The sequence below is a fragment of the Tachypleus tridentatus genome, chromosome 3 (genome assembly GCF_004210375.1).
Source record: "Tachypleus tridentatus isolate NWPU-2018 chromosome 3, ASM421037v1, whole genome shotgun sequence".
NCBI lineage: Eukaryota > Metazoa > Arthropoda > Merostomata > Xiphosura > Limulidae > Tachypleus > Tachypleus tridentatus.
The window spans coordinates 16,112,988-16,174,980 of record NC_134827.1 but is presented as its reverse complement, the minus strand read 5'-3'; the positions used below and the strand labels follow the sequence as shown (position 1 = coordinate 16,174,980).

Here is a 61,993-nt window from a genome sequence, read left to right as displayed (position 1 = left end):
TTACATGACCCGCGACAAACCAGTACGATGACATTGTTGTAAGTACAGTTGTAAACGTTATATATGGAATACTAAAATACAAATTAGGGTGAAATGACCTCAGTGGATGGGTAGCTGCTAAGAAACAACTGCTAAACACTCGTTAAGGAAAGATTAACAAACTGAAAGCTTAACATGGGCATCAGACCACAACAGCGAAATGAACATAACTGAACGACGGAGCCGTTTACAGATGAATCCAAATTAAATTTGTCAGGTAACTGTCAATAATGGTCTGTTCAATTGCAGCGACAACAACGGTAATCATAGTATTACAACGTTTAGGGTGAGGCAAGCCGAGGGACTAAAATAAGTATGAGCTGCATCTCACCAACTGGTGTCAAACATTTAGAGAGGACTGATGTCACTCTCACTGATGACACGAAGAAACGGATTTTTATCCATCAGTTAATTTCCTCAGAAAAAAAAATCTTCAGATGAAACAGTGATCTCAAACAAGCAGTAGATGTGGTGAGCCGATACCTAGAAGAAAAAAAATTGATAGAACATCACAGCCGTCCTCATATGAATGTTATTAAGGTGGTATAACATTATACGGAGATTAAAAACCAAACATCGACTACAGAATTTGAATTGTGTGTGGGGGTAGTACAAGATATTTAGTCCCCCGATTATACAGCGGTAAGTCTATGGATTTACAACGCTAAAATCATTGGTTCGATTTTCCTCGGAAAACTCAGTAGATAGCCCGATGTGGCTTTGCTGTATGAAAACACATAAACACACACACAAGATATTTAGGATAGTGTTATGTGAGCATACGGTTAAAGACTCATAATAGCACAAAAACAAGGTGTACTCTGTTACAAGGAAATACAAACTTAATCATTTTTATTTTGTGTTTGTTTAAAACTAACCACAAAGCTATATAATGGGTTATCTGCGCTCTGCTCACCATGGGTATCGAAACACGGTTTTAGAGGTGTGAGTCCGCAGACATATCGCTGTGCTATTTGGAGGAAGCTTTGTTCTGTGTTTTCTGTAATAAAATATTGTACTGATGTCTTGTTTGTTTGTTTTGAAATTTCGCACAAAGCTACTCGAGGGCTATCTGTGCTAGCCGTCCCTAATTTAGCAGTGTAAGACTAGAGGGAAGGCAGCTAGTCATCATCACCCACCGCCAACTCTTGGGCTACTCTTTTACCAACGAATAGTGGGATTGACCGTCACATTATAACGCCCCCCATGGCTGAAAGGGCGAGCATGTTTGGCGCGACGGTGATGCGAACCCGCGACCCTCAGATTACGAGTCGCACGCCTTAACACACTTGGCCATGCCGGGCCGATACTGATGTCAACCGACGACTTAGTTGTAATTAGTCATTGTTCATTGCTCGTGAATATATGTATTTGAGGCATGTTTCAATAATTATTTACTTAAAGGAATAACGTTTTTGTTGTATAGGTGAAAACATTTAGCAATGCGTGATGACGAGAAACCCAGTTAAAGTAAAAACGTATCTCAGGACGACTGATATGGGTATTAACACTTTTACCGAAATAAAGCAGAAAACAATGTTTCGACCCACTTAGGTCATCTTTAGGTTAAAAAAAAGAGATACATTTACTCAACAAAGGACTCAACTTCGCAGTAACATCTAGAAATATTCCATCCGTTAATGTTAACCTGAAGGTGACCTAAGAATGTCGAAACGTTGTTCTCTGCTTTAGTTTTGGTAAAAGTGTTAATACCCATACCAGCTGTTCTGAAATACATTCAGTAATGATTCAGCATTTTACCCATTTATCTATCTGCGTATATGTGTGTGTGTGTTTATATACATATGACAAGCGTCTGCGTCTCATTGATCACACATGTAATATCAGCGAAAGCGATCAAATAGTATTAGCCATGAATAATTAATTGCTATTTAAAATAGATCGCTTAAACAGCTATTAAAGTTGGCAATATTCCAACTGTTCTTATGATTTGATGAGAGAACTTGGGATTCGTGTAGAAACGTGAGAAATGTCGTAGAAACTTTTAAATTGGTGTGATCCACCAGTCAGTTTAAATGATTCCACATTAATTAGGAAATCAGGAAAAGTACCGTCACAGTTTAATTTGAAACCTTGTGGAAACTTATACGGCTATTTTGTTTACAAGTTTTTAACTGTAAGAAATTTCCAAGTGATAAGGTTGAAAACTGTCAATAGTCATATCTAATGTGTTTTATGACGTCGTATGTTCAAGTGAGTGATTTATATTTACATTTTACCAGACCCATCTTGACGAAGAGTTGTTCACATGCCATATAAGCGCACTCCAATACTTGACAAAAAGCTGTTCAGATGTCCTATAAGCGCACTCCAGTACTGAATGAAGACTTTTTCGCATGCCATATAAGCGCACTCATGTAGAGTCGGCTTGAAGACAAGATTAAATCGATTTGTTTACTCTGCAGTTCTCGTTTAAAAGTATATTTCCGATTGTCAGTCAGCACCGTATGAGTAATAAAGGGCGAGTTACAAAAGTGAGCAATGATACGGATACAAACACAGACAAATACATTGAGATTAAATTAAATAAACTTAATAACTTTCGTTTCATCACTGAATTCATAGATTCAGTAAGCGATAAACGTAAAATCCTGGCACCATGAGGTATTGTCATGCAAAATCTGGCAAGTGAATGGTGTTATTTTGTTAAATACAGCACCATGAGATTCTGTCGTCCAAGACCTTACATTAAATGGTGTCGTTATGTAAAACTCAAGGCCATGAGGTACCGTCATGCAAGATCTGGCAATTAAATGGTGTTATTTTGCTAAATACAGCACCATGAGATTCTGTCGTCCAAGACCTTGCATAAAATGGTGTCGTTATGCAAGACACATCACCATGAGGTAGTGTCATGCAAGATTTGGTGTCACGCAAAATAAGCAATTGGGAATGCTTAACGCCCAAATAGAAGCCGTAGAGGATTTTACTTTCTTAAGGTTAAAATGTATCTCGAAATACACATATATACACGCTTAATGAATGTTATATTGCTGATATTGCTTATTACGTTAAAGTATGAAAGAAGAGTTTTTGGTAAAGAATTCAATATGTCCATCTGCGATGTCTTATTAATGAACGTAATACACACGAACACAAGCTCTCAAGTATGAAGATATACGAGTCAGTTTGAGTATGTGGGATCCACCTATAATTTCTAATAATTAGTTTTCTTTTTCTCTGATTATATAGCTCAAAGCTACAAAATTGGCTATCTGTACTGTGCCCACTAAGAGTATCGAAATCCGGGTTTTAACGTTTACCGCTAAACCACGGTGAGTGAAAGACTTGTAAAGGAGACGTAAACATTTAAAACAAAGATCTGGCCTCCTGAACAAAATGTTTGTATGGTCTTTGCAATAGAGTATACTAAACACCTGAAGCTCTTTATCAAATAAACGGTTACTTAAAGGTAGATTCGAAGAAATTATATGTTGTCAGGGTAGCTATAACTTACTTGAAATAAGAAATAACACATATATATGCATTTTAATTTGTAGAACGTATTCGTAATTTATCATTTTCCTTAAACATGGAAATACAATATCGTATAGTTTCTCTAATACAGGCCCGGCATGGCCAAGCGTGTTAAGGCGTGCGACTCGTAACCTGAGGGTCGCGGGTTCGCATCCCGATCGTGCTAAACATACTCGCCCTTTAAGCCGTGGGGGCGTTATAATGTGACAGTCAATCCCACTATTCGTTGGTAAAAAAGTAGCCCAAGCGTTGGCGGTGTGTGGTGATAACTATCTGCCTTCCCTCTAGTCTTACACTACTAAATTAGGGACGGCAAGCACAGATAGCCCTCGAGTAGCTTTGTGCGAAATTCCAAAACAAATTCTCTAATACTTTTTAGTTACACGTAGAGACACCTATTGTGCGTTAAGGAAATATCCACTTATATTTTAATAAAAGTGTCTGCATTACGCTGTGTTTCGTATCGGTCATTTATATACCGATCTGTTACGTTATATTTTTCATGAATAAACGTATTACCGCAGTTAAATCTTAATGTTATAGATGTATAAGGGGAACAAAGAAATTCATAACAATGGATGCGATATTTGTTTGGTTGTTCGTTATGCTAGTAAATATTCACTTACATTTCAGGTTTAATTGTTTACATTTCGAGTAGAATGGGAGGTTGTAAAATGTGTCAAAAAGTTACGAGTGTAAAAGCAACAGACACAGTGACAGAAATGTAGCGTAGTAAATGTTGGTAAGAGATACCTAAAGGAAAAACAGCGTTTGATAGAACATCCACAGCCCTCCTGGACCGGCATGGCCAGGGGGGTTAAGGCGTTCGACTCCTAATCTGAGGGTCGTGGGTTCGAATCCCCGTCGCACCAAACATGCTCGCCCTTTCAGCCAGGGAGACGTTATAATGTGACGGTCAATCCCACTATTCGTTGGTAAAGAAGTAGCTCAAGAGTTGGCGGTGGGTGGTGATGACTAGCTGCTTTCCCTCTAGTCTTACACTACTAAGTTAGGGACGGCTAGTGCAGATAGTCCTCCAGTAGCTTTGCGCGAAACTCAAAAAACATAAACATAAACACAGTTCTCCTCATATGAATATTATCAACCCTGTATAACAATATATGGAAACTTAAAAGCTCAGACATCAACTACACAATTTGAATTGTGTCATTACTGCAATAAAGGTTAATTTACATTGTTGTGGTCAGACTGACCATTTATATATGTGAAAACGGCTCCTTTGGGTTGAGAAAATATTTTACGTGGAGGAGCGAACAACGTTTCGACCTTCTTCGGTCATCGTCAGATTCACAAAGAAAGAAAGAAGTAACTGACCGGAAGCTGACCACATGTTTGAAAGGGGTTGTGTAACTGAGTGTCAGAATGTAGATGGCGGTGTTGGATGTTTGAATATATAATACACAACCCCTTTCAAACATGTGGTCAGCTTCCGGTCAGTTACCTCTTTCTTTCTTTGTGAACCTGACGATGACCGAAGAAGGTCGAAACGTTGTTCGCTCCTCTACGTAAAATATTTTCTCAAACTAACCGTTGCTCTATAGATAAGAATAGTAAATGTAGCGGAACTTTGAAAACGCTTAGAAACGCTATTGATTTCTATTTTGATGTTTCGGAGAAATTCAGCAGCGTTAACAATACTTTATTTTTCCAGGAATGTAAAACGCTACTTCTGATAATATTTTAAGAACTACAGCGCGAAGACAGATACAAGTTTCTAAGAAGAATTTAATAAAGACAATACACCATATTTAGCTAGATGTAATATTCCCCCCCCCCCATGTAATACCAATGGATTACATTTCGATCAATAAACTCAGTAAAGTCATTATATTTAAATTAAAAACAAACAATATCGAGACATTGGATTTAGATTAACTGGCAACCTCAAGATAACGAGTGATTACATTTTGATTATAATGGAAAATGACACCAGAATGTTCTGGTATAACGTTTACACTGAAACAAAGACAAAATCTCGTAACGTGATAACATATTTCTGGTTCTATTGGAAAACTTTGGAAAGAGTTTCTCTTAAACTGTCTTTTAAAATGAATAATAAAATGGTACAGTGCGTAAAGCTTCGTGCTTGTGAAAAATTGTTAGGTTTAACTATATCTGTACTTATTAATCACAACATGTGAACTTTCTGCTTGAGAATCGGTTTGGTTTGGTTTGTTTTGAATTTCTCGCAAAGCTACACAAGGGCTACTTTCGCAAGCCGTCCCTAATTTACCAGTATAAGACTAGAGGGAAGGCGGCCAGTCATCACCACCCACCGCCAACTTTTGGGCTACTCTTTTACCAACAAATTGTGGGACGTACCGTAACTAATAACGTCCTCACTGCTGAAAGGGCGAGCATGTTTGGTGCGACGGGGATGCGAACCCGCGACCTTCGGATTACGAGTCGAGTGCCTTACCCATCTGACCGTGTCGGGCTACGGCTTGAGGAAGAGAGTAATAATATGGGGTAGAACTGAGAAGTTGTTGTATAACAGTGCTATATACATATATATATATGCTATATACATAAAATATAATTATTATACTTAATATATCTTAAAAGTCTAAAGTAAATACGCTACCAATATCTATAAAATATTCTATAGGATGTCTTGGAAACAAAGTCTGTTTCAGATTATAATTAAAATTTTGGTATACTCCAAATAAAAATTGTTAGGGCCCATCTGAGGTACTTATGAGATTTGGTATTATACGAAAGACCTTGTCGGCACTGTTTATGGCATATAATTGACATGTTCAGTTTGAATGCAATGTTCACAAGACTGACACTGTTTACTTCACTTCCTCCACAGAGTGTGTTTATAGCTGATCACAAAACTACATAATGTACTGTCTCTACTGTACCAATCGTAGGGATTGATCCCGAAATTTAGTATTATCAGCTCTGATTGCAACACAGGAAACTATCTAAGGAGAACTAGATCACAACCAGTCACAGTCTGATTAACCAATATCTGTAATCCTATTTAAGTAAATCTTAACCACCACAATTTCATTAAGATTTATAACGCAGATTTGAAATTGTATTCAGATTATAATTTCAAGAAACAGGATATTTTTATACTTTCTTAATCGAATTTCTTTGTACATTGCAGAAATAGTTTTTAATTATAGACCGCAAACAAATGCCCACAATTATTTCCTTTGAAAACTCTACCCATATCAACGTGATCTCAGTGAGTTACCTCCTGAACTGGAACATGTAGAATAGAAAACATTCCTTACATATATATACATATAAACAGATATCGATAAGGCATCGCCACGTGGTTAAGGCAGTCGACTCGTAATCCGTGGGTCGCGGGATCGAATCCCTTTCACACCAAATATGCTCACCTTTTCAGCAGTGTGGGCGTTATAATTTTAAGTTGTTCAGAGGAATGAGGCCATGTCCTCGTCTAATGTTTTGTCTATGTCATAATCAAACTTTGATGTTAAACGAAAAACAGTAGGTAGGTTAAAAGACCAGAATACAATTAGATAAGCATTTCGCTAATCAGAGTAACAAAGTAACGTGACTCAACTAGAAAAAAAGCAACCTCTTCACTACAGTGGATGTACAGAAAAAAAACAAAAAACGGAATTATGTCATGTGAATGTTTGGTATAACAAACACTTCAAACAATTAATGAAAATTGTTTTTACCTAGAGGTTGTCTTCCTGTTTGAATCAAACGAATTTCACGGTCAAGGAAGCGTATCTGAAGAAGTAACTGATTAGTACTACGTATTTATGTTTAACTTCTGATCAGAACTAAAATAATAACCAAGTAATGAATATACCATATAACTAATTTAATACATCAGTATGACATATAATGATTAAAAGGAATTGATTCTTAGGTTGGGCGTCTCGCTATTTGCAATATTTTCAACCATAATCCCAAGAAGCTCAGCTAGCTTATGAGTTTTGGAATCCCAAATGTATTAAATTAATAATGATAAAAAATATATTCTTATAATAAAAAAAGATTAAAATAACAAAAATACAAAACACAAAAACTAGTTATTCGTTTCATCCTTTTCTCTTATTAAAAATCACAACGTCATAACGCATAACTTTAAAAGCAACTTATCATCTGAGATACATTACCGCAACACATTACTTTAACTATAGAGGCGAGGAGGCGAACTGTACAACGTTATAGTAATGTTTATCGAAGGTAACCCATATAAATATAACAGTACTGTCTATTGTCTGTTGTATGCCCATGTGGCTATTTGGCAGAATTTGAATGGATCTTCATCAAAATAGATATGGAGGTTCATTAGGTTCATGCGGGGGTACAAACAAATCTTTAGTTTTATATTTTGCGTTTTGCAGTTTCTCTATACGTTTTTTACCAATATTTTGTCCTCTGTAAATGGATCTTTACCAAATTTGGTTTTGGCCCATGCGGAGATACCAGCAAATTTTCGGGTTCATATTTTGTACTTTGCAGTATTTCTGAGTTTTTTGTTTTTTTCTTTTACAATAACATCTTCGTGAAGCAACTTCTCATGTCCTAAGATAAACTATCAGTAGTCACGAATTTACATAACTTTATCCAGTGGATGGATACTTTAGTTAATAATAAATAACAGATTAAGCGAATAAAAAACTCGCAAATATTTACATTTATAATAAAAATATATTAACATAGTTACAATAATCAAGTATGTTTACTTCAAAGTCCTGGCAGAAATTCCCAGAATGTCACTTCACACATGTTATCCGTTTAGTACCAAGAACAAAGGAGAAAACAAGACTTCCCAGTGTTTCTATCTCCAGATACGATCAATACGCAAGACAGTGGTTAAAAGTTAATGAATAATTGATTGACACTTATAGATAAAAGCATACCCTCGTTAGTTCTAATTATGTGACATTCTAAAAGTAGTATTAACGAAGTTGAAGACTAAGCACCTCCAGTTCATCTAAAGTTATAAATAAGTACAGAAATTTACTAAAAATTGAACATTTTGCGTGAATAAGGATATATTTAAACAGTAAGTTATTGAAAAAGGCGTGATTTACAATACTGCCGTTTCAAAGGAACACAGATCCAAATAACACATTATTTCCCAAAACAGATTTCACATTCTCGCAAACAAATCATCTGAAGTAAGTTTTGTTTCTTTAAACAGCTGATAAACAACACAGAAAATACGACAAAAACAATATTTAAAAACCAAAACTGGAAGAAAAATTAAGCATTTTCATATCAAGAAATATTGTTTAAAATAATCCGAAATTACCAAATAAATAATTATAATTCTACTTCACTGATAGTTAGTAATACTATTAAAGTTAAGTTACAAACCCAATCAAGATCTAGAATTTGTTAAACCTGTTAATACAATTGAATCTTTTGCCATTTCTAAATATTGTTAGCTAAATCAAACTAAACATATTAAACACAAACGTTAGATTATCATACGTTTCCAGATCAATTAAAATAGCTGAAACTCGATTTATTTTTCATGGTGAGAACCTATGCTTCTCATCTTACTAAGAATCAACTCTTGTCTTATCTTCATTTTCCAAACTTCTTGAGGACAGCCTATCGTACAACTTGGAGCTAAAACAAAACTATGGATTATACTTTGATTAAAATCCGAGCACAAATGAAGAAACTGTTTAAAAAATGGCTTTATATAATATCGAAAAACTAGCAACACATCTAGTATTCTCTCCGTTTATTTAGTCGTTCTTTTGTAGCATTTAAGTTGTTATAAAGCTTCATAAACATGTTAAAAGAGCAATAAACAAATCCAAATTTAGTAAAATTATTATATAATAAACTTAATACAAGTACTTTTCCCCAAATGGACAAACACGTTATTTCTGTGGTACAGCTCCAGATGTTGGAGTTCGCAAGTTCGAGGCTGTGTGTGCCATAAAATATTCTGAGCACTTAACGCTGTAAGTGCATTATAAGAGTGAAAATCAGTCTTTCAACGTAGATGAGGGATACCAGGCTTCTTTTGCTAACTGTCTACCTTCCCTTTGATCAATAGTTCGAAACGAGGGACGGCAACAAACAACTTTATTATAAATACAAAAAACAAGTGCAAATAACTCTAAAATACGTCAGTTTCATACACTGAAAGGCAACACTTTAATAACAACAACAACAACAAATCGAAACGTTTAGTTTTTATTTCATTTAATTTATAAATAAAATTCCTTTTTAAAATTGTCCGCTTCAGTTTTTATAAAGTGTCACAAAAGGAGAAGCAAAAATATACCTTGTTTACTGTATCTTGATTAAAGCACATAAAATTAGGCTATTTTCAAAATGTCGCGCAAAATGTTTTCACTGATTTAAGTAGCTTTTGATATCTTTCATATAACGATAAGATGTTGCAAAAAATATCAAATTTCTACCGATCTGAGGTTAGCTTGGTGACTTTGTGAAAGGTTACATTGTCGAAATCCGATATTTAGCGTCAAAAGTCCAGAGACTTACCAAGGAGTCAGGATCTGCTAAATTATAGAAAAGAACAAATAAATTAGCAAAACATGTTTTTTCATAGATTAGTATTATGGATAAAGTATTTTTAATCGAAAAAAGAGATAATGTTTTCCAATATCTGTTTTATTGATAAACAGTTATTTACAGCAACTTATTTCACAAATATACAAAATTATTTTGTAGAAAACGAAATTTCTAATAAGATTGTGTTAGAAGTTGTAGTGTTTCCTTTACCAAGCAGATATATACGCTTCTTTTGCAAAAGAAAATAGGTTAGCTTTAGGACTTATGCTGAGGTGAAACTGTAACCAGTAGCTTATGAATTATTTCTTATTGCAGATTCACGTAATACATCAGTAATCTACTTCTGCCCTCATTAACCGGCTGTTCCTTGTTCATTGCTGATTAGATTGCCTTATGTAACAGCTCAATAACTATATACAAAGTATTAGATATATCGAGAAACTTATAGTAAGTATGTTTTACGAATATCTGTAACTGAGAAAATATTGTATATTTTTATAAACGATTTTCCTTTTGGGCTCATGGCAAACAAATTGTCACGTGTTCCATTGCCTTAGTCCACTTGTATGTATTCAGTACACGATACATAAGGTCATCAAGTTTTCATGAGTTTGACCGATTTTCTGTATCATAAACCAGAAATATTCAGTCATTACGATCTACCTCCCAGTGGCTCAGCTGTATGTCTGCGGACTTACAACGATAAAATCCGGGTTTCCCTTCCCGTGGTGGGCAGAGCACAAATAGCCCATTGTGTAGCTTTGTGCTTAATTACAACCTAGAACAATTAAAGAAAGTGTCGTAGTCAATCATAGCAACAGATATGTTGGTAACTAATATTTTCTTTTAGGTTGCTACGGGTATGGTTTGATTTATTATGAACTTCGAGTACATCTACACGAGAGCCGTCTGCGCTAGCCGTCCCTAATTTGGCAGTGTAAGACTAGAGGGAAGGCAGATAGTCATCACCACCCACCGCCAACTCTTGGGCTACTCTTTTACCAACGAATAAATGGATTGACTGTCAAATTATAACGCCCCCACTGCTGAAAGGGCGAAAAGCATGTTTGATATGATGGGGATTCAAACCCGCGACCCTCAGATTACGAGTCGAGCGCCCCCTAACCACCTGGCCGTGTAGGGCTACAACGAATATGCTCTCATGTATACGTGAAACCATAAAAAAATAGCATAATGCACCTAGAACTATCCTTTTTATTCTTAATTTTCGTTTTTTTTTAAATTTTAACAGATAAAATCTTTAAGCGTAGAGTTTACAAATGACAATCTATTGGAAGACCTTTTGAAAAAAAATTGTTAAATTTTACAAACGAGTTGAACTTTATTGTTAATATTTTTTTCAGAAATAGCAGAAGTTTCTACAGAAGGTGTTGAAACAAAAAACAACAGGTGTCTTCATGCATTCAGTATAACTTATTAACAGCATTGTATAATTACAGGTAAAATACTTTGAAGAATAGCATATAGGACATTTATTTCTAGACAGTTACACTTTTATTAAAAGTATAACCTACCAAGACTATTAAAGAATAATTGGAATTTGCAATATATTAATTATGAAAAAGCAGCTTTCCTCCCCAAACTCTTTCAATTTTTTTTTTGAAAGTCTGGAATGTAAATGATTGGTCATTTCATTTACAGTTCCTGAAATTTCACTTCCATACGAAATATGGCCACCCATTAATAACAATAGAAACCTGACACTGATGTTGTATATCTAGGATAAGTGTCAATAAAGTTTGAAACCCTTCATTCATCCTTGATTATACCTAAATTCAAAATGCTGATAAAGTGTTGAATTATCCTTGATCACATCTAAAATCACAATGTTAATGAAATCCTGGATTATCCTCAATTACACCTAAAATCAAAGTGTTGATTGTTGATAACGTTCTGAGTTATCCTCAGCCACACCTAAAGTCAGAGTTGATAACGTTTTGAATTATTTTCGACCACATGTAAAGTCAGAGTACCGAAAATATTCTGAATTCTCCTTGGACATAAGTAAAGTAAGAATGCTGATAAATTCCTCGACCACATCTACAACCAGAGTTGATAAAGTCCTTAATTATCCCCGACCAAACGTACAATCAGAGTTGATAAGGTCCTTAATTATCCCCGACCAAACGTACAATCAGAGTTGATAAAAGTTCTGAGATTTTCTAGACCACAAATAAAATCAGAGTTGATAAAGTTCTTAGTTTTCCCCAACCACACCTACAATCGGAGTTGATAAAGTCCTTAAGTATCTCTGACCACTCCTACAATCAGAGTTGATAAAGTTCTTAGTTTCCCCCAACCACACCTGCAATCAGAGTTGATAAAGTCCTTAAGTATCCCTGACCATTCCTTCGAAAGATCTGTTATCGAGATTAATTATCATCATTTATTCCGTATCTAATTTTATAAATGTAGGCGTAGAAAAACTTGACCTCAGTAACAACGTACGAGTTAGGGCAAACATACAAATTTTGTTTTTTCAATACGTAGAGGGTAGAAATTCATAACGTGTGCTAGTTTTGGAGGAAAACTGAGTAAATGATGAAGCTGTACTTGAGGGTCCGGATACATGCTCTCACTAAATTTGGTTTTGCATTTTTTGCTGAAAATAACGCATTTTGAAGGCTTATAAAAATTTATATTTTTAAATATGTTTTATACATGTACGGTGCAATTAGGTGGTGTTATTACACCCGCCCCACTCTTCCCCCTGACTACGGACACGACAGAAACAATTGTTTCGTGACAGAATTATGTTTTGTATTTATGACAAAGCTACTAAGACTATCTGTTGCTGTCCGTAATATGTGATTAATCAGTTCTTTGGCACTTTTCTTTTCTGCTGTGATATCATATATATTAAACAATTTAGTTACTAAAAACTAAATTCTTACAACCATTTTATCATTTGGTAAACGCGAATATTGTCAATGATACGATTTATTACAGAAATATAGTATTTTATGGTTGCCTGAATAACACATGTTCAACATGTTTTATATATATATAATACTACTGTATGTTGTATGCCCACATAACTACTTTGCAGGGTGTGGATGGACCTTCCTCAAAATTGGTATGGAGGTTCATTAATTCAGTGCCAGGGTACATAAAAGTTTTCACTTTTGCATTTAGCGGTTTTTATTGGTATTTTAGCGTGTGTGTAAGTGTGTCTTTACCACTACTTCGTCACTCTAAATAGATCTTGGTTAAATTTTTCATGAAGGTTTGTTGAGTCCATGGGGAAATACACGCAAACTTGTGGATTCGCATTTTGTATTTTGCAGTTTTTATGGCCTTTTTTACAACTACATCTGAGGAATGCAATTTTTCAAGTTCTAAGATAACCTTTGATTGATCATCAATAATTTCCGTTCCTTGTACTCCAGCTAGTAATTAACTAATTGCTTTATTAGACATTTATATACAAACACACATAGAGAAAAATGTTACTTACTTAAACAGCAACAACAAAGTCCCTGAAAATGTAATTTGAACAACTTATAACCTGGAAGTTGGTTTTAGAGTGCCCTCTCCGCCACTACAATGATTCAGTGACAAGTCTGAAAACTTATAACACCACATTTCGATACCCCATTATGTGGTATTGTGTTTAACAGCAACCCCACTATAACTTTATGTTAATATATAGCACAAATTCATGTAGGTTATAAGGGTTTATGTTTTCTAAAATTAACCAATATGTTGAGAAACAATATTCTTCGTAGTGAAATTTTTCCCGTAATTTCTTAGTACAAAATAATCTTATTTACTGAGAAGTACAAATCAATAACTCTCAAATATTTATGTTATTTCTGTGTTTTCTCACGCTCCTCAACAAATGTCAATAAGTTTCATCAACAGATTCTTTGTTTGTTTTTAATTTATCTCAAAGCTATGCGAGGACTATCTGCGCTAGTCGTTCCTAATTTAACAGTGTAAGACTAGAGAGAAGGCAGCTACTTGGGTTACTCTTTTACCAACAAATAGTAGGATTGACCGTGACATTATAACGCCCCCACGGCTGAAAGGGCGAGCATGTTTGATGCGACGGGGATTCGAACCTGCGACCCTCAGATTACGAGTTAAGCACCCTAACCACCTGGCCATGCCAAGCCTTTCACGAACAGAGCTTCCATGTAAAAGACAAAAGCCGGCATATTTCCATGTCTACGAAATAAATATGATAACGTTTTGATTTTTGATTTTTTTTTTGCTGTACAATATTTTTAATCAGTGTCGTTAATGTACCTCATACGCTATAGAAAATCGTGTATATTTGGTCACTCTACACATTGCAACGACGTTTTCTCTCACGATATGCATTATTTAACCTCCTCTATATTTTATTTTCCTGCAGCAACGAACACGTGCTACACAAACTCAAGATAACGTATCAGTATGTATCAACATGTTTTAATTTTCTGGGCTTACTATAAAGAAAAAAACGTATTGATTAACAAAAAAGTCATTAAAATAAAATGCACACCTCTATGATTTTCTGAATTTCCTAAGAGTTTTGTTTGTTTGAAATTTCACGCAAAGCTACACGAGGGCTATCTGCGCTAGCCATCCCTAATTTAGTAGTGTAATTCTAGAGAGAAAGCAGTTAGTCATCACTACCCACCGCCAACCCTTAGACTACTCTTTTACCAACGAATAATGGGATTGATCGTCACATTATAATGAAAGAGCGAGCATCTTTGTGTGACAGGAATTCAAACCTGCGACCCTCAGATTACGAGTCGAGTGCCTTAACAACCTGACCATGTCGGGCCTTCTAAGAGATTTGAACTATACGAGAATACTAATGAAAGAAAAGTTATCGTGCGTATCAGTTAAAAAAAAAAATTAGTGAAAAATTACGTTTAAGTAAACTGTCAAATAAATAATAAACTATTTTACGGTGTAACAGCTGGTTCAACTTATACACGGATCAGAGTATTTTTGTTACAATCACGTATAATTTTACTCGGTAAATAAATCTTTTTCTTTACAAATACCGATATTTATATAACATGATAAAATTACGTTAACTGCAAATATTAATTTTCCACATTGTTCTTGATTTATGCATTTCGGTTCAAATTAAAATTTTATAAAAACGGCAAATAAAATCTATCTCCTACCGAAGTCATCGCTCAAGAAGTCTTTTGCTCAATAACAGAACTAGTAAGTTCGACAGGACGATGATTGACAAAATATTGCAGGCATTTTTCTGGATGGTCCTGGTTCTCCAAGTTGATCCATATTCCTTAGTTTTCCAATGCCATTAAATACAAGCATGTTCACTACCTAGAAATTCTAAATCCCAGTCTGAAGCAATCTTTATTATCTGACCGTATGAGAAACACTGTTACATAACTTTCCCAAATGCAATCACTTTTTGGTGTCACCAGGTGGTTAAGACGTTTGACTCGCAATCCCAGGGTCGTGAGTTCACATTCCCATCTCACTAAACATGCTCACCCCTTCTGCCGTGAGGGCATTATTACGTTTTGAACAATCCCACTACTCGTTGGTGAAAGAGTAGCCCAAGTGTTGACGATGAGTGGTAGCGACTTTCTGCTTTCTTTCTAGTGTTACACTGGTCATGTAGCTTTGAGCAAAATTCAAAACAAACAAATTGTGGTGGCACAGCTCTACCTCCGCCACGCGACACAATGTCATAATGTAGTTCTGATACACACTATTCCCCCTCAACTTCATATAGGCTGTGGTTGTTACGTGATTTGCTGATTTATATGTTAAAATTCGTTTTAATACAATGTACTTTACCTTGTAGAACCGGTCTATAAATTACACTTTTTGTCACACATCTCGTCTATGATACATATATATCAGTTCACTGAACATTCTAGTTCAAATGACAGAAAAATTTTTAAAAAGAATAATTATTGACAAATGTAAGATATATAAAAGTATCCATTGAAGAAAACATAGAATCACAAATTCGCTGTTTTTTTATATTTATTACTTTTGTAAACATTATTTGTGGCCTCGCTTCGCTTTTCTTTGTGGGTGTTTGGGTATGTTGGAAATTTTTGATACCCAGGTGGGTCAGGTGCAAAAGTAAGATTTATTTTTTGTTTGTTTGTAATATTTTATATTTTATTGTTATTTAAGACTGTTAAGACTGACTGTTATGAAAGCGGGATAGCTACTTCTGAATCTGAAGAAGCTATTTATTTTATTTCAACCTGCTAAGTTAATTTTACGACGAAATAAACGCAATAAAATGTTAAATTTATACAATGAATTCATGAGTAATTGGTTATCTTCCTGTCAAACGATTTGTTTGTTTTTTAATTTCGCGTAAAGCTACTCGAGGGCTATCTGCGCTAGCCGTTCCTAATTTAGCAGTGTAAGACTAGAGGGAAGGCAGCTAGTCACCACCACTCACTGCCAACTCTTAGGCTACTTTTACGAACGAATAGTGGGATTGATCGTCACATTTTAACGCCCTTACGGCTGAAAGGACAAGCATTTTTGGTGGGACGGGGATTTGAACCCGCTACCTTCGGATTACGAGTCGAGTACCTTAACCATCTGGTCATGCCGAGTAATTTGTTGTTGCAGAAGTGAGAAATGTAAAATTACTTTTCGTTTTGATAAATATCTTACCAGGATCTTAATGTTCTTATATTAACCGATGTAAATTTACGAAATTGTTGTTTCATTATTATTATTAACCAGTAGTGTAAAATTTTGTAATTTTCAATAATATAATTTTTGGGAAAGTACGCTCAAAGTAATCTTTAAAAATAAAATATGGATTCTATTATTTTAATAGAGATTACTAAATGTAACGGAAATCACTCAATAAATAACGTAGAGTTTTCAGAAACTGTTTATTTTCTGCATCTATAATAACTCAATAACTTAGATTTGTTAAAATCAGGAAAATTTCTTAATTAATTTATATTTTTTATGCTAAATCAACGACTTATATATACATTTTAAACAATTTTATTAAAATATTACCATTAGACTGGCTAGAATCAGTCGTGCATAGTTTCAACACATGACGCAATAACAATAAATCACAATAGAGGCACTTGTGTCTGGAAAAATAGCAGTACGCTTTTCTAGAGCATTGATGTAAATATTGACTAGGTGAATTAACGTCTTATAGACGAAAAAAATACAGACATATTATAGAAGTTATCAATGATCTTGGCAATATGTATACTTTGTGCATCAATTAAATACTGATAGCTCACCGGACATTTATCAACAACGTTAACTTCATTATAATAAGTTTTATTTTTAACCTAGGAGGAAAACAAACATAGAAAACAGAGACACTAAACTTTGAATCATTATTTAACAAAAGTGTAGGTTTACGTGTGCCCGTTTATAACTGGCGAGCTGCTGAACCGATTCTCACCAAACCTTGCATGCACACTTTAATGCTCTTCGGGAAATGACATATAGGGTCGTAATTTGGATTTAATAGCTTATGTCATCCTGGGAATTCCTATGTCTTCCGTGTGCGTTGAGCGCGTAACAGTACTAAACAAACTAGTACATAATAATTGTTTTGATCTAGTTTTTAAAGGCTATGTTCCGAAACTCCTATCATCTTAAATTTTGGTTTTATTAGCTCCAACTTATCTTTGCTTACTAATATTTCTAAAACTATAAACTAGGCTATGTAATAAACGCTTTAAGCTTCTTACAGTTCCTAATAGCAAGAAAACCATTCTACACGTAAAATTAAAACGCACTCGCGTTTTATGATTACAGTGTATCCACTATCTGAAAGTGACACGTACTTCCTGTTTGCTGCCTGTGTTTGTTTTGAATTTCGCGGAAAGCTACACGAGAGCTATCTGCGCTAGCCGTCTGTAACTTAGCACTAAGACTAGAGGGAAGGCAGCTAGTCATCACCATCCACCGCCAACTCTTGGGCTACTCTTTTACCAACGAATAGTGGGATTGACCGTTACATTATAACGCTCCCACGGCTGAAAGAGCGAGCATGTTTGGTGCGACCGGAATTCGAACCCGCGACCCTCGGATTACGAGTTGAACGCCTTAACCCACCTGGCCATGCCAGCCCTTGCTGCCTGTGAAGGTTGTTAGAATATAAAATGACGTGGAACTCTAATCTTTTTGAAGAAAAATACAACAACATACATTGAGGTTTTTGACTTTCATGTGTAGGTGTGAAAATATTTGTTCACAGACGATGTGGTAAAACTTGTTTTTTCCCATAATTCACAGTTTTAAGTGCAGTTCAAGGAATATCACTAACATGAAATATATATATATATATATAATTTGTTAAAGGTTATGGTTAGCAGAGAATCATTTAGTAAAATGGATTAACAGCAAACAACTTACTTGAAGGTTTCTTTGTTAGAGACATGGTTTCAATACACTTTTATTTACCGGTAGAAGATCAATGAAATTATATTAAAATATCGTCTCGAACTAAAATAATCTTTTAGCAGGTTGTTTTTCACTAATTTAAAAAATTGTCTTATTTACCAGTAACAATAATTTATTAATAAAATAATATTTCTGGCTACCGTTGACGAAAAACACATGTAAAACCCAATCAAGGAGAAAACACACATAAAACGACCTCCCCAGTTTGCCCCTCATGGAGAAATGTCCACATTTCAATAAGATGCTGTGGTAGCTTTCAATAAAGTTACTCTGGTTGGTTACTCTGATGTCTTTTAACTTTATTTCTCTAGTTGGTTACTCTGATGTCTTCTAACTTTATCACTCTGGTTGGTTGCTCTGATGTCTTCTAACTTTATCACTCTGGTTAGTTACTGTAGTGTTTTTAATGTAGTCGCTCTGATTGCCCATTGCAATTATTTATTATCTATTTTATCCAAACACTTCAGAAAACGGTTTTTCATTTCTGAATTTATTGCTTCATTTCGAAAATAGAAGATTCTGCATATTTTTGGTTGTGTGTGATTATGTGTGAATTTACTGAGATGTTGAGCTCTTTATTTGCTATAACTTTATAGCTCCACCAATACGTAAACATATTTGGAAGTTGTATAAGTCTGTTCGTAAAAAATAAAAACACTTATATCCCATTAGCGTAAAATAAAATACTTATCTAAGTTTGTCTATTCTTGATACAGAACGTCATTGTGAGATAAGTTTCAGTTTGGGCCAAGAACATACCCTAAGTAATACCACAGTTTTCTCAATTTCATAAAAACCATGTTGGTTTGAATGCTAAGAAAAATATAAACAACTCACAATTATGAAAGTTTCTTAGCATGTATAGTGAAGAATAAACCAACAACATGATTCACCACTTAGTATGAACTGATGCTTTGACAACTAGTTGATTGATATCAACAGCTATCATTTTATAGACATTTGGAATCTCGCTGTTGATGTTAGTTAGTTGATTGAACTTCAGATTGTTCCTTTGGTTAGTTGCAAGAATCTATCAGTTTAAATCATTTCCCTGTAAGTAACTTTTATTACCAGGTGATTAAAGCATTCGACTTGTAATCCGAAGGTCGCGGGTTCGAATCCCCGTCACACCAAACACGCTCATCATTTCAGCCGTGGGGGCATTATAATATGACGGTCATTCTCACTATTCTTTGGTAAAAGAGTAGTCCAAGAGTTGGCGGTGGGTGGTGATGACTAGCTGCATTTCCTCTAGTCTTACACTGCTAAATAAGGGACATTAGCGCAGATAGCTGTGCCCGAAATCCAAAAACAAACAAACAATCTTTTATTACAAGCTGTAGTAACATTTATCATTGAGCGATTTGTAGAAAACTAATTGTTAAGTTATAATCCAAACATACTTGTCTCCTGTCTCGCGAGTATCTTTTGTCTCAGATCTGTGACTAGTTAGTTTTTGCTGACAATGTACGTTCATACTAAACTTCTATGGCTCATAAACCTCCTGAAAAGGAAACCTAAAATAATATAATTTCGGGCAAATATGGCATTCCCATGGCACGAGTATGATGTAATAGTGTGTATGCATGTATATATACATAGCATACAAGACTCGTGTTAGAAACTTAACGTAAAATGTATACAAATGCAACATCCTATTAGTAAAAAGTAAGACAAGCTACTAAAAATAAACCAATATTCTTAAATCCTTTACATACAGTATCAGTGTAACAGGATATCCATTGAGTATATTTAAAGGCGACCTGCAATTTCAGTGTTGTCTTCAAATTACGTTATGTTATAGAAACAAAAAAACGCAACAATATCCTGTTTACTGAAAACTACAGTAATTAGAACAAACTATCAGAAGTTTTGAAACAAGAGAAACGAGTTTCAACATGTTCGTGCGTCCTTTAAGATTCTGATAGTAGGATGGTCAGTAACACCGTTTAGGTTACTTTGAGCTTAAAAAAACGTTCTATACAAAATTTGTAATATGGTTTAATGGCCAGTGTTTTCTCTTGCAACTGATTGCTCTTGCTTGTTATCGCTGGGTTATTTACTAGAGAAGTACGTACCTATCACGAAAGTTAAATACATTTTTTCTAGGTTTAGGCTGGAAAATCTTGGCACATAAAGTCAGATGTTTGATTAGTTTTCTCAATAATATTTTGTCTCATAAAAATAACAGTATTCTAACGTCAAGTAATAATAAAACTGATTCGTGGACTATATATGAATTTTTTTGAAACAGCCATATATATGTGGGGTAATACATTTTTATACTTTGAATGTTGTACGTGATTATTTCTCAACGTTGTATTGAAATAAATCTACTATATTTCAGGCTTACTACACCAGTTTCCACAGAAACTTTAAAATACGTCATTCTAGATTATTATGGGCACCTATAGACTGAAACCAGAGACGTTGTAAAAGAGGAAATAAATGATTAATCTCTTATTTTTATGAGCTTTTAAATTTTTATTATCGTTGTGTTTTTATTGGCTGTTTAATAAAACTGTAACTGGAAAGTTTTGTTTGTTTGTTTGTTTTGAATTTCGCACAAAGCTACTCGAGGGCTATCTGTGCTAGCCGTTCCTAATTTAGCAGTGTAAGACTAGAGAGAAGGCAGCTAGTCATCACCACCCACCGCCAATTCTTGGGCTACTCTTTTACCAACGAATAGTGGGATTGACCGTCACATTATAACGCCCCCACGGCTGAAAGGGCGAGCATGTTTGGCGCGACGGGGATGCGAACTCGCGACCCTCAGATTACGAGTCGCACGCCTTAACCACCTGGCCACGCCGGGCCCAACTGGAAAGTCATTTGTAGATATCTACTATTGGTCGAATGCTCATTTATTTTTTACGTTGCATAATAATACTTAATGCTGTTAAGGAAATTTTAAGGCTTAAACACTGTATTAAAAATGTTACCAGAAACCGAGGTGATAGAAACAATATCCTTTGTAAGCTAGAGACAACCTCTTTATGACGTCACACTTTGTTTTTCATCGTTTTCATTTCAACTCTGTGACAGTATTGTTGCATCCTATATCGTGATAATGACAGGTACTTCGTATTTATTTTCAGAAAAGTTTTTTTTTTTTTTTAAATTCGCACAAAGCTACTCAAGGGCTATCTGTGCTAGCCGTCCCTAATTTTGCAGTGTGAGACGAGAGGGAAGGCACCTAGTCATCACCACCCCCCGTCAATTCTTGGGCTACTCTTTTACCAACGAATAGTGGGATTGACCGTCACATTATAACGCCCCCACGGCTGGGAGGACGAGCATGTTTGGCGCGAACCCGCGACCCTCGGATTACGAGTCGCACGCCTTACGTGCTTGGCCATGCCAGGCCTATTCAGAAACGTAATTGCACTTTATTACCGTGTCTACCATTTTTTTCGTTGAGAAATGTATTTCATAACTCCTACTTTTAAAGGACTCCTTTTCGTTGATATCACCCAATGTATACAGTTCACAAAAGATGTTTTTATATTCATTGTGTTTATAGAATTATAATAATATGTAAAAGCTTTAAAACACAAGAAAATGCAAACTTATTAAACAACGTCTGATAACCGAAATTCCCCTATATCCCTTATCCAAAGTTTTCTCGCTTGCGTAAAACTACTTTCTTTTACCCTTAACTATGGATGTCGCATGAGCTGCTATTGATAGATTTTTATTCATTCTCGTCTATTTACTGTCCAAGTTTGGTAGTAAAATTCTTTTTATTAGAGATCTCCTCAGAAGTCTATTTATAGCACAAGCATAGTCATACATCAGTGTTATATATTAGGCCTAAAATATTTCTTATTCCTAAATCTGTCTGTCCCTTTTCTGACTATATGTTGTTTCTCTATAGTTAACCACTAACTAAGTAAAGTATAAGAAATGACATATCTAATATATTTGTAGCAACATATAATTCATTATTTATATTGTTCAAAATATTCGTATGAATATAAGAAACGGTAAAGGAAGGAAAGCGTAACAATTTAATAGTAATTGGTTGGTTGTTTTTTTTTAATTTCGCGCAAAGCAACACAAGGGCTATCTGCGCTAGCCCTCCCTAATTTAGCAGTGTAAGACTAGAGGGAAAACAGCTAGTCATCACCACTTACCGTCAACTCTTTGGTTATTCTTTTACCAACGAATAGTGGAATTGACCATAACATTATGACGTCTCCACGGCTGAAAGGGTAAGCATATTTGGTGCAACGTGGGTTCGAACTCGCGACCCTCGGATTACAACTCGAACGCCTTAACCCATGTGGCCATGCGGGGCCTATAAATTTGTATTTGAAAGATAATAAAAAGCCTCAGTTAACACAGCGTCTTCCTCTTAAAAATTAGAAGATGCTTTACATAGATAACAAGTTGTAGAATTAATGATACAAAAGTCCCTTGCTGGGACAGCGGTAAGTCTTCGGGTTTACAACGCTAAAATCAGGGGCTTGATTCCCCTAGGTAGACACAGCAGATAGCCTGATCTGGCTTTATTATAAGAAAACACACACATACACAATGAAAAAATCTCTTCAGGTGTGTTATTTGTTTCGTTACAACTACAGAATTGGTCTACAATGATTACGGAGTTGTTATGCAACAACTACGAAGTTATTTTGTAATCATTACAGAGTTGCTACGCAATAACTGAAGATTTATTATACAACAGCTACGGAGTTGTTCTGCGATAACAATAAATTTGTCACACAACAGGTATACAGTTGTTATGCGACAACTACGGAATTGTTCTGTAATAATTACAGAGTTGTTCTGTAATAACTACAAACTTGTTAATAGCTACACTAAACACTAACTTGTTGTGAAACTTACCTTGAATAGTCGTTCTCTTTGTTGAACAAAGACCTGTAAAACTTTATATTTTCTATTTTCTTCACGATAGAAATAAATTTGCAATTATAGTGCAGTAAAGCTTGTTGTATGTCATCTCGAGAAACACACTTGGAGACGTTTCTTTCCCAGTAATTTCAGTGAAAAGAAAAAGCAAAAAAAAAACAACTATCAATAGCTTGTATGCCAAGCACTATAGTGCAGAGAACATGGAGTTCATTGACAAAAAAGGCACTTTACAAGCATCTTAAGGCAAGTTTTTTAAGAAGTGAGTGAGAGATGTTAGTGGAAAATATGAGAACTGTGGGATGCCTCTGGTACACATAGGTAATTAGGCGTATCTTTTAGTGACTAACAAAAAGGGCACTTTGGGGGTGTAAGAGCGGAAAGGCAGGGCCTCGGATCTGTCCATCCACCCCCTATGCACATCACTTGTACGGAGTATTTAAGAAAATAATTTTAACACTAGTTTACGTATTAAATAGTTCATGTTAAACTGTTTGTAATGAGAGGATGCTCCCATTTATTGCCCAAAACATTGCGTAGTAAAGTCAAATAAAAACTATAAATCTGAAAATAATATACCTTTTATTGTATGGACGGAATTTATGAGATGCGGTTTTGTTTCACAATTCTAGCGTTAAGATCTTGAGGGAAGCATTTCCCCAATATTACTCATCGAAAGAGATTACTCAACTAAATTGCAAAATTATCTAATGTAAATTCGTTGCCAGTTACAACATTCGTCATACTATGTTTCTTTTAAAGACAAAATCATCGTGGTAAGTGTTTATCAAATCTCAATGGCTCTAACTTCAGATCTTGGCAATTCCTGATTCAGAACTATACTGTGCATAAAACTGTGGACTGTTAGCTATACCGATGCATAAATTTGTGGACTGTTAGTTGATTCATAGCTACATCAGTGCATAAAATTGGGGACTATTAGTTGATTTATAGCTACACCGATGCATAAAATTGTGAACTGTTAGTTGATTCATAGCTATAGTGGTGCATAAAATTGTGGACTGTTAAATAAATATTTTCAAGTCAATGCATCAAATAATGGATTGATATCAAGAGATGACTATTCAAAGTCGGAGCTGTATCGGTGCACAAAACTATAGATTAATATACGACTGTTTAAAATGCTAGCTGTACCGGTGCACAGGATTATGAAATAAAAGACGAATATTCCGAGTCAAAGGGAAACCGATAGATAAAGTTAAAGATCACTAGACGGGTATACCAACTCAGAGCTGTATATCGATGTGCGTAAAATTACCAACTGAGAGATGAATTAATGGATTGGTGAACAGACATGAACAGTTTTATAGATGTAACCTCCCAAAAGCTCGAACATCTGATGTTGTAAAGTTTAGACTGTTTTATGTCTAGTAACTCTGAGAGGGTTTCTTAATGTGAAACTTGATCAACGTTGAGAGGTGAACCAAAACAGAACTGTTATTGCCATATGCTCGTGCTGGACCCATGAACTTAAAATCTGGATCTTTATTATCAGTCGTAGGAGCTGAATGATAAGGTAAATATTTTTGTAGTAGGCGGTACTTATTTGTGTGAAGATACACATAAGTGTAGTAGGTGGTACTTCTTTGAATGCAAACACACAAATGTAGTAGGTGGTACTTGTTTGTACGCAGACACACACAAATGTAGTAGGTGGTGCTTCTTTGAATGCAGACACATAAATGTAGTAAGTAGGTGGTACTTGTTTGTACGCAGACACATAAATGTAGTAAGTAGGTGGTACTTGTTTGTATGCAGATACGCATAAATGTATTAGGTAGCACTCGTTTGTATGCAGGCAAACATAAATGAGCAAAATTTTTAGAAACCTTTACGTTGTTTTGTTCGCTTTAAAGCAGTGTCTTGCAAAATTAATACCGGTTGTAGTTTTCTAATTCTTTTAAACTTTAGGTAGTTATCACACGACCCAGTTCTTTTGTTTTTCTCGAAGTTTGTTTGTGTAATAAAGCTCTTGGTCCGTCATTTTTTTGCAGGTTGCATTGTCTTCTTTTGGTTTCAGTTGCATTACCTTGGGATTAACATAAGAAACTTTTTTAGCCTCTTCTGTATTGATTAACAAATTTTCTCCTTGGACACAAAAGTCAAACCATTCTTCCCTTCTTTTTGCGAGTTTTTTAACACTTGCTACAATTTTTCTTTTGCCAAATTCGTGGATTTTTTCGGCTAACCTCTTTTTGAAGAAGTCGTAAAGGACTTGATCTGCCGAGTTAATCACTTGAAGACGTTGGCGGGTATCTGCAGTTAGGGGTCTAACAAATTTGTCGCTTCGAGCGTTGAGCTTGAAAATTACTACATCATCAATGTTCCAGCATAGAAGATTTTGGAGAAGAACTAAAGACTCGTCCATCTGCTCAGCGATCATAACCAAATCAAACTCTTTATCTAACTTCTGAGCAAACTGCTCAATAGTTTTAAGGTCATCAAAATGTGAGGGGCTCATCCCTAAATCAAAAGACATTTGATTCCTACCTATTTTCCCAGCATATCTTGTGTTCAGTACCTTTTGAGAGGTATTAAAGCCTATAGTAAATATCGATTCATGGAACAGATTTTTAAGCGAATAGTACGAGTATAAAGACTCGAAGAGTTCGGCTGGATCTCTCAGTACGGTAACAAAAACCGTATTTTCTGGCATTAGACGTTTTAATTCCTGGTAGTTAAACCTTGTGTGGTGTGTGAAGATATTGTAGTGAGTTTTGCCAGCAAAAGGTTTCAACCTGGGAGCCATGGAATGGTGGAAGTGTTGAGGATGACCAAAGTAATTTCCATAATGAGGAAGAACAAATAAAAGATCGTGAGTGTCTCCATAACGCATAAAGATGTTCTGTATACTTGAACTAGCAGCTTTATGAGTTTTGAGAAAAACTACATTAGTTTTAGCATCTGGACAGTTGTCTTCGAAATCTTCATCGAAAGGTTTGCTCATTTCCATAGGAATCCTGAAAAGATGACCATATTTGATACAGATGTGAACTTTAGTTTTATAGAATAATTAAATACTAAATAACATAGCAGATGGAATATTCAGAGAAAGATGAATACGAAGACAACGTTTCGAAAAGAAGATATATGGAATGAACAATTTCAGACTAAGCAATATAACTCACGCAGTTTGGATAATATATAGACAAGTCTCTGGAATTATGCATGTGTATTTGAATATTTAAAATTTTATAAATATAAATATATGGACTAAAATTTAGAATAAAATAGTATGAGACACTCAGAAATTAAAGGTAATTCAATCAGAAATCTTAAGAATATTTTCAAATACTAGTTCAAGTTCAACTCACGATTGGACTATGCCGTTGTTTAAAATTATCACACATATGTAACAAATATTTTTTTAACAAGCTTATATCGTGATATGATAAAATGGAAGGCTACATTCTAATTCCCTCTTTCTTTTTACACATTCATGATAAATCTTATTATTTTAAACTTACCAGCTTATATTAAATATTTTATTGTTGAACTTAGCGCCTTCAGAATGGCTTGACATTTACTTATCAGGAAGGTTTCTTTTGGAATTTCGCGTGAAGCTACACGAGGGTCATCTGCGCTAGCCGTTCCTGATTTAGCAGTGTAAGACTAGAGGGAAGGCAGCTAGTTATCACCACCCACCGCCAACTCTGGGGCTACTCTTTCAACAACGAATAGTAGGATTGACCGAAACATTATAACGGACCCACGGCTGAAAGGGCGAGCATGTTTGGTGCGACCGGGATTAGAACCCGCAATCCTAGGATTACGAGTCGAACGCCTTAACACGCTTGGCCATGTCGGGACCCGGGAAATAATAAATACGTCTATTTGATGCAAGAGTTACATCATGCACCACCGATATTTTCAAGGCGAGTGATAACAATACAAAATATAGTAGACGAAATATTCATACAAAATATGTTTTTAAGCCAGACATTAAGATTACGCTAATCTCCATTTATATCATACAATTTTAAAACAAAAAAACATTTGACCAAAAGCCGCTGAAACTATATAAATATATACATATATAGAGAGAACTGCAATTGGTATGGCCACTCCATTCCTTTATTATATCTTTAAAAAATTATGTCAAATAAGCAACAAATCTATCTGTTAGTACTAAAATCAAGTTTTGATAAATATGTTTTTCCCACAACTATTGCTGAATTCGGATTCGTATAAATCAATATATCTAGTTATTCGTATACAGAGGGTTCGAAAAATTATATTCACAGAATATATTAATATATATTTCTGAACAACTTAAGCCTTAATTCACAAATAGTCTGCACTCCTTGTTTGTTTGTTTGTTTGTTTTAATATCGCGCAAAGCTACTCGAGGGCTATCTGCGCTAGCCGTCCTTAATTTAGCAGTGTAAGACTAGAGGGAAGGCAGCTAATCATCACCACCCACCGCCAACTCTTGGGCTACTCTTTTATTAACGAATAGTGGGATTGACCGTCACATTATAACGCCCCCACGGCTGAAAGGGCAAGCATGTTTGGTGCAATCGGGATTCGAACCTGCGACCCTCGGATTACGAGTCGAACGCCTTAACACACTTGGCCATGCCGGGCCTTCTGCACTTCACCTGCCTTCCACTTGCCTACCTACCGTTATATAAATTTCGTCAATTTAAGAGGGTGTAGGACACTAAAACATTTCAGTGGTTCGAAAAACGCAAGTAATCGATTTTGTTAACGTAATTTCCAAATGCTCTGTAGTTTACCGTTCCAGTTTCAGTCTTGTTACAATAAATTTTCTGACCAAAACTTTTGCATGTTCATTACATGAGGTACAGGAATTCTTTCCGTATTGTTTTACATTCAAACACACTGAATATTTTCTTATTGTGTGTTCCGGAACACATTAAATTATTTAAAGATTTCTATGTACTTATTGCACCTGTTTCAAAGCAATGGCTTTGCAAGAAACCTCACTAATGTTAGAATTTAACTTGTTTGGTGACGGTGTTCAAGTGGATGGACATCTAATTATTAATTCTGGTAATAATGAAGTGGCCAAGGACATTAAAAACGTAAGCCTGTTTATTTGTTTCGGATTTTTTTGCACAAACCTACAAAAGGCTTATATGCATATAAATGTTAGTAATTTTAAACACGTAGGCTAAAGCAAAGACAGTCAGCCAATATCACCCACCACCAACTCTGGGATACTCTTACTTGAATGAAGGAATATTTGGATTTGACTATAACTCTTATGGCGCATTCAGGTCTCTTAGGTGTGAAACACAGTTTTTGCGGCACCTTTAAGTTAAACTTTGAACCCTTGGATTTTATTTCTGGTTACATTCATCACTAGATTACGCTCGCCCCGAAAACAACAACTTATAACAAAGAAAAAGAATTAATTATAATAATATAGTCTACAAATATTTCAGATTTCAAAAGATTAGATCAATACTTTTCTTAGGCTTAATAACTGTGATTAGAATCACGTTAAAACTAAACACAACATTATGAACAAAGAAACAGAAATAATTAGAAGTTAGTCTACAAATATTTCAGATTTCAAAAGATTAGATCAATACTTTTCTTAGACTTAATAACTATGATTAAAATCACGTTAAAACTAAAAACAACATATGAACAAAGAAAGAGAATTAATTAGAAGAATTTAGACTATAAATATTTCAGATTTCAAAAGTTCAGACCAATACTTTTCTTAGGCTTAAAAACTGTGATTAAAATCACGTTGGACTGTATAAAGTCATAGCCTTATTTATTAATCCCAAGCAGATTTCAATTCCACGAACGTAAAATAGCATTTTAGATCTATATTTTGTCTTCTGCAAGTCAATTGATCAGAAATCTAAATACCAAAACGCTATTTGAAATGCCATTTTTAGGCAGTATGACAAACAAAATTCCGAGTGCTATAAAGGAAAACGGTAAATATATTTAAGCAATGAAATTCATCAAGCCTTATAAATGTGATTTAAATATTATCTGACTTTAAAAGTGTTTTATTACCTTCCTCTTGATCAGTTCGTAACGGAATTGAAATTAAATGTGTGTGTAAATTTCGCATTTCGAGTCGATTTCTTATTATACACAAACTACTGATCAAGTCTAACATACTGCAAAACGAAAGTTACCAAAAAGAATAACGTGATTCTTTTGGACCATCCAGCGTGTTTGCCCGAACTGAACCCCATGAAAATTGTCTGGGGGTGGATGCAAAGAGAAGTCTATAGAAATGGACGTCAATTCCAAACAGTGTATAATATTAGCGAACCATCTTCACCACTTGGAATAGTATTTCAGCCAGCCTTGTGCAAACGCTTGTATCGATCATGCCCAAGCGAATGTTTGAAGTTATTCGCAATGACGGCCGTTCAACTCACTACTGAGACCTCTTACTGGGCATTTTCTACCCTGTTTAGGACTTCTTTTTGGTATGATCTTAAAGTTTTGACCAGCTAGCATTTAGGCTAATTTCATAGTGTTCACATTTTCCATATTAAATGCTAAAAAAGTTTTTAATTTTTATTTTCCCTTTTCTTATTTTCATCTTTCGAAGCTCTGCTCAAATAAGTAGTTGAGTCTTACAACGCAAAATGCATATGTTTTCTTTATGTTCATTGGCCTTAAGATTTTGGCCAGCAGTGTGTATATTGTTGGTTTGCTGCAGTTATTATAGTATAAATTTCAGAAGCTATAACTGTAATTAATGCTTATTAATCGAGAAGGGCTCGGCATGGCCAAGTGTGTTAAGGCGTTCGACTCGTAATCCGAGAGTCGCGGGTTTGAATCCCGGTCGCACCAATCATGCTTGCCCTTTCAGCCATGGGGGCGTTATAATGTGACTGTCAATCCCACTATTCATTTGTAAAAGAGTAGCCCAAGAGTTGGCGGTGGGTGGTGATGACTAGCGTCCTTCTCTCTAGTTTGACACTGCTAAATTAGGGACGGCTAGCGCAGATAGCCCTCGAGTAGCTGTGCGCAAAATTAAAAAAAAACAACAAAGAAACAATTAAGTGAGAAACTATAGATGTTTGACCAGGAACATTTTTAGATTTCGAACATTACAAACGATTTAACATCAACGGATTAACTTCGGACATTAGTATTTCTACGAAGACATTATATAACTTTATCTCCGTCCACCGCTTGTACACCGGTAAGTCCACGGATTTGCAACGCTAAAATCAGGTGATCGATTCATACCGGTGGACACAGCAGATAGCTCGATGTGGCTCTGCTAAAAGAAAACACATACGCACACAAAGGTTATCTGTAAAAAACTTAGTTAGTGAAGGACTAACTAGCTCTCTCTTAAGTTAAGTGTACCTATATCAACTCAGAATCAATTTGTTCATCGTGAACCGTCGACAAAATATTCGGTTCCAAACCAGATAGAATATTAAATATTGGTTTGAATTTATAAAACTTCTGTATATAAATCATTATTTACAATAACGGATATTACAAATACATATCGACATTTAATGAATTTCTAAGTTCAAGTTCAAATTTAACTCAGTTTCAAACTATTTAAAATCGTAATACGTAATAAAATAAATTGGAATTCGTCCGAGATAATTTATAATACATAACAAAATATATGCAATGTAGATCAAAGAGGTCACATGACTGGATATTGATTCGATGTCTAATATGACTATATTTGTACTCCGTAGTGTTGATTTAAAGTGGTTTATTTAATTTAACTAAGATATTTTATATTGCGTTTATTGATGTTAGGGTCTTTGTTTAAAATAACAATGTTTTGCTTGTACATGCTGTGGTTTTTGAGTTGAAATGATGGTATATCCATGCCAAACACTATGATTTTAAACAAAGGCCCTAACACAAGTAAATAAAAAATAAAAGAAGATATTTTAAATGAAAAACTACCCCATCTTAAACTAACATTCTGGGAAACAGCATACTCATATTGTACTGTGAAACAATATCCAGTCTCGTGACCTCTTTGTTCTATAATATATACATATATATACTCAGTATACTTGTAAACCACTTGTATCTGACAAAATCTTGCAGAAACAACCTGAATTTATAGTAAAGTTTTTTTCACTACTCAGTCAAGCCGTCTCAGTTTTGATTTCTTATCCTCGTTATCGAGTTTTACTTTGATACTGTTTCTAGTGCAGAAACCTACTGGCTTATTTCTCAATCGTAGGTGAAAACCCATTTTGTACTTCCTACAAAAATGAAATTTCGTATCGATTGCCACGTGCTTTAATGTCCAGTTACAGAAATTCACGTGCTACTTCCCTAACGGATACATTAAATTGATCTCAGCCTGTACCTGTACACTACAGTAAAGTCACGTGAGGTTTGCTACGAAAATGAAGAAAATTAAACATTTTATATCGAAATATTTTGTTGTAGATGAACACATAAATTTGTCAGCTATATGTTCGTACATTACTCTAGAATCTATAATCATCGTTTAATATTTTTGCTCATTACGCTTCTTTACGTAATTGTTAAAACCATGAAAATACAGGAAACTTTCAGATAAAGCTGCCAGATTGTGAGGCGTGTATTCCCCCAGTTTCATATTATGGGTTATTATGCTTCAAAACATTGAAGAGTACTGAGAACAGATAGCAGTTATAAATACCAAACGAAAGGCAGAAACAGTATCTAACTGCGTTTGATATGATTGATTAAGTTTCAGTGCACCTTGTCAGGTCAGCAGTAGATTTACTACTCTAAAATTCCACTTTCATCAACTCTTAGTGGACACAACACATTGCCCAATGTGACTTTGCCCCAAAAAACAAATATACAATTAGTTAAAGACCAAACCAATCAGTGCCTGTTCAAATTTCCAACGGACATGTTAAGCCTCAAAGCTGTTCTGTTACACAATGATAACGTTTACCGTTCAATACCTGTTGGCTATGCAGCACACATGAAGAAACCTATGAGAACATGGAAATGTTGCTGAAGCACATCCAGTAAGCAAGTACAACTGGAATATCTGTGGAGATCTGAAAGTCGTTGCTCTGTTACTGGGACTGCAGCTCGGCTATACAAAGTACTGTTGTTTCATCTGTGAATGGGACAGTTGTGCCAAAGTCACATTATTCTAGACAGAGTTGGCCACTCTGTAAAAAGTTAGTTCCAGAACAGAAAAATGTGGCGCATGAACCGCTTGTCGACCCGGCAAAGATTTTCTTGCCTCATCTTCACATAAAATTGGATCTAATGAAGAATTTCGTGAAAGCAATGAACAAAGAAGGCGAAGGCTTTTGTTATTTAAGACAGATGTTCCCAAGAATAACTAAGGGCAAAATCAAAGAAGGTATTTTTGTTGGCCATATTATGACATATTATTAGTGACAAGCGGTTCGAAGATTTATAGTTGGGCCAGAAAAGATTGCCTTGAAAGCCTTCAAAGACGTTGTTGACGATTTTCTTGGCAATTACAGAGCCCCAAATTACATTCATCTGGTAGACAAACTTCTCAAAGTTTACAAAACAATGAAGTGCAACATGTCACTCAAGATTCATTTCCTCTACTCACACTTGGACTTCTTCCCAGCAAATCTCGGTGCTGTTAGTGATAAACACGGTGAAAGGTTTCACCAGGACAATGCTACAATGGAAAAACGATATCAGGACAACTGGAATCCGTCAATGCTTGCTGACTACTGTTGTACACTGCAACGTGATACACCGGACATTGAATACAAACAAAAATCAGGAGCAAAACACTTTTAATTATGTTGAACTTAATAACGTATTAGAAACATAAACGCAATTAAATACGTTATTGCCGGTAAACAGTTAACTGTCTATTTCTCAGAGTTCCTACGTGATGAAGCAAAACCAAAACTATATTTGTGCATACCCACCAGGTACCTATCTCAATCAGCAAAAACATTTCAGGAAGCAAAACTTTTCTAAAAATTGTTGTGTAGTGATAACTGAAGTTACTTAAATTCACTTTGCGAAATAAAACAACAACAACAACATCACCACCCACCGCCAACTCTTGGACTACTCTTTTACCAACGAATAGTGGGATTGACCGTCACATTATAACGCCCCCACGGCTGGGAGGGCGAGCATGTTTGGCGCGACCGGAATGCGAACCCGCGACCCTCAGATTACGAGTCTCACTCCTTAACACGCTGGGCCATGCCGGGCCCAGCGGAACAAGTCAGTTATCAGGCACTTGAAACATTAGTATAAGTACAATGAAGATATTAAGAGTTAAAAAGAGAGCTACTCTCACTCATAACTATTTTGTTGTTGTTGTTTTACTAAAGGGAGATTGCGAGTGCATCAAAACTTTTGATGTAAAAACCTTGCTTTTAAAGGACAAAAAGAAAAAATGAAATGGTAATCGTGTGTACGACTGCTTTCTTCGAAACATTTATTAGATATCTCTTCTCCATTTGAAATAGTGTGAAATGTTAATATATCACCTTCTACCAATTATTAACAATTTACAGCAGTAATCGTGAAGAAAGCTTTGTCCTAAACTGTTCACTTTCACGCAAAGCTTAGGCTACATGTGCTCCTTTCACTGCATGAAATCGATACCCAGCTGATCCATATATGCTGAAAGGGCTTCTAAACAAGATACGTTGGAGATGTTTACAAGATGTTTAGAACTGTTTGTTTAAAACCAGACAGTGATCAATAACTAAACTGAATTAGATATGTCTTTAGGATATTATTAATGAATATTTAAAAGTCATTGCGTTTCATAAAAATAAAGACCCATAATGTTTCGTAATTTAATGTTTCTTTTGTATTGACTATATTGTTATACTTGGACTCCAAGGTTGGCACGGCTGTGCCATTCAGGTGCAATTAATTTCATCTAAAAATCACTCACACAAAAGATATTTTGCTTCGTAATTAATTTCCCTGTAAAATAATAATATTGTATTGTGAAAGCTTCGATACTTATGATCAGATTGATAAAATAATGGAAAGTTTTATTATCATCCAGTTGGGACAGCGGTAGGTATACAGTCTTCGGATTTACAACGCTAAAATCAGGGAATCGACGATTCCAACCGGTGTACACAGCAGATAACCCAATGTGGCTTTGCTATAATAAATATACGCAGACGCAATATGTGGTATATTATTTAGTAAAATAACTTTGTGTTTTGTCTAATAATTGCAGTGTTTGTCCACTGACCTTAATTTTATTCAGTATTAGAACTTAAATGCAATATATTATTTAGCTTTGGTATTGTTTGTCTGACATATTCTTCTTTCATACATTCTTTGTCTTATGCTGTGTGGTCAATTAATTAAAATGTAAGAGTGAATAACGTTAAACCACATTCCAAAGCTTAAGTAATGACCATATCTTTGTTTCAAAGTAAAAAATAGACCGATATTCACCTTTGAAATGAAGTATATATATTACAGAAAACATATTGAAAATGTAGGATTTCGAAAATCGTGTTATTATCTTATCGCTACATCTGCGGACTCACACCGCTAAACACAGGGTTTCGATACCCATGGTGGGCAGAGCACAAATAGCCCATTGTGTAGCTTTGTGCTTAATTCTAAACAAACAAACAAAAAAAAAGTTCCTTCTATCAGAACTAAAATAATGATATCTTAACATCATACTTTAGGATGTCAGTCTATGAGTTGAGATGACCAAGGTTCGAAGTACGATATATCACTAAAAACATATCGCTCTTTTTCAGTTGTGGGGGGTGTTATAATCGTGACAGCCAACCTCGCTCTTGACAAGTTGGTTTGATTTTTTAATTTTGCGCAAAACTACACAAGGGCTATCTGCACTAGCCGTCCCTAATTTAGCAGTGTAAGACTAGATGAAAGGCAACTAGTCAGTACCACCCACCGCCAATTCTTGGGCTACTGTTTTACCAACGAATAGTGGAATTGACCGTCATATTTCGGCCTTCCTAAGTCATTTTCAATAAGTTGGATTGATCGTTAGCCCAACAGCTAAAAGGCCGAGTATGTTTGGTGTGACGGGGATTCGAACCTGCGACCCTCATATTATGAGTTGAGCGCCTTAACCACCTGGTCATTCTGAGCCCTCTGGTGACAAGTGCTAGTGACTAAGTGTTTTTTTCTTTTGTTAACTTCTTTGAATTGAAGGTGGCTATGCTTAGCTTTTAGGGGTTTCTAATTTGGGTATTTACCCAAATAACAAGCAAGAACGAATTTATTTGTTAACCTAATATTTGTTTATTCATGTTGTTAAATAAAATTCACCACACATTTTGAAAGATTTGGAACACTTTTCAATGGAAACTTCAATATCAGTTAAGAATATTAAACTGAATTCTAAATGTATATCAGTTAAAGAAAAATATCCATACGCTGCGCTACAAATGTACTTCATTATGATTTTAGAAGCTTTTATTATAATTTTCATTATTGAAGAAACGTTAGAAGAATACAGCTGAGAATATTGAACATTAAGCCAGCACATTATTTAAAGCTTTGTAAGATTAAATCATGCAGCGAGGGATCTAATTTCTGAATACATGTAATATATAATAAAACAAGGTAAATAATAAAAAAATATTCAAATATTGTTTGCTTTAGCGCAAAGCTACTCACTATGTTAATCTAAGGGATCGACCACTGAATTTTTGACGTTATAAACCTGAAGCTTATCGCTGATCATTTAGGTGAATAAAACTATATTGAAATAAAGTGTTTGTAATTGGCCACTAAAAGTTTCCTTGAAACACCGTCTTCTCCCTCCCAGTGACATAGCAGTATGTCTGTGGACTTACATCGAACGGAGTAGCTTTGTGCTTAACTGCACATAAATCGAAATACAGCAAAATTTAAATGTCACACAACACGGCAACATTGTATTGTCTGTGAAAAGTATTACAACGCACTTTTAGAAACATAACAGCAGAAAGTAAAATTATAGATTTGACTACCTAGTCTTTGTTATAGGAACTCGTAGAATGGGAAACAAAGCAAAATTCTTTGTAGTGAAAAATACATGAATGATTTATGACAAAGAGTAGACACTCTTTGACTAGTTGCCTTCTTATAAGCTGGTTAAAATCTGGGACGACTATATCTAAAACTTTTTGATTTGGATATTTACCATATATATTGCAAAACGTGCTGTTCGGGCTCAAAATATCAAATACCAAAACTAGTCAAAATTTGATATCAAACCTCCACAAAAAATGAGATTCGATACGAAAATGAAACCGAGAACTCTGTACATTTTTTCTAATACATTTTCAATGGATGGAATAAAGTGATTCTGCTATCTTAGTCCTTCTGTGTTAAGTTCACCTTTCTTACTTAGCAGGAATCTTTGTTCTCATCCCAAGGACGTTTTTCAAATATTTTTTCCATTCGAAACCTTAGCATAAACATCCTTCATGTCCATGATATCATTGGAGCTATACCCATATCTTGTTTTCGAGGGACTGACTCTCGTGTGGCTCTTCTGCGAGTCAGGAGTCATAGTGTATAGTTTTAGTACTTATACTGATTGTTGGATCTTACTTTCATTGTGGCTGGCTGGGTCCTGTTTTCAGCAACCATATCTTTGGAAAGAATGAGGAGGCACCAGGTTCTTAGGAGGATAGATCATGGAATACGTTAATTGTCAATTCCACTCCAGATGAGTCCAGAAAACCAGCATGTCCAGAATTCGACCTCTAAACATCTCCTCTTCCGACTCGTCATCACTAGAAATAATCATGATGAATACAGAGAGTGGCAGAAGTTTACCAATCTTTATCGATGTAGGACAGTACATTTTCCACGTTCTACATACGTATCAGGTAGAGGTAATGATGACTAGTCTTACACTGCTAAATTAGGGACGGCTAGCACTGAGAGCCCTCGAGTAGCTTTGTGCGAAATTCAAAACAAACAAACGATAAGCTGTAATATAACCTATAAAATATTACTTCGTTAAGCAATATAATTCATAACCAGCATACTGCTCGGTGCGGCAAGGAGTATACAGAAGGTTATCTATTACTGTATAACACACAGGATGGCTTAATGAACAGAGGTCGTGATTACTACTTTGGGCTATATCTTACCTATTTTCTGTTACTTGCTGTACTAAGCTTGGCATGTTCTTGTGGTTAAGGCGCTCGACTCGTAATCTGAGGGTCACGAGTTCGAAATTCCGTCGCACTAAACACACTTGCCCTTTCAGCCGTGAGGGCATTATAATGTGACGGTCAATCTCACTATTCGTTGGTAAAAGAGTAACCCAAGAGTTGGCGGTGGGTGGTGATGACTAGCTGCCTTCCCTCTAATCTTACACTGCTAAATTACGGACGGTTAACGCAGATAGCCCTAATGTAACTTTGCACGAAATTCAAAAACAATCAAACAAACAAAACTTGCTGTACTAAGTATGAAAAGGCACATCCTAAGAAGTAGTCAAGTAATTTGGTGTGCTGGCTGGCTGTAGTCACGCTGTGGTGTGCTGGCTGGCTGTAGTCACGCTGTAGTGTGCTGGCTGGCTGTAATCACGCTATAGTGTGCTGGCTGGCTGTAGTCACGGTGTGGTGTGCTGGCTGGCTGTAGTCACGCTGTGTTTTTGTAATTACAACTTACAGAGAAGAATAAAATTAATGTTTTTATTGTCCTTTTTCTTGATAACCAAATGGTTAGGATGCTTGACTAACAATTTGTGGGTCACAGGTTCGAATCTCTGTCCCACTAAACACACTCGCTATTTCAGTCATGGGAACTTTATATTGTGATGGTCAATCACACTATTCATTGGTAAACAGTGTAACAGATTTACCGTAACATATTTGTTTTACTACCTACGTTTGTTTCAGTTTGATACATGAGACGTATATTGTTGGATTTGTATTGTGCAAGTCCCAACTCTTCTTTATATTCGTAAAAGATTATCGAGAGCAAGAATAAACAATATATGTTTTGCGAAAACAATAGTGTGTCTTGGAATACTGTTGAACTTTCGAGAATCTCGCTTAATGAGTATATAAGCCGACGAGCCAGAAGCCAGTAATAGAATATTGTTTGGTCGCTAAAGTCAGTATACTATATACCTCGGAAACTATAGTTGTGATATATGCTTATATATCGGAAAAAATGCAGATGTTTGACCAGGAACGTTAAAAGACTTCAAACATTACAGACCATTTAGATTCAGAGAATTAATTTCGAATGTTAGTATTTTTGCGACAACATTAGATATCTATCTTTCTCTGCGAAAAGTAAGTTGGTACACCGCGTCAGCCAAAGATGGATGTAGATAGCATTCCTGTCAAGTGAAGTGTGTCTATGTATCAACATAACATTAATTAGCTTGTCGTAGACCTGGACCTTCGAAACAAAATATTCTGTTATAAACCAAACAGAAGTCTGAATATTGTTTTTAAGTTTGTAAACTTTTTGTGTATAAATAACTATTTGTGTGTGTTTTCTTACAGCAAAGCCACATCGGGCTATCTTCTTAGCCCACCGAGAGGAATCGAACTCCTTATTTTGGCGTTGTAAATCCATAGACTTATCGCTGTACTAGCGGGTGGAGCAAATAATAATTTGTAATAACCGTCATTATAAAATGTATTGTTGTTCGTATATTGAAATATATTTGTGTTAAGAAAAAAAACTGTGTATCAGTCTTCTTGGCAAATTTAACACATATCGACATTTAATTAAATTCTAAATTAAATTTCCAGCTATTTCAACCTGTGATGTGTAACGTACGTAATATAACAAACCAAAGACAGGTTTGGATTAAATTATAATACATAACAACGAGTAGCCCAACAGTTGGTAGTGGGTGGTGATCACTAGCTGCCTTCCCTCTAGTCTGTCACTGCTAAATTAGAGACAGCTAACATAGACAGTCCTCGTGTGGTTCTTGCGCAAAATTCAAGACAAAACAAACAACACCTTTTTCTAGAAATCAAGAAAGGTTAGTCGAACTTTGGAGGCTGTTTTATACTTAGTGAAAGTGTTTTGATTTCTATTCCGTTGGCTGAGTTTTGCTCACTTACTGGCGTACAAGTTTTCATATATGCATTGTACAGGACCCAATTTATAACCAGGTTTTCGTTGTTTTTTTCAATTTCACGCAAAGGTACACAAGGGCTATCTGCATTAGTCGTCTCTAATTTAGCAGTGTAAGACTAGAGGGAAGGCAGCTAATCATCACCACCCACCGCCAACTCTTGGGCTACTCTTTTACCAACGAATAGTGGGATTGACTAACACATTATAACGCCCCCACGGCTGAAAGGGCGAGCATGTTTGGTGTGACGGGAATTTGAACCCGTGATTCTCAGATTACGATTCGAGTGCCTTAACTACCAGGCCATGCTGAGTATTTTTAACTAAACCCACCCCTGGATACTCGCTACCACACAACATGATTTAGTTACACAACTTAAATATACAAGAATAATAAGCGGTAATTGTGTTATATTCTTAATTTTAACAATGTTAATTTATTCGAAAGTCACTAAAAAACGTCCATCAAGGGTTCAACTTCTTGGAAACGATGTGACGGGTTCTTAATATATTTTGATTTTTATAACATAACACACACGTCGAAGGAAACATACAGGTAGATTTGTATTACTAATTTTCCTAAAAATTTTATTTAAATAAACTTTATTCGTGATATTACATACTGAATTAATACTCAACTCATGATATGGGTGTACTTAATAACTACTCAACTCATGATGTGGATGTACTTAATCACTACTCAACTCATGATATGGATGTACTTAATAGCTACTCAACTCATGATATGGATGTACTTAATAACTACTCAACTCATGATATGGATGTACTTAATAACTACTCAACTCATGATATGGGTGCACTTAATAACTACTCAACTCATGATATGGGTGCACTTAATAACTACTCAACTCATGATATGGGTGTACTTAATAACTACTCAATGCATGATATGGGTGTACTTAATAACTACTCAACTCATGATATGGGTGTACTTAATAATTTAACTGAAATAGTAAAAAAAAAAAAAAAAAATGAGTATCGTGCGTAAACTTACCGAAAATGGGAGAATGAGAAAAACGCACCGAAAACCCCAACTCCAAAGATTGTTGTTACAACGTAAATTTGATATGTCAACCTAGGTTTAATTTCACTTTTTTTCGTCTTCATAATTTACGTTCTAAAAAGAGTCTAAAGTAAGGCCACAATATAGCACTTCTATTAACGCTATGTTTTATGACAACATTCTTTGTGGATCCTAGTTGAAGAGTTTCACAGACAGTTGTTCCAGAAAACTATCTTAATTTCATAGTTTTCTTCTTCAGTCTTGCATACCAGTCGCTGATAAAAGAGGTCGCCGGAAAAGGTATAGTTCTCTTCCTAAATGAAATCTTTTTTTTAGACTTGTTACTGTCATCCTGTAAATTCCAAGAAAACAGTACAATGAATATAACAAAATTCCCAACATACCTAACACAATTTCTGGTCATGGTGCATGATGACTTACGTAGTGTGCTGGTCTAGTGCTTATCGTCGTGCAAAGTGCTGTAAAACACAGTTTCATCACGGTTCATGTTTGTAATATCCAACTCATAATTAATTGAACATCAATTAAATATCACTGAAAAACAAAATAATTTAGTTTCTTATCTTGTTTCTGATACTATTAGTTTAACTATGGTCGTCATTCTCCTATGTTACAGTTTAGACGGAAAGTGTTCGTATCCCTGCGTTCCGAGTGGGTTTTTGCTTATAACTTAAAAAGTATCACGAGTAGGCTAATAGAAGTATGGTGTATTATAAATATTATAGTAACACACATGTAGGTAAATGTTTATGTAAATTAAACGACCAATAAACTGTTTATAAACAAATAACCAAAAATAAGAGGAGCAGAAAGTGTTCGTACAGTTCAGAACGTGTGAAAAACTGATATTCTAGTAAACATTTTGTTTAGTTTGGCAAATAAACTACATTATACCATTCCAGAACTAGATACTTGGTTCATAATTATTGGAATTTAGCCAGCAAAAAATTTGCTTCCAGCAATTTAGCGCTGTCTCCGTCATTATTTGCTTGGTGATCATGGCGAACAGGAAACAACTGTCCAGTGATTTAAAAAACCGAATTATTGTAAAATACAAGTCTCTTTCTTTTCGGTATTGCTACACAACTTAATGTGCCGAAATCTACTGTTCAAAGCATAATTGCCAAGTTTAAGCTCACAGGATCATCTGTTAATCTCACTTGTTCCGAACGCCTCACCAAAATTCCAGAGAGAACCAAGAGGAAGGTTCTCAGAGAAGTTAATAAAACCCTCGTTTAACAAAAACTAGTAAGGGAAACTGGGGTTGAAGTAAGCACCTCTACAGTTACGAACATGTTACGCTCTTCTGGGTTCAAAGCATGCCGTCCTCGTAGAACTCCATATTTAAAGCCTGTTCATTTAGAATCACGATTGAGGAATGCAAGAAAGCACGTAGATAAACCCTTTACCTATTGGAAGAGTATTCTTTGGTCAGACGAGACTAAAATCGAGCTTTTCGGCCACAATGATGTTCGCAATATTTTTTGTAAGAAGGGGGAACGAAATCTTTCAAAGAATACCGTCCGTACAGTTAAACACGGAGGTGGCTCGATCATGCTATGGGGTTCCTTCAGCTCTTCTGGTGTAGGCAGCCTTCACCGCGTCAACGGAATCACGAAAAAAGAAGAGTACGTTGATATATTAGGCACTTATATCAAGAATGATGCTCGGAACTTGCGGCTTGAGTGTCGTTGGATCTTCCAGCACGACGATGACCCTAAGTACACATCAAAATATGTGCAATCCTGGTTGCAGAGGAACCATATAAGCGTTCTGGAGTGACCATCGCAGTCATCCGATCTCAACCCAATTGAAAACGTTTGGCATGAATTGAAGACCAGGGTTCATCATCCAAAAACGTGGAAGAGTTGGAGGCCTTCTGTAAAGAAGAATGGAAGAAAATACCAGTCGATTACTGTCAAACGATCATGGAGGGCTATAAGGAGAGATTGCGCCAAGTAATTCACCTGAAAGGCTACACAACTGACCATTAAAGTAGACGCTCGAACACTTTCTACCCCTTCTATGTTTGTTTATTTGTTTATAAACAGTTTATTTGTCGTTCAATTTACATAAATATTTATGTATATGTGTGTTAGTATAATATTTATAATAAACTATACTTTCATTATCCTAATCGTGATACTTTTTAAGTTATGAGGAAAACTACTCACGACGCAGGGGAACGAACACTTTCTGTCGTAACTGTACATTCATGCTTTGATTGTTCTCATTGCTTTCAGGCCCAGTATGGCTAGGTGGTTAAGGCACACGACTCGTAATATGAGGGTCGCGGGTTCGAATCTCCATCACACCAAACATGCTCGCCCTTTCAGCCCTGAAGGCGTTATAATGTTACGGCCAATGGTTCGTTGGTAAAAGAATAGTCCAAAAGTTGACGGTGGATGGTGATGACTAGTGGACTGACTTCCATCTAGTCTTACACTGCTAAATTAGGGACGGCTAGCGCAGATAGTCCTCGTATAGCTTTGCGCGAAATTCAAAACAAACCAAACTTAACCATTGCTTTTAACAGAAAGCACTCGCAAGCGTTAGTCTTAGTAATACAACGAACTCTTTTGTATGGTATATACTACAATAAGGCTTAGCTTTCCTAATGTGAGTATTTCTCATATCCATGAGTAACAAGAGAAGTTGTACGCGTTTTTTATTTGATAATAATTATATGATTGTAGGGGCGTCATTTTGGGAGTTGACATGAATAGTCACTTCCCTCATCTCAGGTCAGATGGGACCCTAAATGGTAACATGCAAACAAATTATATCACAGAGTAAGATTGCTATCTCTACTAGGGAGACACGAAGTCAGGATTCTTTGCCTTTCGCAAAATAACATTTCCTGAGAATTAAGTGATACACTAGAACGTGGTCGAAAACATTAGTAAGTTAATGCATTTAAAATTTGTGTTTTGTGTTTGTTTGTTTGGATGTTTGTTTTTGAATTTCGCACAAAGCTACTCGAGGGCTATCTTTGCTAGCCGTCCTAATTTAGCACTGTAAGACTAGAGGGAAGGCAGCTAGTCATCACCACCCACCGCCAACTCTTGGGCTACTCTTTTACCAACGAATAGTGGGAATGACCGTCACATCATAACGCTCCCACGGTTGAAAGGGCGAGCATGTTGGGCGCGACGGGGATGCGAACCCGCGACCCTCAGATTACGAGTCGCACGCCTTAACGCGCTTGGCCATGCCAGGTCGTATATTAGTGAATGATAGTTTAAAAAATTATCATCTTATGCACACTACAGTGTAGGTCAATATTATTACTGCACGAACATGTCTTTCTGTTTTTATTTTGCCCCCCGCTAGTACAGCGGTTAGTCTCCGGATTTACAACGCTAAAATCAGGGGTTCGATTCCTCTCGGTGGGCTGAGCAGATAGCCCGATGTGGCTTTGCTATAAAAAACACACAAACACACATTTTTATTTTGTTAATAACAAGGGAAAAAATTAAATCTCAATATTACAAAGCACATAATGACAAAAAATATAGAAAATAAAACAGAAGTTTTCAGTACAAACAATGAGTCCATTACATCAAAGTGATAGGTTAAGTAAGTGTTTTTACAAAGTATGGGCTTTAGTTTTGTACCTGATTTTATAATAAATGTGATGTTTACTGGAATGTTGTGTTTTATTATAAGTTTTTCTCCAAATGTTTGTTATTTTCTCACTGATGTCAGGAATATATGGTCTGGAGCAATGTAAGATTTTGTAGTTTGTTGTATCTTGGGATTTATTGTTTGTTTGTTGTTGGTTTAGGTGTGTGCGTATAATTTCGTCCACGGGTTTTTGAGGAAATTTGTTGATGTTGATGAAGAGTTGTTTTATTTGGTTGATTTTATCGTTAATTTTACTTGGTGAACATAGTTTTGTGGCTTTGTTTATTTGGTTTCTTAATATGTTGAGTTTTTGTTTTGTTTCATGTGCTGAGTCCTATGAAATGCATAATCCAGTATGGGTAATTTTTCTGTGGATTTCTGTTTTGAATTGTGTATCAGTTCTAGTGGGCCCTGCATGGCCAAGCGTGTTAAGGCGTTCGACTCGTAATGTGAGGGTCGTGGATTCGCATCCACTTCGCGTCAAACATGCTCGCCCTTTCAGCCGTGGGAGCGTTATAATGGTACGGTCAATCCCACTATTCGTTGGTAAAAGAGTAGCCCAAGAGTTGGCGGTGGGTGGTGATGACTAGCTTACACTACTAAATTAGGGACGGCTAGCACAGATAGCCCTCGAGTAGCTTTGTGCGAAATTAAAAAACAAACAACAAAACAAACAAACAGTTGTAGTGATCTTGAGGTTAACAAATGCTGTTTGGTTCGTTTTTTTCCTGTTCACAGGTGAACTTAATGTTGAGGTGTATCAAGTTAACGTGAATGAAAAAACTAAGTGTGTGTTCTGCAGATGTGAATCCAGCAATTGTATCATCAACATACCTGTACCAGTATAGTGGTAGGTGTTAGACTGAATTGATCGCTTGAGATTCAATCTGTGTCATAAAAATGTAGGCTAGAACTGGTGACACGTGATTTCTCATACGAATGTTATTTTCGTTATTGAACATAAAGTTAGTTTCGGTGGTAGTGAATTCTATAAGGGTTGTTAATTGGTTGCTGGGGATGTGTATCAATGAGTTAGAGTCTTGGAGTAAAAGTCTTTTAGTCCGGTTTGTAATTCGTTCACCAATAAAGTAGCATAATGCACATATCTTTGTCACAAAGCGAAATACACAGAGGTTGAATACATTATATTAAAACGATTTGGGATCCTTGACAGGTCATTAGAGTAGAGGTATTCTCAAGACGGCTGATATGGTTATTAAAATATAGTTCTTTACTTTGTTTTAATACCAATACCAGCCGTCTTGAGAATACATTTGTATTTCAAGTGGATTTATCGTTATCACGCATAAGAGTATATGTCGCTACTGTTAGTTATGTTCTATCTTGACACTATGTCGACAGCGTAGTTTTCCTGTAAAAGGCTCCTTCGTAAACCTGTCATGTCCAAAGCACGCCCATCCTCCCTTTAGGCTTTCCACCATCAGTCTAGTGTACAAGGATGAGTATTTCAGCAGCCCTACATGACCAATGTGTGATCGTATAGAATAAAATAAATACCTGTTTCATTCTCCAGTTGCTTCAGGTTGAGTGCTGTTCTCTGGAGAATGGACGGTAGTTTCAACTCATCTTCGTGCTCATAGATTTTCACCTATTACAAGAAGATGCACTTTTCATATCACTTTCTGAATGTTCTGATGCCCCACATTAATCAATATGCCTTTATTTTCCAATGTTATTAAGTATAAGGATATTCTCGTTTTAAAAATTATAAGTTCCTGACCTGAACACATCTTTGGGATTTGAATGTATGAATATTTTGCTTCGGAAAGGACTGTTACATATCTTACTCAAAGGTAACATTACGCTGCTTACCAAACGCTAGAGCGGATTCGAATCCCCGTCGAATCCTTTCATCCGTTATGGCGTTCTAATGTGACGATCAATACCACTATTCGTTGGCAAAAAGAGTAGCCCAAGAGTTGGTGGTAGGTGGTGATGACTAGCTGCCTTCCCTCTAGTCTTACACTGCTAACTTAGGGATAACTAGAGAAGATAATCCTCGTGTAGCTTTGTGCGAAATTAAAAAAAACAAACAAACCAAACGTCAGATGAAGAACAAAAGAAATTCTGATAAATTCCGTTTCACCGCAACTACATATCGGCTATAGTTTTAAGTGACTTGTATATTCAAAATCGTTTTAATATAACGTTCCGAAATTTCTATATAACGTCACATAACTTTTGTATGCGTATCAAATCTGTTTTGTTGTTGTTCACTATTATGGAATACAAGTATCGTTTCAGGACTGAAGTGGTTATAAAAGGTATTAAGAGGATAGATTGATAGATTGTATGCAAAAACATTTAACAAATATGAATTGGTCACACACACACACACAAACATATATATATTATTTACTTAATTAGACACCTTAAGCCAGAAGGAGGCCAAAACTTTGGTTTCATAGTTCAAAAATCATAGATTACTTGTTAAATAAAATTGCTTTTGATGAAGCGAGCCATCAAACTAAATTAATTACTACCAAGAACACGGGTTTCATTCGTTATGATTTTTTGGATCCTCAAAAGATTAAAATTATTATCTTACTGCCAATAATCAGTGTCCTAGCGAGACAGAAAACAACTCTAATAAACCTAATGATATAATATGTATAAACTTTTATGTTACATAACTTAAAAATGAAAGCACTTTCTGTCTGCTCGTTTCTCATTAAACTTGACAAACAGGCTACGTTATATTTATTGAACACATTTATAACTCACAGCCGAATATATTCAACGACTGTTTAAGAAAACAGTAATAAATCTGATAGAATTTTTCTAATTAATAGGGATGGTCTATAGAATGCGTGTATTAGAACTACTTTTCCTTCTAATGCGCCCCCCGCTCGTACAGCGGTATGTCTCCGGATTTACAACGCTAAAATCAGGGGTTCGATTCCCCTCGATGGGCTGAGCAGATAGCCCGATGTGGCTTTGCTATAAATAAAAACACAAACACAAACACACCTTCTGATGCATTTACACAATCCATTCATTTTTACGAAGCTAAAGAATTCTAATAGATAAATTCACAAATTCCGAATTTCCAACAAGTCACACACCCGCACAAAAGTGTTTCTCAGCTTTTGAAGTAAACGTGAAGCAAATTCTACCTAAGCTGTAAGTTTAAAAAACAAGGTCGAAATGTATAAATAATAAAGAAACACTATATTTATCAGAACCGACAACTGGTACACCACTAATGTTTATGTGGTATGAAAACTGTCACATGGCAAGACCAGAACTCATTAGTTTATAGGAAATCGAGCTGGGCGTGTCCTAGTGATTAGTGTGTGGATAGGCGAATCCGAATATTCACTGTTTATGTTCTGTTGTTGAGGCCATTGATGAGCCATACGAATGCCGATATAATTTCAGTATTCGTTCAGACAAGAGTATCCCAGAAGATGGAGTTGGATGATATTTAATAACTGACTTCTCTCTCACACTGCACAACAATTTTTTTAAACGTTTTGCTTCCTGAGAAGTTTTTGCTGATTGTGACAGGTACCTGGTGTGTATGCACAAATATAGTTTTGGTTTTGCTTCATCACAAGTCTAAGAAATAGACAGTTAACTGTTTACCGGCAATAACATATTTAATTGCGTTTATGTTTCTAATACGTTATTAAGTTCAACATAATTAAAAGCGTTTTGCTCCTGATTTTCGTTTGTATTCAATGTCCGGTGCATCACGTCGCAGTGTCCAACAGTTGTCAGCAAGCATTGACGGATTCCAGTTACCCTGATATCGTTTTTTCATTGTAGCAATGTCCTAGTGAAACCTTTCACCGTGTTCGTCACTGACAGCACCGAGATTTGCGGGGAAGAAGTTCAAGTGTAAGTGGAGAAAATGAATCTTGAGTGACATGTTACACTTCATTGTTTCGTATGCTTTGAAAAGTTTGTCTATACCAGCTGAATGTAGTGTGTGGCTCTGTAATTGCCAAGAAAATTGTCAACAACGTCTTTGAAGGCTTTTAAGGCAATATTTTCCGGCCCAACTATAAATCTTCGAACCGCTTGTCACTCATAACATGTCTGATCTGAGGGCCAACAAAAATACCTTCTTTGATTTTGGCCTTAGTTATTCTTGGGAACATCTGTCTTAAATAACGAAAACCTTCGCCTTCTTTGTTCATTGCTTTCACGAAATTCTTCATAAGATCCAATTTTATGTGAAGATGAGGCAAGAAAATCTTTGCCGGGTCGACAAGCGGTTCATGCGCCACATTTTCTGTCCTGGAACTAACTTTTTAAGGAGTGGCTAGCTCTGTCTAGAATAATGTGACTCTTTGGCACAACTGTCCCATTCACAGATGAAACAACAGTACTTTGTATGGCCGAGCTGCAGTCCCAGTCACAGAGCAACGACTTTCATATCTCCACAGATATTCCAGTTGTACTTGATGTGTTTCAGCAACATTTCCACGTTCTCGTAGTTTTTTTTTTTTTTCATGTATGCTGCATAGCCAACAGGTATTGAATGGTGAATGTTGTCATTGTGTAACAGAACAGCATTGAGGCTTAACATTGATGAATCAATAAAGAGACGCCACTCTTGCTGGTCATGGTCACAACCCAAAGCAGGGAACAATTCTTCGATGTCAACACAGAAACAGAGACTGTCAACCTGTGCACAGAATTTCGTTATATCATCTTGGCGACTTCGAAAAACAGAATTTTTCGTACCTGATAACAGCAAACAATATTCCTGCAGTCTCGAACCCAGCAATTCAGCTTCTGCTTTTGACTGACCCAAATCTCTGACCAGATCGTTTAATTTTGATTGTGTTATGAGATGTGGATCGCCTGAGAAACACGGTTCAAAATTCGGATCAATGTCACTGCCAGTTCCCTGCATTGCAGTTTCTTCATCTGATTCGTCTAAGGTCCATTCCTCTGGTGGTTTCGGAATTGGAAGACTGTCGTCATTTGACACGGGTCTCATTGCTGAAGGCAGAATACAGTATTCAACGGTTTTTCTGTTCTCGCCATATCATCGGGACAGCAAACGGCATTGTCTTTCGAGTGCCTCTGAGCCAAGCTCTCAGACAGATAGCACTTGTCGCACAACAAGTGTGAGGCGCCCATTCCTGGTCTTGATCACCAATTTTACAGCCGAAGTACATATGCTTTGCTTTCTTCACAACAACAGTCATTGAGCGTCTCTGATGAACAAGCGTATACTCGCCACAAATATAGCAGAATGTATCGTGGCTGTTACGACATTGACGAGATATATTCACCGACACCAATCGTCCTGTAAAACATCTATAACATCTAACTTACTTGTTACAGTGCTACTGAGGCAATGCTATATTCTGAAACAATAAGTACACATTATAAGGTCTATATTAATCCAATGAGCAGCATCTGTTTATGCAAGCCACTTTTATAGCCTGTTGAGACAGTGTCAAGTTGGCTCTGGCCTGCCCAGGCATGCCCGGGCTGCATATTTCCACAGAACAGCTTCCAACCTGGTCTGATTTTATGCCTGGACATGCCCAGACTACACAAAACATTGTTCATAGGTCTCTTACAGAAACGAAAATTTGTGAACACAAATATAAGAAAAAACATGACAAAACTGAAGATTTCGATGAAACGGTAAGTGATGGATTTCTGGATGTGATTTTCGTGATCAGCAGCGAAAAATCTATAAGGAACACCCAACAGTGTTCAAGAAGCAAAAACTTTGTTGTGCAGTTTTTCTATCAGTTCAAAAGTAGGCAAGGAAGTCTTAAAACAAATAGACAAGAGGAAAACCGAATGACATATTGACCTTCTCGTTTCTTTCTCGCCTAAATTGACAGTTTTGGTTTTGGTCAAACTTAACACTAGACTGTCTATGTTCTTCTCACCACGGATATCAAAACCCGATTTTTTTTGTGTTGCAAGCCCGCAGCTTTGCCATTGAGTCTCTGTGGGAGGGGGGTTACAATTTGAATTATGAGGACTGAGAAGAAAAATTATATAACTCAGATGTTAGGCCTACCTTACATATGAAAAAAACTGCATTTTTTTTCTCAGTCTTGAATATAAGCAGCTGAATGAATAGCTAGCTAGCTCAATCGAATCTTTTAATTACTATCATTCTAACATAGATATATAATTTTATGTTGTTGTTGTTGTTTTGAATTAAGCACAAAGCTACACAATGTGCTATCTGTGCTCTGCCCACCACGAGTATCGAAACCTGGTTTTTAGCGTTGTAAGTCCGCAGACATACCGCTGAGTCACTAGGGGCGTATAATTTTATATTTTTCTTTTAAACTTTTTATTTTCTAATTTTAGTTTAGCCTATTTTACTAGATAACACTTTAGGTTGCTCATTTGGCCCAGCATGGCCAGGTGGTTAAGGCACACGACTCGCAATCCAAGGGTCGCGGGTTTTCGAATCCCGATCACACCAAACATGTTCGTCCTTTCAACCGTGGGAACGTTATAAAGTGACGGTCAATCCCACTATTCGTTGGTAAAAGAATAGCTCAAAGTTGGCGGTGGATGGTGATGACGAGCTGCTTTTCCGCTAGTCTTACACTGCTAGATTAGGGACGGCTAGTGCAGATAGCCCTCGTGTAACTTTGCGCGAACCTTGATAATTTAACGTAAATAATCGTAACTTTAAAGTAACTTTTACATGAGATATCTCAAGAGTTTAATACATAGCTTCATAGTAGTTATTCCTTTATCTCTTGTATCATTCAGCTGTTTTTATACAACTAAAAATCTACAATTGTGGTAAGATAATGCAAATATTTCAAGAATCCTGGAATTATAATTACAAACAAAAAGTTTGAGAAAACGCGTTAAAATTTCAAACGATTTGTCGTGTATTTATTAAACAGGATACCAATGCAAGTGTTAATTTGCAGCTTTTCACAGTATTACTTTATAATAACAGTAGCTAAATGTTGGCTATTTGATAACTGAATGGTTGTAAAGAACAAGGCTTAAGAACATTCGAAGGATTATACATATAACAGTGATTGTTTCTCTAAAAATATTGTACAATTATACTGACTTTTATTAAACTAATATAACTAAATATAAACTAGAAGAAAAAATATTTATTATGTTTATTTTAAACACCAAGTTACACAACGGTTATCGAAACCCTGTTCGTATTGTCGTGAGATTACTGGCGAGTCACGAGAGGGCGGGTTATTCATTATGAGTGTTGTCAGCTACACTATTGTTATAAAAAATAAATTCCGTTTATGAAATGAAGTAAACAAAATGTATTATTTTTATACCAAATGAACTGACATTATTTTTAACACTCAGAAAGTAGGAAGTTGTAGATTTCTTTTGTAGTTATTACACAATGTCTTATATACCGAGTCTTCTTTTTTCATGTTAGTATTATACATCTAGTGAACACTTGTTTTGCAACGATAAAGGAAAAGCAAAATTTCCAAAACTGATTATAACCGTGTGGATCGTACGATAATTGTTTGTCTGTTTTTGAATTTCGAGCAAAGCTACACGAGAGCCATCCCTAATTTAGCAGTGTAAGGTAAGAAGGAGCTAGTCATTACCACCAACCGCCAACTCTGCGGCCACTCTTTCATCAACAAATAATAGAATTGATCGTCACATTATAATGACCCCACGGCTGAAAGGGCGAGATGTTTGGTGTGACGGGGATTCGAACCCGCGACCCTCATATTAGGAGTCGAGTGCCTTAATCACCTGACCAGGCTGGGTCCTCGTACAATAACTCAACAGTGCTGATACATCGAAGGTGAAGAGTCTCGTACCAAGTATAGGTAGAAGAAATGGATCTAAATATTTAGCAACTTGAAATGGTGAGACTTAACTATTTTGTATGAACTATTTATGGAAAAAAAAGATTATAAACTATAAATAATGCTTATAATTTTAATTACTACGTCAGTGAAATCAGTTAAAAATTGTTTGCACTAATAAAATTTGTTTGATTGAGTGTGTTTCAGAATGTTGGTACAAAACTACTCGAAGGATTATATTCTAATAGTAGTCTCTCAGTTCAAAGAAGTTTAGTCAATAATAGGCTCTGTTAATCCTTGAGCTATTCTTGTCTCACAGAATACTGGAACTTATCGTCACTCCTACAAAGTGTCGAGACCACCTCAAAGTGTGTTAATCGCTTTTTCGGCAACGGGTATCGAATCCTAAACTCTTGGCTTCACTGTGTTATGCACGCTATCTACTGGGCCATACCCGCTACATTCAATAAAATAATGTTTTTTGAGTAAAATTGCTTTAAGTCAGCCTGAAATCACACGAATGAATTACATCCTAAAAGTTATGGGTTAGAATAAATCACTAACAAACGCTTGAAAATGGTCTTTTTTCACTGCTTATATAGAATTACGTAAAGTGTTTACTTCTGTTCATTTTAGCACGAAATAGTTTTACGTGAAGATGCCATTCCTAAGATACCTTACAAAAAACTGTACACTCAAATTACAATTGTAATTACTCAAATTACAACAGAATTATTAATACTTAATATATGCATAAAAGTACTGGAACTTGTAATTACAATTCGTGAAGTTACGCATGTAGAGCAGTTGCATAACGCTTCAATTATAGTAAGTATATTTTCTGTACGTACCAAACTAAACTGCAACTATAGGTTCTAATATTTTTCGTCACCAATTAATAAAACATTGTACATGCTTTTATAATGGAAAATAAATGTAGGCACATCCTATTCAAGTACAACTGCATTAAAATTCAGTCTTTAAGTTACGTAGTTTAGTCTTACCAAATTAATAAAGTTTGGAAGATTGCTCAACAGCAGAATTCAGCTTTCCTAAATTTAAAATTCGACATTCTAAATCTTTTACTGTTTTCGATTACAATATGCTAAGACAAAAATATCAAAACTGAATTAATTTATGATCTCAAAACTAAAACGTGTTTTTCATATTTTAAGTTTTAACCTTACAACCATAGCATGAGAAAGTAACGTAAAGACTTACCGTTACCTTCCATACATCAATAACATATTCTACTAACCCTCTAATTTCAGTGATTTATTGGCTTTAAATAAAATATTTAAATAGGGTTCTGAAGAGTTCAACACGAAGGTCAAAAAATGAGGAACTTTAGCAATTCCATTACGTTATAACATACACTTAGTAATAATACTAATATATATGTGCATTCACATTACCATATTCCAAATGAATGACTTACGTGGATTAAAAATATGTCTTTTATTTATTTTTCGCTGATATCATGAGTTTCAACAACCAATCGGGCACAAGCTGACAGGTGTTTTGTATATATACACATGACACTTTCAGTGTTGAGAACGTATCCATGGTTACGTGTAACCGAAAGCGCAGTGGCGTAAATGTTCAATAACATTCTAGTTTTCTATGGTAACTGTTAAAAAACACGGTAAACTGAACTAATAACAGCCTGAGATAAATTATGATACTGATTTAAATTGAAAATGTTGTATTTTTGAAACTTTGCCGCATTTCACTCTTTCCCCAGCGGTTGTTGTTGTTGATAAACTGTACTAAAACAAATTGTTAATGTATATTTAAATGTGAAATGTATATTTAAATGTGAAATTACTTTTATTCATGTAATAATTTCTTAAAGGATTTTTTTGTGTAATTTCGAATATCAAATTATTATCATTCATGTTCTAATTTTTCAAGGGATATTTGTTTTTATGTAATGACTCGCTTTGGAATGTGTTTCGTGAACATTGACACGAAACGAACACTTCACACTCGCTGCCTGTTAGCTAACCACGTCCATGAACACAGAATGTGTTTTCAGCTCAACATACTTCGTTGTTCTGAACCTGTATATCTCATCCATCTTATAATATTACATTTGATGTTTTCAACCTAAGCGGCACGTAGAGTGTACGCCCAGAACAGATGTCCTAAAAATCGGGAATGGCTAATCGGATATGCGGATATTTGAAACCAAATATTGAAAAACATTGTCACCACTATGAAGTGCTCAGCGCTGAGAATGTCGAACGCATTCAGCGACACCTCACCTCAAGACTGTGAGGACGTTATAGCATTCCTAATGTTTTAAATTCACTGCAAACAAATGAAATTATTTGTATCAATTATGTATAGAATATTATTTTTTCAACCACGACATGAATTTATGGTCCTTGTTAAACATTTCGAATTAAAAATACCTGTTACTGTCTTGAAAATCTAATCCTTACTCCAAATTAATTATATAAGTTTGTTATTTTATTAAGCTTGTGTTTAATTTCCTTTATGTATTGGCTTGGCATTGCCACGTGATTAGGGCGCTTTAATCGCAATCTGAGAGGCGCAGGTTCGAATCCCTGTCCAGAGGGATGTGATAAGGTGACAGTCAATATGACTATTCCTTAGCAAAAGAGTAGGCGATGGGTGGTGATGAATAGCTGCCTTTTCTCTGATCTCGGCCCAGCATGACCAAGTGGTTAAGGCACTTGACTCAGAATCTGAGGGTCGCGAGTTTCGAAACAATTCAACTAATTTTAATAACTCTGAATTCAACTTGCTTCCCAATTTTTTGTGAGCGCTAACGTTCTTATTCGTGTTAAGATCAGATGTGGCGCATTGAGATCAAGTTATGGGTTAGAGTTCTTACCTCAAACCGTAAAACATTTTTTAGAATAAATCTTAATCTATATGGACACATTTTCTAGTTTCTTTTAATCTCATTATCTGATTTTTGTCCTTGACTGTGTATCTTAAGCTGCACTACCTTGGCATTTGTATTATTGCTAATAGCAATTGTTGTTTGACTAGGATTTAGGTTCGTACAATCATCGCTTGACAGTTGAAGTAATTAACCCATTTTACAGAAAAAACACATCGATCTATCTGCTGTAACTGCTGAATGGAATCGAACTTCGGAAGTTTAGCGTTGTAAGTCAAGACTTACTAGTACGTAATTTGATATGTTTTTTTTTATTTTGTTTGTTTATAATTAAGTACAAAACTGCACAATGGACTATCCGTGTTCTGCCTATCACGAGTATCGAAACACAGAATTTAGCATTGTAAGTCCGCTGTGAATTCGAATTTCGCCCAAAGCTATCTGCGATAGCCGTCCCTAATTCAACAGTGTAAGGTTAGAACGAATGCAGCTATTCATCATCACCCATCGCCAATACTTGGGCTACTCTTTTACCACCGAATTGTGGAATTGACCGTCAAATTATTATAACGCCCCCACGAAAGGATGACCATGTTTTGTGTGACAGAGATTCGAGCCCGTGACCCCCAGATTACGAGTCAATCGCCGTAACCACCTGGCCATGCCGAGCCTTACATTTTGATATCATTCAGAAATTGTTCCAGAATTTATTTAATTGTTGTTTTTTTTTATTTTGCATATATGATGTTTATAACGTTTGCAACAACGTTAGTTTCAATACAGGATTTCAACCTACAGGCATTTCACTATAAATGCAGAGAAATAAAAGATTTTTTTAACATTACATGACTTTTCATCATTCTTAACTGACGTACAGATTATTTACCGAAGCTCATATTTCACGAGAGCGCTTTGTCCCAGAACTTCAAGTGGTCAAAATAAACTTGTTTTTAGCTCCCTTTTTGCGTGTTTGGGTACACGGAAAATAACTGTGAAGGAGAAACTATTATTATTTTGAGTTAGGCACTTAAAAATTTATAAACAGAAATGAAGTTTACTTCGATTTGCTTCACGCACTTAGATAATTAACAACACAAAAAACACGCCCTTGGTTACAATCTTAAGGTTATAAGAAAACAAACTCAAAATAAACGGTCACTATGGTAAAGTTATTAGTTTCTCTGTTGTATCCAAGCTACACTGGTTGTTACCTCTAGCCGCGTTGAATCAAATTCAAGGGTTCATGATTTGTGTCCCGTTATCGCAAAAACGCACGCCGCAGTTTGATCCTGTGGGTGCACTATAACAGTAATTGTCAATATCCAGCATTTCGTTAGATAAAAGTAGACTAACAGTTGACGGTGTGTGTTGTTGACTAACTTCCTTCTAGTATATTAGTTCAAAATTAACAACTAAATAAATAACCAATTAGTCTGCTAAATAACTAACTATATATGCAAGTTGACTAATTTTGTGAATTGAAAATTGCATACCCATCTCTGCCAATGGTGAAAGCCCACTAGATCTGTGAAAGTGCACAAGTAAAAGTGAGCTGAAAATTCATAATGGGCTTTCTTTTTGAAGTTCTTGTAATTCACTTTAAATGTCTCAGTTTAAAAATTTTACAGATTCTTTAAAGATGCTGCACCTTCTCTTTATTCTTGTTCGAAGCAGCTCATTTGACAGTAGAGATGTGGTCAAAATTTTTACTGATTGCATTTTGTACATAATGATAATAATTTTGAATTTTGCTTCTGTATAAAACTGTGTTCTACATCGAGAAAAAAATAAATATTTTAAAAACATTTTAATTGTTTAATACGTTTCTAATTCAGGCTAAAGCACTTATTCTAACTATAGTGTGAATCAGAAAAGAGCGGGAAAGTTAAACAGCAGCAACAACTTTATTCTCCACATGGTACATTTTAGTTATTATTGGAAATCAGCCAAATTACTGAAAACTGTAATTAGTCTCTAACTTACAACATTTTGTTCTGGTGTAAGTTTTATTCAAACTCAGCTGTTTACAATAGGTACTGTAGTAATGATGTATTGATTATTCTTTTAAAATATGCGAGTTAAAAAGAAAGCCCATTATGGACTTTCAGTTCACTTTTACTTGTGCACTTTCACAGGATCTAGTGGGCTTTCACCATGAGCAGAGATGGATATGCAATTTTCCGTTCACAAAATTAGTCAAATTGCATATCTAGTTAGCATGCCCGATTTGGTCTGTATCGGTCGATTCGTTTAGAAGGAGATTCGTCCACGAAGAGACACAGAGATTTCCTTTTGTTAGTTATTGCACAAGTTCGGCTTAATACGTATAGCGCATGCGTGTAGAACGCTTGTAACCCAATTCTTATACATAGCTACGCCTCGATTCGCTTGACAAAGCTGAATAATTGATAACTAATTAATAAATGACGGTATGTCACATTTTATCCAACTTAAAGTAGTTTAGATTATTTGTGATGAATTAAAGAACTACACATCAAGGTCAAAGAATTTTTTTTCTTGATAATACAAAATAAGATGGTAATCCCTGGGCTCCTGAATGTGTTAGATTTTCTGATACTTTTTAACGTTTCGTAGATAGAAAAGCGACTGTTGTGTTGACAAGTGTTGCCATAGTAAGAACTCACAATGTGTTGATTTTGAACTTAAGAGCTATTGGTAGGATATTTTTGAGCTTTAAAAGCATAATTGTTGTTGCTGTTGCTTTACTTAGGCATGCATAACTTACCTCTATAAATTTATTAACTGGAATTCGATTCACATTAGAACAATGAAAGGATCCTCATAAGGTCCATTTCCTGATTCCCCGAATTCATGTGTAATCCTCTTGAGTTTCTCACCTAATTTGATTTCTTTTCGTTTATATGTGTGTGTGTGTGTGTGTGTGTGTGTGTGTGTGTGTGTGTATGACGAAATATGTATTTTTACTCGTACTCCCTTTTCTTGGGCCCAACATGTCCAGGTGGTTAAGGCGAGGGTCGCAGGTTCGACTCTCCTACCCACCAAACATGCTCGCCCTTTCAGCCGAGAGAGCGTTAGAATGTGACGGTCAATTCCACTATTCGTTGGTAAAAGAGCAGCCCAAGAGTTGGCGGTGGGTGGTAATGACCAGCTGCCTTCATTCTAGTCTTACACTGCAAAATTTGGGACGGCTAGCGCAGATAGCCCTCGAGTAGCTTTGCGTGAAATTCAAAACAAACCCTTTTCTTGTTGTTTTCTGCATACCATAGTGCTTGATGTTAATGTTTTAATGTGCTGAAAGACGGCACTGAGGTAGGCGTAGGTAAAGCTACAAAATAAACAAGTATCTGATAAAACAATTAGTGAGGGTAGAAAAACTAGAGTGAATGTTTATTTATTTTTGAATTTCGCGCAAAGCTACACGAGGGCTATATGCGCTAGTTGTATAAGAATAGAGGGAAAACACCTAGTCATTACCACCCACCGCCAACTTTTGGGCTACTCTTTTACCAACAAATAGTGGGATCGGCTATTGCATTCACCTCCACGGTTGAAAGGTCGAACATGTTTGGATGGACGGGGATTCGAGCCCTTGACCCTCAGATTGAAAGTTGAGCTCCTTAAACAGCTGACTGGAATAATAAGTTCTGATAGTCCATGGCTGAGAACTGTAATGTTCATTAAGACACGTTCATCATGTTTGTTTGTTTGTTTTGAATTTCGGCAAAGCTACTCCAGGGCTATCTGTGCTAGCCGTCCCTAATTTAGCAGTGTAAGACTAGAGGGAAGGCAGCTAGTCATCACCACCCACAGCCAACTCTTAGGCTACTCTTTTACCAACGAATAGTGGGATTGATCGTCACATTCTAACGCTCTCTCGGCTGAAAGGGCGAGCATGTTTGGTGGGTAAGAGATTCGAACCCACGACCCTCGAATTACGAGTCGAACGCCTTAATCCACCCGGCCATAAAGTAACATAGAAAGTTCTAATGCTACAAAAATTATTAAAATAAACAAGTTACAACTACTAAAACTGGGTTAATTAAGATGTAATTTTTGTTATTCGTACTTTCACAAATCGTTGTAATTATGTAAATCTGAGCAAAAGCGGGATATTTTATTTTTATTTTAAGTACCTCAGTTTTTGCAAAATTGACTTTCTGGTTTCAATTCTTTTTGTATGATTGAAATTTTTTATATTACTACAACTAACTAGATTAGGCATGCATCAGTCCATACTTGTCTGTAAAACGTTTAAACTTTTAGCCGCAGCATAGCGGCTCATAGAATGGGTCAAGTGTTTCATGTACAAAGTTTTAGGTCATAGCTCCGTCATCTATTGACATATTTGAGATCTAATTACAGTTTTGGACTCAAAAGATAAAACTCTTTTAATTGATGTATTTGACCACGCCCACGGTCTTACATATTGATTTACTGTAATTTTGGTAAAAAAATTTCAAGTTCCGAGGCCAGTGTTGGTGGCCAAAATCTTAAAGCCAATGAACATAAAAAAAAAAATTGCATTTTGCGTTGTTAGACTCAACCACTTATTTGAACAGAGCTTCGAAAGATGAAAATAAGAAAAGGGAAAATAAAAATAAAATACCTTTTTAGCATTTAATAGGAAAAATGTGAACACTATGAAATTAGCTTAAATACTAGCTGGTCAAAGGTTTAAGACCACACTGAAAGCATTAGCGTTGTATACATCTCTCACTGACATCTCCTGTGTTAAATTGGGTAAAAACATGTCAAAGGCTAAAATGTTGGCAGAATTTGTACGTGGCAGAACTGTTGAGCTGCAAAAGCAAGGTCTCTCTCAACGTGCCATTGCTGGTGAGATTGGGCGTAGTAAAACTGTTGTTGCAATTTTCTTAAAAGACCCTGAAGGATACGGAAGGAGAATTTCAAGTGGTAGGTCCAAGAAAATTTCGCCGGCGTGGAGCAGGAGGATTCGACGGGTTGTCCGGCAAAACACCAGCCGATCGTCGAACCAGATTAAGGCTCTTACGGATGAAGAATGCAGCTCAAGAACAATAAGACAAAATTTACGAGAGAAATGCTTTAAAAACCGTAAATATCTCCAAAGGCCACACCTCTTTCCACAATACGAAACAGCTCGATTAAACTTTGCTGAGAAGCACCAAACATGGGACATAGAAAAGTGGATAAAGGTTTTGTTCTCTGATGAGAAAAATATTAACCTGGATGGTCCAGATGGCTTCCAATGTTACTGGCACGATAAGGATCTCCCACCAGACATTTTATACAACGACACAGTGGACGAGGTTCCATTATGGTCTAGGGTGCTTTCTCCTTCCATGAAACAATGGAACTTCTGCTTATACAGGGGCGTCAAACAGCAGCTGGCTACATCGGCATGTTGGAGAGAACATCCTTATTGACTGAAAGCCCTCGCTTGTGTGGAAATGACTGGATTTTTCAGTAGGATAACGCTGCAATCCACAATGCCCGCAGAACAAAGGACTTTTTCATGGTGAATAGCGTGATTCTTTTGGACCATCCAGCGTGTTCGACCGAACTGAACCCCACTGAAATTGTCTGGGGGTGGATGGCAAGGGAAGTCTATAGAAATGGACGTCAATTTCAAACAATGTATAATATTAGCGAAGCCATCTTTACCACTTGGAATAGTATTCCAAGTATATATTTATATGTATATACATATATTTTGTTTCCTTTTTATTAGCTTTATTCATGTGCGTCAGCAATATCAAGCACGGGGCACACGTATACCGATTCGATTTAATTATTCATCAGGATCTCTACCAGTCTACCCTCAAATGTAATTATATTCCCAAATGTAGTGCACTGTTCGTTTTATATATATATGTGTGTGTGTGTGTGTGTGTGTGTGTGTTAAAACACACACCTTTTTCTGTAGAAAAAAGGAATCATTCGAACTTCAGAAGGAAGAGTTTCGTTAAAAAATTGTAACGATAAGGTTCGACATTTTTAATTTATTTATATTTTTGTGTACCATTGTCTGGAAATGTTATCTAGATGAAAATTCATTGAAATAAAGAAATTTTGATTTACTCCATAACCACGTATATAGCTATTTAGGCGACTTTGTAAGTACAATATTTTTTTTTTTTACTTTTGTTCAGCTAATACCGTGAAATAGTTACTGTTAATATTTCAGACGTTTGAAAGGTGATTTTGTGTCATGACTATCTCTACTACTAAGTGCTACAGTACTTAATGATATATTCAATTATCCAAGTCTGATTATTTTCAGTGTTGATCTAACTTTGCATATAAAAGAAAACAGTAAAATATTTGATAAGTATTTTATGCTTTTGTTGTTAGCATACCGTATACAAGTGTCAAAAAATAGCATTTGTATTTAAATTTTGTTAGCTACACGTGTTAGAGTAAAATATGCAGGTGCAAAAAATAGATAAATTTGCTCTAAACCAAATTGTGTGTTTTGTTTGATCTGATTTTAATTCTGTTTTTTATTCAGTATTAATTTTATTTTCTGGTTAACAGGAAGTCAACTAAAATAAGCCTATATTAAAATCTCCTGGTTATGGGCAAAGAACATTAATGCCAAAACATGCTAAACGTCGTAAGATATTCCATCAAGATGATCGGATTACGTGCCTTAACCATCTGGCCATGCTGAGCCATTTTCATTCTAACATTATCAACAATGAAAAGCAAAATAGGATTAAGTTTGTTATAACCAAAAACAAGCCAAAATAATAATAAGTTAAAAAATAAAAACTCTGCACTAATTGAAAGGACCCTAAGGTACAAGATGTAAATGTGGGGTATAAAATGTATCCTAGGTTTTGGAGGTGACTAAAGAAATAGGATCCACACTGAAGTTGGGATACACCATCTATAAGTCTTTCCATTCACCAGTCTCAAATAAAGAAATAAAATCCAGTGAAGGAATAGCAACAAATATATTAGATTTGGTAAATGAAATTATGAGAGTGAGATGCAAGTGCTCATGCTCACAAAGTCTCACATCTATATCACCCTGCAGACAGTTGTGGGAAGGTGACTACTATATTTTTCATTTAATTTTGTTTCGGCTGGTTTTTGGTTACAACAAACTAATATAATTAGTCAAAATTTGGATTTGCTCTTTTTAATGTAGTCCTTCCTTTTGATCTTGCTTACATAATTATTAGTATTAATTTTCCCTAAATATATATATACATATACTCTTTATGTCAGTGACATATTTCAAAATTGTATTTGGTGAATTAAGATTTTCAAAACAATGTCGAGTTTTGGTTATACAGCTTTAAAACACGTTCT

At 35.7% G+C, this 61,993-nt stretch overlaps 1 protein-coding gene across 1 annotated transcript; it reads right to left on the bottom strand.

The window, feature by feature from the left end:
* Positions 1-16,946: 16,946 nt before the first annotated feature.
* Positions 16,947-53,251, bottom strand: LOC143246423 (galactosylceramide sulfotransferase-like). The gene is made up of 4 exons (XM_076493107.1): positions 53,059-53,251; positions 45,578-45,668; positions 40,403-40,763; positions 16,947-26,336 (listed from the first exon to the last, which is right to left on the bottom strand). Exons 3-4 carry the CDS (start codon positions 40,513-40,515, stop codon positions 25,295-25,297), a joined length of 1,155 nt encoding a protein of 384 aa, XP_076349222.1. The 5' UTR covers positions 40,516-40,763; positions 45,578-45,668; positions 53,059-53,251; the 3' UTR covers positions 16,947-25,294.
* Positions 53,252-61,993: the final 8,742 nt, after the last annotated feature.

Excerpts from the sequence above, each read along its gene's own strand:
- LOC143246423 (XM_076493107.1), bottom strand. The coding sequence starts at position 40,515 with ATGAAGACGAAAAAAAGTGAAATTAAACCTAGGTTGACATATCAAATT. Across the intron at positions 26,337-40,402 it reads TTCTCATTCTCCCATTTTCG|GATTCCTATGGAAATGAGCA; the intron begins GTAAGTTTACGC and ends TCATCTTTTCAG.